A 72089-nucleotide genomic window follows, 5' to 3' on the forward strand; every position below is an offset into this window, starting at 1 on the left:
ACCAATAAAACAAACTAGTTTCACAGTAAAAACCTAGAGGTAAACCTTCCCGAAAAGCAATCCACTATAATAAAGAGAAGTTTCAGATCTAGTACAAAACTTTTGTTCCTAGACTCTACAATCCTTGTAGATGAACTTACAGTAGAAACCTTCTATCGCTTCAGAACCTCTGAACTCTTCAATATATGAACGCTACCCTTTTGCTCGGATCTCAGTACGTGACTAACTAAAGATGCACGATTCCCAATATGTGACTAACTCACCATCTTGAAGAAGATGTTGTTGGCTGCAAAGTTCTTCACTTCATCAACAATGAAGATCAAGAAACACTTGATTACAAAACCCTAAGGCGCAAAGACGCAATAGCTTTTTTCAGAGAGAATAAGGCACTCGGTCACTTTTTGCATGTGTTCTCCATGTATTCTCCTATGTAATGACCTTTAAAATAAGCCTTATATATGTCTAGGGTTGTGAGAAAAAAAAATCCTACACAAATACATAAGCATGAGCCGAAAATCAAATCTAGAAATTCTGATTTCGTAGATCTCAATAGATACTGTATCTGTCAAGTAGCTGTTGAGACCTCGATAGATATTATCTGTCGAGCTATCTGTCGAGCTTTAATGAACAACATTTCTTCACTTGTTTCTTGGACAGATTTGTATGGCTTCAATACTAGACTTGAACTCTTATTCCTTGAAGTATTAAACACATCATAGATTTACCCAATTATAAGTAAAGTGCGTTTTATCAAAGAATCAGCCAATTCTAAATGACATATGTTCATAACATGTTCCACATATGTCCTAACAATTGTAAATCTTAATTTGATATAGTGGATTCTTCTCTTGGGATCGTTTCTCCTAGGTTTTTTACCTTGAAACTAGTTTGTTTCATTGGTTTTCCTAGATCATCACATCTTGTGTTATTTAGTTTTTCATTGTGCATGCTATGTGTGATGAATGTTTAACCTAGATTTGAATAATTAACCTAAAAAACTACTTGGCTAATAAATTAGGTCAAATACTGTGTTTTCTAGGGGTCTAAAAACTTACATAAACCTTCTCCATCTTAAAATTATTTTTGGTGAACAATTGTTAATAAATGCCTTTATGTAGTCATTAAAATCTTTGTATAGGGATATTGATGTTTCCAAATTTTTCTGGTCTATCACTTTTGTGGTGTTTCTGGTTACATTCATCCAAATTATCATACATTGAAAGTTAAGCATTCTGTGTTTCAGTCTAGGATATGTGATAATATATCTCCTGCCAGAAGTCCAGAAAAATTATTTCATATGCTTTTGAAAATTTTAAGTATGTTGGCTTGTCAAAAGAAATTGCAGGATTTCTGTCTCTCTTAAAAGAATTTTGTAATCCCTCAAATAAACTGGTTTTCATGGTTCTTCACCCACAAAGCCAAAGACATTTGCTGTATGGATGAGAAAAGATTTTCTAAAATGAGTGTTGTTTACTTGTCCTAAATTTAATTATTTCAATTATTCGTGAACATGTTTTCTTTCAGTTTTTGGTGTTTTATTATCTTAGGTTGTTTTGATTATTCAAAAATCCAGAAACATTGAAAATTTTCAAAAGGACAAGAAAAGAAAAAATTTATTTTGTGTCTTGTTTTATTTTTCTTGAGGTGTATTACATGATTTCTAATGTCTCTCTCTTGACTTAGAGTTGCTTGACATTGTGGAGAAACTTGAAAAGTATGTGTTGCATAACTGAGTGCATGACTATTTTGAGATAAATACATATTGTGGGGTCAATTGTATAAAAGTTATGTATGCATTAAGTTTTCTGTTTAAGCACTTGCATACTTGTTACTCATTTGAAGACTCTCTTGTAGGTTAATTTTTATGAAATGAATATTTATTGAGGACCTTGAGTTTTTAAGTTAAGCACTGATATGTATTTTTTTTTTTTTTAAATTCAGTATTTTTCACACATGTTGAAAAGATAGTGGAAAAAGATATCTTTAATTTTGTATGAGTATGCACTAGTTTGTACATGTATTAATGGGTTAATTAAGAAATTTGATATTTCTTGTTTGTGTACCCTCTATAGCTTAGTTGAGCACTGTCTATGCACTTATTAACGTAGCCAGTCATGCATTACATGTTATCACGCATTACTTTTGTATTTTGTTCATTTAGCATAATGTGTACTTTTTGTTTTTGATCATCATATAAAACATAAAATTTATTTATTTATTTTTGTATTGCACACCATTTAGTGTATGATTAAGGTTGGCCAATGAAACTTTACATTCATGACTATGTACCATATTTAGCTTTGATATGCACTTCACTAATTTGTGTTATATTATGCTTAATTTTGTGATTTTTTTTTTTAGTTTTTGATCAAAGGATCTTGATTTTGATGTCACATATTTTGAATTCAAGAGAAATCTCATGAAAAAAACCTTGAATAAAGGTGATGCAATTTTTTTTTTTTTTTTTTTAAAGTGTACACTAGTGGGCTCGAAATAAAAGAAAAGAAAAATATATGTGCCGTTGCTTATGACTATGCATTAAGCTTTTAAGCATTAAACTAATCATGAAAGCATTAGTTAGTAGATTGTAACTCTGCATTAGGAGATGTAGGAGATATCAGATGTATCTTTTTAGGTGATAGTCACTTTCAAACCAATGTGATTGATAATATAGAAAATTTGTTTGAATTCTATCTACATATCACCTATTTTGTATTTTGTACATATATTAATTACACACTACACACAAATCTTTGCTAAATCAAGTACATGAGACTGTGTGTGTTGTATAATCTGGCCATCTTTAATTGCATATAGTCTGCTGTGTAAATGCAATTTTTTTTTTTTTTAAATTTTAGTTGGGAGATTTGAAGAATTTTATTTTTTATTTTTTATTTTTTATCCTTTTATGATTTTAAGCTTCAAGTCTATGTTTTTAACTTCTTGAGTGGTTTTGATATTTGCATCTGAGTTGCATCATGTTTTTAAAACTTTTCTGAATTATGTTCATATGCATTGAGTCTTAAAAACTACTTTTTAAGTTGTTTTTCTGCAAAAAAAATTCTAGATTTTTAAAGTTTTGAAGTTTTTCATTGCTTCAGCCGGTCGAAGTTTTCCCTTGACCAATCTAAACTATGAACTTTTGTGCATAAACCTTCAGCCTCCCTTGATTGCTACTGCCTAGTTTTCAATTGATCGAAAATTTTCAAATTTTGTTTTCAATTCCTCTCGATTGATTGAAGTTTAAAAATGTCTCTTTTTATTCTCCTAACTAATCAATCTTTTCATGCATCATTGTGGTTAAATTCACATGCACTACTCATATAGTTTAGGACATGCATTGCATTGTTTCCTTTATATTTTTGCATTCACACACAACACGCGTACACTTTGCAAAATTGGGTACTCAACTTGATCTAAAAAAATGATTAATTAATTTTTTAGTTTCGCACATTTTAATATATGCTATTTTTCTTGATGTGTGAACTATTAAAAATGTTTTTGAGAGTTATGGTGGATAACAAATGTGCAAATATTTTCTTTACTCCTGAGGTTGATTTGAGTTCAAAACACCGTGACACTAGAAAACACATTACATGCTAAACTTTTATATCATTGAGATCTTATATTGTATAGTCTAAACTGATTGTGCTTGGAAGTGTTTGCATGCATCTGTTTATGGGTCACATAGTGTCAAGTTTGCATATATTGAAAGAGAGAATATTTGTATTCATGTGAATCCTCAATTTTTTCTTTTAAAAAAAAAAAAAAATTGTTTTGTGTTTCTTTATTTTTTCCTCACCTCCTAATTAAGTTTTCCTGAAAATTGTTTTTCCCACAAACTTGTTTTGTTTTGCCTATATTTTTGTAGGGGGAGAAAGCTGTTTTAAAAACCTATGCTGTTCATAGGGGGAATTGTTGCTTTTCATAGGAGAATTTGTCTCTATTTTCTATGGAGCTTATTTTTTTGTGTTTACTTGATTCTCTATTATCTCTTGACATCTATTGTGTGTGTTGTTTGTATACATTCTGATTAGATTGTCTTTGTCAATATGTGACAAAAAGGGGAGAAATAGATGAATTTTGGGAATTATGTTTTAAAGGTTTTTAAACTGTTTTTATTTAGGGGAGATGAAATTGTTTTTGAAAGGGGGAGAAAATAAAAGTTTTTATTTTTATTTTTTATGTATGTTGTTATTGCATATATGTTATTTGTTGTCTATCTGTTTTTATTTCCACACTTGCATTGATGTGCTCTTTTGAGTGTTTCAAGAAGACAAGTACATTTGAATCAAGATCTTCTGCCTCCTCTTGCAACTTCTAAGTTAGAAGTCTTAGATTAAGATTTGTGATGAATTTGGACATTTTATTGTAATTGGGTTGTTGTATTTGAGCATTTCATTGTGTATGTAAGTTTTATCACGGATTGCCAAAAGGGGAGATTGCTAGGTTCTAAAAGTTTAGAATAATTGGCAAACCATGAGCACAAACTTGTCTAGATATAGATCTTAGATTCTATAGAGTATATTAGACAATGCTCAAGGTATTGCAAGTCAGAATAAAAGAACAAGTTGCAGGTTCAGGAATTCAAAACATGCCAAGCTCAACCGATTGAGAAGATAGTTTGACCAATCGAAAGACGAATCTGAATAATTCAATTTCATCCCAATAGCCTAGTAAGTGATTAGGGTTTTAGATCTAATTTATAGTATTTAAAGGAAATCCTAAGACACGTACTGTAGAGACTAGGGAGCTTCTCTTTTGAGATCTAAAAGGTTATGTCCCTTTTCCTTTCAAAGTCACTATAAAAAATCAATCTATGTATTATTAGAACCTGTAGATCTGAAGTTGCTACATACCGATCATAAAAGGTGTTAGATCTAAACCTTCAAGGGTGGTCTTGGAGTCATAGACTGGTGGTCTATGTGGGAGATCTAAAGCATGAACTCAAGGTTCATGTGAGAGCAAATCTACCTCAAAGAAGTGTGAGGGGTTCAGAGCTCCGTTTGATAACTGTAGTTAGATTTACTGTAAATTGGTATTCTTGACTGTAAATCCCAATTTGAGATAGTGGATTGTTCTCTTGGGATCGTTCCCCCTAGGTTATTTTAAATTGAAATTAGTATTTTTCATTGGTTTTCCTAGGTCATCACATCTTGTGTTATTTAGTTTTCCGATGTGCGTGTTATGTGTGATGAATGTTTAACCTAGATCTGAATAATTAACCAAAATAACTACTTGGCTAATAAATTAAGTTAAACACTATGTTTTCCAGGAGTCCAAAAACTTACATAAACCTTCTCCATCTTGAAATTATTTTTGGTGAAAAATTGGTAATAAATGCCTTTACGTAGTCACTAAACTTTTTGCCTTATTTCAAAGAAGCCATCACCTCCTAGCAATTTTTTTTTTTTTTTTTTTTTTGGTGCTTTGAGATGGAATTTTACTTTAGCATAATCTAAGTGTATATGTGTGTGAAACTCGCTCCTAAAAGCTGGAACTCCAGCCCTTGACCCTCCCCTAATCCATAAGAACTTGTACCTATAAAGTGACCATCATGCCAAGGGTGCACGATGGTACCTCCTAGCATTTTGATTATGTCGCCATGCCATGCTAGTCAAAATTTAGTGCATAAATTATTGATTATGTCACTATGCTATAAATTATCTTATCAAACGATCGGCATGCTATTCAAAATTTAGTGTATAAATTATCTTTATCAAATGGTCTCCATAGCAGCCATAAAATATTGATTATGTTACAATGCCATACTAGTCAGAATTAAGTGCATGTAACGGGATTGTTTGTTTATGTTTGCCTTTAAACACTATTTATTCAAATCTTTATCCCCTCAAAAAAAATTTAAATATTTTACGTATTTGATCTGCAAATCCAGCATATCATGAAAGTCAACGGAAGCAGTTTTGTCACCTAATGAACAAATTCAGCACCCTATATATATATAAATGAAAATTGCACAAATGAGAAGTTAATAGAAAGTAAAGAAGATTTGAGACGATGAGTTTAAGGTTCTATTTCTGTTTCTTGGTTTTGTATGCAAGCATTAGTTTCCCAACCAAATGTTTTGGTAACATCTGCTTGCCAAAGGATCATGTTGCCTTCTTCATCTTCAAGGATTCAATAGTAGATGTTGGAAACAATAACTATATCACAACTAATCTCCAGGCAAATTTTTTTACTTATGGGGAAACCTTCTTCAAGTTCCCCACTGGGAGAGCTTCCAATGGCCGCCTCATTCCAGATTTCATTGGTAAGATATAGTTACTTATGTGTTCTTTTCTCTTCGGCCTGAACTGTTGCTTAATTTGACTATTGAAGTATTGGTGCAGCTGAGAGAGCAAACTTGCCTCTAATTCCACCATATCTATATCCGGGTTCTAATCGGTACATTGATGGGGCTAATTTTGCATCAATAGGAGCTGGTGTTCTCACTGTAACTCGTCGAGGATTGGTACATATTCTATCTGATTATGTAGGCTAATTAAAAATGAATGTTATTAATTAGTATTTTCAAAAATGGAGTTCAATTAGGCTCAAAGTTTTGTTTAGTCTGATCGAGCCTCTATAACAACTATCCTGTTGATTAGAATCAATGGAATTGATTTAGGGGTTGCTGTGAAATTATTCAATGCATCCACTGTAGTTTACTTTCCACTCATTAAAGGAAGGAGAATACCACATATAGGTTGCACACATGAAACCTACATTTATGTGAAAGGGAAGTGCAATATGTACAACAAGTGTATTAAATAACTATAGAAATTATTCAATGCATCCACTATAGTTTACTTTCCTCTCATATAAGGGAAGGAGAATCCCACATGTAGGTCCCACACATTAAACCTACGTTTATGTGAAAGGGAGGTGTAGTAAGTACAACAAGTGTACTAAATAATTTCTCGAGGTTGGCATGGTTTCTTTTGTTAGTATTTTTTATTAGAGTTGTTCAAGCCCCAATTTGACCCAACAAATTGTACTGGAACCGCTCCGATTGAACCTAGCAACAGAACTACTACTAGTGAATGGAGTGGCCGTCAAAGAAGTATCTAGGTTTTTGACTTTGGCCTGTATGGTTGTTGGTTCCTCCTCCTAAATTCCGACTCTCTCTCTTCAATGCCTATAGTGAGTTTTCCTCCTTACAACCACCATAGGTCTCCTCTTTGCCTAGATTTTGCTCAACCTAGATTTCTCATTCTCCCTCTCGCCTTTTCATCATTGGGTTTTTAGATCTATTGAGTTTTAGTCATTTGGGTTGGTAGATTGTGGTGGCCTTTTTTGTATTTTGGGTTGGACTGCTTCCTACCGCACTGTGGCCCAATAATTCTGGGGTAGGAGAGGCGGGACTGGCTTGATTGAAACCCACCTTAAGCCAGCTTGTGCGCAAGCTAGGATCCCTTCACCAAGATCTTGATCACTCGCTTACAGCAGAGGACACTGTTACAAAAAATGTTATGGTAGGAGGCACATAATATGATAAGGAAATGTCTACTGCCAGTAAAATATCACACTTAAACCATTTTCTTAACAAAACAAAACAAAACAAAACAAAACAAAACAAAAAAAAAAAAAAAAAAAAAAAAAACCGACTATGTGAATATGACGGAAGTACGGTTAATGCACAATTAATTACAACTAAGGAAGGAAAGGGGGGATTAATCTGCCATATTTAGTTCCTCAACAGATTAAGTCCAAGAAGGGAACCAGTCTTTAATGTGAGCAATCTCACAAGAAAATCCTGCCATAGAAATTGCTTACTTTGAAGAAATGGACCTAAATGGGTTAATCCCTAATCTTCTAACTTGCTAGAGAGTAGGCTATTAAGAGGGAGAGAAGGGAATAGCCTATTGGTGCATGCCTTATCACACTTGTTTTCTCACTTTTCTCTTTTTACCCTCTCTATTTTTCTGATATTTTTCTTCTTGCTATTTCCTCACTTGTCTCCTTTACTTCCTCCTTTTTCTTCCTCCTTCCTCCTCCCCTTTGCTATGCACAGCCAATGCGTTTTTTATACTACCTGCTGTGATGGGTTTTACTATCTTACCCCTTAACTACTTTTGGCCTGGTGTAGGTTTTCTTCCCGGGCCACCCACTGGTTTGCTGGCTGCTCAGCCAACACCACTATCCTATGTTCGCTGCACCACGTCCCATTCCCAAAAAAAAGGAGTTTTAGTTTTATTTTCTTGCCTTCTGTGGCGTTCCTCTCCGGATAAGGATTGGGCATTCTCTCTTACTAATTCCTATGGCATGCATCTAGTGATTCCAGCTCATCTTTCCCCCTTTTGGGTGGTATGTCATCCCAGCAGGACATTTCCCCCAAAAGAGCTTTGAGCAGGAATTCCATAATAGACTTTCCCCTTCTCCCCATCGCCAAACCATACCCTCTCTTACCTTTGACCCATGGCCCACCACGGCTGTAGTGGCTGGGTACTAATGGGTGGTGCCTGAGCCTTGTGTGTGCTCCACTCCCATGTGAGTCAAGGGCTTGTTTGCTTTTCATGCGTTTGTTGTGGCCTGTGGATTGATCTAATCCTTTTGCTCATCCTGCTACTTATTTTTTAACCCTTTGTAGCGTAAAGGAGTCACTGGGTCTTCGTTCTCTGTATCTTGTTTCTTTCCTGGGCTAGGCTTTGCTTGGGTATAGGTTCTTCCTTCTTCAATCCGGCCCCTGCCTTCTTTCCGAGTCAACTGACACTTTTGCCTTACCGCTCCATTGCTTTTGCCATGTTATCATTTAACTCGTGCTTGCTTGGCCTCCTTTAGGCCTGCCATATACTTTTCCTTTACTCAATTCACATAGCCCAGTACTTCTACTGGGCTTATTTTCATTCTATCTTGGGCATCCTCAGCCCGCATCACTTCTTTGGACATCCTTGACCCATTCCACTACTACATTCCCATAGGTTTTTTGCCAAATCTTTTAGGTTTCCTCGGCCTGGTTACCATACCATTTACCAATTCCTTTCTTTGGCTTCTTCGGCCCATTTCCTAGCTTGCTTTCCATTTCTTATGATTCCCTTGGGCTTTCTATTCCTTCTCTAGGCTTCCTTGGACCCGTTTGCTTTCTTTGTGTCCCTTTTACTACTTTATAGGCCTATGGACCATTATTCTTGCCATTTGGGCTTAATGGTTTTTTCTTACCTTGCTAACCCTTCTTCCTTCACCATTTTTATATCGTTGGGTTTCATCCTGTTATTGGGCCTTTTTGCCAAAGTGGGCATCAACATAGATCTATTGAGTTTTGGTTGTTGGGTTCTTAGATTTGTTTATTTTTCTTGATGATCAGGGTAGTTGACAGCCATGCCAACCTAAACCACCACCAACACAACCAAAATTCTGATTAAACGATATTGTTAGGACACATGTGATTTAATGTTAGTAACATATGTCAAATTAAAATTGACTAATCCTTTGACAAAACGCACTTTACTTGTAATTGGGTAGGTCTAGGATGTATTTAATGCTTCAGGGAATAAGGTTTCAAGAATAAGTGTTAAAGTCATGCAAGTTTGTCTAAGAAACAAGTGAAGAAGTTTTGGATTTTAAAGCTCGACAGTTAGTATCTATCGAGGTTTAAAAAGCTACTGAAGTCCGATGCTCGACAGATATGCTATCTATCGAGGTTTATGAAAAACAGACTTTTAGCTCTAATTTTCATCCAATTCGTGTGTATATGTTTGGGTTTTCTTTTCTCACAATTCTAAACATATATAAGGATTATTTTAAGGGCCGTCAAAGGTTGCGCGAGTGTGAAGCAAAGTTGTGTTTATGTAAATTGTGACCGGAGACAGAATTTGCCCTAGTTCATCTTTTTCTTGAAGAAGCTACTGTGTTTGCACACCGTAGAGTTTTGTAACCAAGGAGTTTCGTGATCTTTATTGTGTGATGAACTGAAGAACTTTGCAAGCAACATCTTTCTCAAGTTGGTGAGTAAGCTGTGCACTGGGATCTGTACATCAAATTGGTTAGTCACGTACTGGAAGCCGTGCATTGAAAAGGAGAGATTGTCATTACAGAACAAGTCCAATTGGGTATTGAGATAAGGGTTCAACTATAGGTTGGTATAAGGTACTGAGATTTCTTTACTTGTAACTGCTTGTTGTGATAATAGTGAATTCTCGGGAGTGGTGACCTTAAAATCACCCGGTGGGGTTTTTGCCGTGTAGGTTTTTCCCATTTGTAAACAAATCACCGTGTCAATTTAATTTCCGTTGCATTTAGTTAATTGGTGATTTTTTTGTGCTACCACACGTGTTGTATGCTAATTGAATTAATTAATTAACTTTACTAATTAATTTGTTAATTCATCACAAGGGATCAATATATTCTTGGCCTATCAGATATGGTGGCGGTTTGTCTTCTAGGGTTCTTGATGAGGTCACATGGCTCAAAAACCTCCCCCCACATTAACTCTGCTGAATCATATTTAGCACTATTTTTTATAGGGAAAAACTTGGCACAGTTACTCCAAAATAAATAAATAAACTTAGGAACAATTTCTTAAATGCAGTACATTATATTTCTCAACTAAATTCAAATACATGATTGCACTAGCTAAAGTATAAACAAAAAATTCTTTTTTTTTTTTAAGCACGATTATATTCTATACAACAATATGTTTGAATTATTAAATTTAGTTAAAGAACCTAGCCTGCTTGAATTATTAAATATGTTTAATAGACTACCCAAGGTTAAATCAATTCATTGGCCTAGAAGGCATTTGTTAAATAAAAGCTCTCTCTATTATCTATTTATCATATTTTGACATATTGATTATGTTCTTATGACACTTGTATATTTCTAATATTTTCTTACTTGCCTTTTGTTCCTTCCCCCTCATTATCAGGTGATAGACCTGAACATTCAACTCAATTATTTCAAGAACATGGAGATTCTGTTAAAGCATAAACTAGGTGAAGAAGAAGCCAAGACATTGCTGGTCAAAGCTGTTTACTTAATATGCATTGCAAACAACGATTACTTTGTCCCCTTCACTACAAACTCCAGCGTCCTTAAATCCTATTCTGCAGAAAAATACGTAAATATGGTGATTGGAAACTTGACAACTGCGATCAAAGTAATATCAATTACCGTTTATAGAATATGTAGAACAATTTGTGTAAGATTATTCTTGTTTCCATTTTTAAGTTGGTTATATCTATACTTTGATTTATCGGGAAATATATAAGAAAGGAGGAAGAAAATACGTGTTCCTAGGCTTGCCACCTTTGGGTTGTGTCCCATATATAAAAGCACAAATACCAGGAAACACAGGTGCATGCATGGAGGAGCTTACAACACTAGTAAAACTACACAACAAAGCACTTTCCAAAGTCCTCCCGAAGCTAGAGAGCCAACTCAAAGGATTCAAATATTCACTGGCCGATTTCTATTCATTTTGTACTGAAAGAATAAATAGTCCATCAAAATATGGTATGTCACATTGTCCTTAACTTTCATAGTACATTATGCATTTTATTATTGTTGTACTCAATATTTTAGATTTATCATAGACAATTAGCACCATTGTTTTAATTATGTTTGGAAGGTTTTACGGAAGGGAAGATTTCATGTTGCGGAAGTGGTCCATATAGGGGAATTCCAAGTGGAGAAAGATCCAATGAGTACGAATTATGTGAGAAAGTTAGTGACTTTTTGTTTTTTTTGACTCTGTTCATCCTACCGAAAAGGCCTACCAACAATTTGCAGAGTTAATTTGGAGTGGAACTCCCAATATCACAGGTCCTTACAATCTCAAAGCATTGTTTGAACACTGATGTATTTAGATTAATTAATAGTGCAATAAAAATGTTCGAGCTTATTTATAGACTGAATTTAATAAATTACTATTTTTAATAATTCAAATTGTTTGATTATATACTCTCAACATTTGGAAAGTACATTATTTCAATGTGGATAATTTTTACTTAAACCTTTTTAGTATTTCATTTGTCCCAAAAATAGAAGTTTTATTTCCAATTTTGTTATGAATGCAAGTCTAATATACATGGGTGTGTTTGGATACCACTAATTTTGTTGAAATTGAAAAATTATTGCTAAAAGTGCTATAGATAAAGGTAAAATTTAATAGAAATAATACAGTAAAGCCTATAAATAGTGTCAAAAAGTGCAGTAGGTCCCATGAATAGTAGCAAAAATAAGCTTAATAGTAAAATAATTTTTATTTTCCATTTCAATCCAAATGCACACAATTCATTAAGGAAAATGTTTTTATTGAGACCGATTGGATGCTAGTAAGACCATTTCTCATTTGAAATGAAAATGCAAGCCGTGACAAGAGTATCCCAAATGATGTTGCAAAAAGCACTCCCTGTAAAACCGAATTTCATTAAAATTAAAACTTATAGGTGTTGATTAAAATAATAATTTTAGAAACTTATTGGAACTTTTGGTTATTTAGTTTTTTTTTTTAATTAAATTAATTATATTAAATTTTGTAAAAAAATTTTAAAAATGGCAAGAATTAATTAACACTTCTCCATGACATCGATCGCGGTTTAAATATCTCATCTCTTGTTGTTATCAAAAATATATTTAAAAAAAATGAGAGAGAGATCATCAGTGATTCAGTATTTGCCTAAGAGCCTCAGTCATTTTGACTAGAAGATGGTCAAAAACTGAGAGTAAGAAAAACCTAAAATAATTCAGGGGTCTGGGGTCATTGTTTTGTACCCAACAAATTAAAGATAATCCTTGAAATGAGAGGTGGCTCCACTAGACGATATTTTTTCAAAAGCTTGGCTGTGTATTAGTTTTACGAAAGCCACCAACCAAAGGATGTGAAATTATGCATTGACCACCGTTGGTTCACACATCTTGCTTATCAATTGGGAAAGTCTAAAAAGACAGAAGAAAAAAAGTTTACTAAAAATTGACAGTTTGACTATGGTAAATAGTTAGTGTGATAAATAAAAATATAATATCAATGATTGGTCTAAATAAGAACTAATGAAAACTTATCAACTCAATATATGTGAAAAAAGTTGTCAAATTTGTTGTATACTTTATCAATTCCAAGAAAACACATTTTTCTTTCACTCACACTTTCAGTTGTAGACTTGATCCAGGTAACCATGACTACAACTGGAAAATTATCTTCTACTTTTCTTTTTCTTTTTTTTAATCTTTTTTATAATTAACTATTTACAGTGGGAAGAAGGGGTTTGAACTTTCTTAGAAATATCATGAGGGACTAATTGAGTTACACAGTTGTCAGTGAAAATTATCTTGTTAAATGGTCTCTAGCCATAAATTATTGAATATGTTGCCCTGTCATACTAGTCAAAATTTAGTACATGTGACTGGATGAGGTTGGAATATATAATTTTGTCTGTGCTTGTCTTTATTGATGATGTCGCCATGCAATACTAGTCAAAATTCAGAGCATGTAACTAGATAAGGTAAGAATAATGCATGTTCATGTCTTTAGATAATGTTTATTCAAATCTTTAACGTATGTGATCAGCTCATTCAGCCTATCATGAATGTTCAAATATTCAATAAATTTAGAACCCTATATAAATGACAAGTTTATAGAAAGTATAAACAAGATTTGACATGATGAGTTTAAGGTTCCATTTCTATTTCTTGATCTTGTATGCAAGCATTATTATCCCAACTAAATGTTTTGGTAACATCTGCCTGCCAAAGGATCATTTTGCCTTATTCATTTTCGGGGATTCAATAGTTGATGTTGGAAACAATAACTATATCAATACAACTGCTTATCTCCAGTCAAATTTTTGGCCTTATGGGGAAAGCTTCTTCAAGTACCCCACTGGGAGAGCTTCCAATGGCCGCCTCATTCCAGATTTCATTGGTAAGGTATAGTTATGTGTTGTTTTCTCTTTGATCGGCCTGAACTGTTGCTTAATTGACAATTGAAGCATTAGTGCAGCTGAGCAAGCAAACTTGCCGCTAATTCCACCGTATCTACATCCGGGTTATAATCGGTACACTGATGGGGTTAACTTTGCATCAATAGGAGCTGGTGTTCTTGCTGAAACTCGTCAAGGTTTGGTATGCATTCTATTTGATTATGTAGGGTTAATTAAAAATGAATACTAATTAGGATTTCCATAAATAGAGTACAATTAGGCTCATAGTTTTGCTTAATTAGTTCGATAGAGCTTCTATAACATCTATCCTTTTGATTAAAATCATTGTATCTGATTTAGGGTTGCTGTGAAGTTATTCATTGTATAGAATCTATAGATTATGTTCTTGTGAGATTAATTTGTATATTTCTACTTTGTGCTCATGGTTGAGTACTTCCCTTTTGTTCTCTTCCCCCCTCATTATCAGGTGATTGACCTAAACACTCAACTCGATTATTTCAAGAACATCGAGACACTGTTAAAGCAAAAACTAGGTGAAGAAGAAGCCAAGACGTTGCTGGTCAAAGCTGTTTACTTAATATGCATTGGAAGCAACGATTACATTGTCCCCTTCACCACAAACCCCAGCATCCTTCAATCCTACTCTCTAGAAAAATATGTAAATATGGTGATTGGAAACTTGACAACTGTGATCAAAGTAATAACAATTAGTGTTTTATATATACAATATTTAGAACAAATTTTTGTCTGATTATTCTTGTGTTCATTTTTAATTTGGTTATAACTATACTTTGATTTATCAGGAAATATATAAGAAAGGAGGAAGAAAATATGTGTTCTTAGGCTTGCCACCTTGGGGTTGTATCCCATATATAAAAGCACAAATACCAGGAAACACAGGTGCATGCATGGAGAAACTTACGACACTAGTAAAACTACACAATAGGGCACTTTCTAAAGTCCTTCCGAAGCTAGAGAGCCAGCTCAAAGGATTCAAATATTCAATGGCCGATTTCTACTCTTTTCTTATTGAAAGAATAAATAGCCCATCAAAATATGGTATGTCACGTTGTCCCAACTTTCATTGTATATATATAGTGTTTTATTATTGTTGTACTTTGTATCTTAGTTCTATCAAAGATTATTAGCACGTATGTTTTGATTATTTTGGGAAGGTTTTACGGAAGGGAAGATTGCATGTTGCGGAACGGGTCCGTACAAGGGAATTCCGAGTTGTGGAGGAAGAAAAACAGTCAAAGAGTACGAATTATGTGAGAACATTGGTGACTATGTATTCTTTGACTCTGGTCATCCTACTGAAAAGGCCTACCAGCAATTTGCAGAGTTAATTTGGGGTGGAACTCCTAATATCACGGGTCCTTATAATCTCAAAACATTGTTTGAACGCTGATATATTTAGATTTAATTAATTGTGGAATAAAAATGTACATAATTATTGAGCTTATTTATAGATTGAATTTAATAAATTAATATTTTAATAATTCAAATCGTTTTATTATACTCTCAACATTTAGCACCTCTTAGTCTATATATCCTTGATATCCATATTCAAATCTCTCGGTCATTTTGACTAGCATATAGTTTAAAACTGAGAGGAATAGAAACCTAAAATAATTATCCATTGTTTCGTACCCAACAAATTAAAAATATTCCTTGAAATGAGAGGTGGCTCCACTGGAAGATATTTATCAAAAGGATGTGAATTATGAATGGACCATCGATCATTGGTTCACACGTCTTTCAAGATTGTACCCCATTGCTCACATGCATGTACCTTTTTCTTGCTTATCAATTTCAAGAAGATATGTACTTTTCTTTTTGCTAATAGAAGGAGAAGATTGATTTGAATGTGACCCTCATACTTTCAGTTTTTTTGCTGTAGTTCTAAAATTAAATTATTTTAATAATTGTATAGCTACATCACATCTACTTTATTTTTTGTTTTTTGCTTTCTTGCATTCCTTTTCCATGATAGGACCCTTTGGAAAAAGAGATGTCACTCCCCATGCACATTCATTTATGCTTAGAATTTTCTCCGTAGAAAATGGGAACCAAATTAGACTTAGACTTTATAGGAAGTCGACCTTGAATTTTTGGTATTGTGTGATATAATATATATATTAGTGATACAATAGCCACTTGTTCCAAAGCAATCTGTTAATTAATGATAAATTTATTAATTTTACTATTATTTTAGCACTAATCTCACATGTGATCCAACTGTTAGAATAATGTGGCCCAACATAATATATATATATATATGATGCCTTTATTATTAACAAATAAATATTTAGTCTCTTGTTAAATTATGCAATATTTTTTGATGTAAGATATTGATATATTGATATAGGTTTACTTGATTTAGTAGACTAAAATTATGAATGCATTCATTGTAGTCCTTGACTTGACCATATCCATCATGATGTAGCCTATTCTGATAGATACATTGTTGGACCATGATGGAAGGGATGTGCAAGTTAAAATTGCTCAGACTATGGAAGACAATAAGGGCTATTCTTTTGATGGTTAGTGCATAATAATCTCGGAAGTCCTTCCATAATGAGATTCATGCATGTTAAGTGTTGGTTTTAATAAATCTATCGTGTCAATACCAGTAACTTGAACTCCTATTAAAGGTGTTGTCATTATAGTAGTTCTGGATATGAACGATAGATGAATCCATGTATTAGCATGGAGTTACAAAAGTAATAACACATTAATGAACATCTTCATTAATGAATCTAATTAATAAAGTTGTTTATTAACAAATGCAACATTTCTGTTACATGAAGTGTTATTACGATAGGAAGGATTTTATGGCTGGTCATGTCCTTTCTAAATATTATAAATATTGTCAAGGCCACACTTGCAAGGGGGTGTGAAAGAGAAAATAAAGCTCTTGTTAATCCTGACCAGATGGGGAGAGCATCCTGATTGCTTGTGAGGTCCTTGAATAACATAATCTAGTATGTAAATTTCTCACATCTTATTGTTGATTTTTATTACATATGCACATGATATAATAGTTAATTGATAGATGTCTTATATTTGTTTCTCTTGAATTATTACTTTTCAAGTATAATTCCAACACCAAACTCCTTACTGAGCGAAGTCCAGCACTTGAGATTTTTAATATTTTTAATGTTGGGGGTACAAAATTTAAACATGGTATTATTTGGACTAAGAGTGTGTTTGGATACCGTTTATTACTGCAAATTGAAAACTGAAAACTAAAAATACTGTAGCAAAATAATTTTTAAATGTGTGAATAGTACAATGCGACTTAGTTTTGAAGTTGTTTTTGCTGAAAAAAAGTACTTGCGGATCTCGTGAACAGTGCATGAGACCCACTAAAAAATGTGGAACGCAGTTGAAAAGTGCTTTTCAACACTATCCAAACATACACTAAATAGTATCTCATGCTCATTTTACATATAATCCGTTACACAATATTTATGATATTGCATGCGTTGACGTACACATTTTAAAAGGGTAAAAATGAGATATTTACATTTAAAACAAAAAAAGTGGATATGAAATAATAAGTATGAGAGAATCATTACCCTATCATTCAATACATAAACATCTAGTTAAAATTAATAAAGTATAACTTCTTATTTTTGGCATGTATTTACCTATAATTAAATTGTTTAAGAACTCTACCCTCTTTAGGTGATTTTTTTTTCAATGAAAAATGGGTATTATTTACATCAAGATACTAATAAATCCAGTACATAACTAGCCATATGTAGCTCCCACACATGAAACCTATATTTATGTGAAAGGGAAGTGTAGTACGAACAACAAGTGTATTGAATAAGTTCTCAACATTGTCATGGTTTCTTTTGTTAGTATTTTTTATTAGGACTTTTCAAGCCCCTATTTGACCCAACAAATTGTACCGAAACAACTCGGATCGAACCTAGTAATAGAACTATTACTAGTGAATGGAGTGATTGTCAAAGAAGTATTTACATTTCTAACTTTGACCAATATGGTTAGTGGTTCCTCTCTCTAAATTCTAACTTACTCTGTTCAGTGCATATTGTGAGTTTTCCTCCTTACAACCACCATAAGTCTCATCTTTGCATAGATTTTGTTCAAACTGGATTTATCATTCTCCCCCTCACCTCTTTCATTGTTGGGTTTTTAGATCTATTGAGTTTTGGTCATTTGGGTTGTTAGATCTGTTGAGTCTTGGTTGTTGGGTTATTAGATCTATTGAGTTTTGGTTGTTTGGATTATTAGATATACTGACTTTTGGTTGTTGGGTTCTCAAATTTGTTTATTTTTCCTAATGATTAAAGCAATCGACAACAATACCAACCCAAACTGCCACCAACACAAACAGAATTCCGATCAAGCAACATGGTGGTGGTTTGTCTTTTAAGGTTTTCAATGAGGTCGCATGGCTCAAAAACCTCCCCCCACACCGATTGTGCCAAACCACGTCTAGCACTATTTTTTATAGGAAAAAACTTTGGCACAATTACTCAAAAAAAAAACTAAATGTCATGGACTATGTCAGGTTATCAGTCTCCTTAAGTGCACATGTTCATGTTGCATTTAAAATAACAATAAATTTAGATTATTTAAAAATATTATTTTCAAGGAGCTGGAGCACTGAGTGACTCAGTAGCGTTACTATTAGTGTATAGTCAAATCAAATGTCTTAAACTCTTATTGTTCATTTGATTTTAATGTTTTTCTATTTTCATTGTTTACTTGTTTTCCTTTCATTTTAACTTCTTTTATTTATTAAAAAAAAATTAAATAAATGCACTGTCTTGTGATTCATGTCACTATTTACTCTTATTGGGTACTGGCTAGGTAGTAGGCTGCCAGCTTGCCATGCTTTGTGCTTTATGCACCTAGCACCCAAGGGTGTAGTCTAAATATTCTTTAGCGAAAAAAAAATTAAAACAAGTTGAGTCACAGTACTGGGTTAACCCGCAAAAAAATCGGGTTGGATCACGGGTCAACCTGTTTTAGTTTCAGGTCAAAAAATATGGTTTCGGGTCAAGTATTTTTTTGGTCGGACTAGAATTTTCAGGACCGTTTTGCCATGTCTAGTTTTATGAAGCCACCAAAGGATGTGAAATTATGCATGGATCATCAATCATTTGCCCATCTATTGCTCACATGCATGTACCTTTCTCTTGGTAATCAATTTCAAGAAGACATGTGATTTTCTTTTTGCTGAGCATTCACATTAAAGCTCTCAAAAGATAAAAATGCTATTTTTTAGCATCTCATTCTAAAAAAGCACACTACAACAAATGTGTTATTATTATAACTTTTAGCAATTGAGCTAAAGTGGACTGTTATCTATGACAATCCATTGTAGCTCAAAATCTTATAAAAATAATAATTTTTTAATACTTCAGTTAAAATATCTTCTCTCTCTCTCTCTCTCTCTCTCTCTCTCTCTCTCTCTCTCTCTCTCTCTCTCCAGACTCTTTTCTCTCTTCTTTCTTATTTTTTTTTCTCTCTTTCACTAGTTTCTCTCTCTTTTTTCTTTCTTTCTCATTGGTGGTTGTTTTGTGATTTGCTATTTGGTGATTTGGTGGCTAGGTTTTAGTGATTATTTTGTGTTTGGTGATTTGTGATGGTTGGGTTTTGGTGGTTGTTTGTAATTGGTTGTTTGATGGCTTTGTGATTTGGTGGTTGTTTTGTAGTGGTGGTGGCTAGTGGTGGGTTGATTTTGGGTTGGGGTTTACAATGGTGGCAAGTGGGTGGTTGATGGTGACTGTGGGTTTGCTAGGTTGGGCTTGCTGTGGTTTGGGTTGGTTGGTGGTGACTGTGGGTTTGCTAGTGGTTTGTTTTTGTTTGTGATATTGGTGGATAGGGGTTGGGTGGTGGTGGCTGTGCCTGTGGTTGTGGCTGTGGGCAGTGGTGGCTAGTGGCAGTGATTATGGGTAGTGACAATGGATTTATGGGTGTGGGCAATGGCAATGAATTTGTGGATAGTGGAAGAGTTGAGATTGAGAATAAAAAATAATTAAAATAATAATATTTTAATGAAGTGGTAAAAAATATGAAACCTTTGATGTTAGGTATATTGCAAGGCCGGCCCAAGATTGTTTAAGGCCTAAGGCAAGAATTTTATAGGGGCCTTTTTACATCTAAATATCACTTAAATAATATTTATTTTTTTATTTAATTTTAAATCCATCATTAATTCTTACGTATTAATATGACTAATTCACCCAAAGTGAGCTAATGATAATTACTATATAGGTTTTACAAATTGGCATACCACCAACAAAAGATAAGTTATTCAAATATTCATTTTATTATATCATTTTAGTAACACCAACCATATTCCTGTCACATCAATTTGTAAATTTTTTTTCCTAAATTTGTATTAGCTTTAGCATTTTTCATACACTTAATGGTGACTGTGTTGTATTTTTATTAATTCTTTTTTTTTTCTTTTTTTGTGTGGAGAAAATGCTAAACTTATTACAAATTTCACTACAAAAAGCTTACAAACTAATGTGGCAATAAGGTGGCACTTCAACAAAATAATAAATGAGTATTGCATTATTTTATTGATGACATATCAATTTGTAGGACCTATGTAATAAAACTTGTAATAAACTAGTATAACTCTAATAATTTAGGCCTTCTTAAAATTGGGATAAAATATACACCTAACTCACACTTTTTATTTAATTAAAAAAAAAATAACTTACCGCCCAATATTTGAGGGCCTTTTTATGTCAGGGGGCCTTAGGCCATGACCTAAATGGCCTAGGCCTAGGGCCAGCCCTGGTGTATTATAAAGTGAATTATTAAAATATATAAAGTAGGTTTTGAGATGCTTAGTGCTAAATTTTTTGAAATCCCTAATGTGAACGCTCATGAGAAGGAGAAGATAGATCTGGATTTGACTCTCATACTTTCAGTTTTTTGCCATGGTTCAAAAATTAAGTTATCTTAATCATTGTAGTCACATCACATCTATTTAATTTTCTATTTTTTTTTGTTTTTGTTATTGGCTTATTGCATTCCTTTTCCATGATGGGACCCTGTGGAAAAAGAGACGTCACTCCCCACATTCATTTATGCTTAGAGTTTTCTCTATAGAAAATGGAATTAGGAACCAAATTATTAGACTACACAAATCAAGAAACTTACATGATTGCAAGCTTTTATTCTAGGAGATGTGAGAGTTATATGATATAACTTTTTAGGTGATAGTCTCTCTCAAATTTATGTGATGAATTTTGTAGAAATTGTGAATGATTTCTATTTACATATCACCTCACATGTATCTCAAGTTTTTCCTAGTTGCACACACTACACAAGTTACTCTTTGCTAAACATTGTATATGTTACTGTGTGTGATTTTGGTTTGGCCAACCAAGTTTGAAAACTCCTTGAATTTTATGCAAAATGTGTTTGAAGCTTGAGAATTTAAGGAGAATCGATTGAAAATCTTAATTTTGGGAAAAATGGGTTCAAAACAAGTGTTTTTGAAAAGCATTTCATCTCATACTCATGCATTTTATTCATAAAATTCAATGCTTTGAGAAGTTTCTGCATAAAATTGCTCAGTTTTTCAAAAAATTGTGTTTTCCAGATTTTCGATCGATCGAACTTCTTCTTCGACTGATCGAAAATGTGATTAAAATTTTGGTTTGAACCTGACCTACTCGATCGCTGTTGGATCAATCGAAAGTGATTTTCGATCAATCGGATCTAATTTTTGATCAATCGAAAATCATATAAAGAGTTTTTTAAAACCTTTGTTTCTCACGTGTTCTTCACTATTCAAACTTTTTCAAAAACACTTTCTCTCTCTATTCAATTGGTCTGAGGGTCAAAGCAAGATTTTTATCGTTTTCAACCAAATTTCTTCAAGGGTTTTTGTCTTCATACACCAGTAAGACCTTTATACCCCTCCTTTTTCATTTATTTTCATTCCTCATGCATTTTTTCATGCATTTAAGGGTGATTTTCGAACCTAAGAAAATTTGGGGTTTTTGATATTTTCTTTCAAAATTGATCAATGGGTTTTTCTTATGGGATGTTATTAAATTGTTCCTTGGTTTTTAATTTGATCAATTCGATGAATTGGAAAATTTTAAATTTCTAGGGCTTGAAAGTACCCGATTTGGGGCTTTTGTTCAATTAAGCTTTAATTTATGAAATTGGCTGGTTTAATTGATTGATTTGGTCATTATAAACTGTTATCTATCATGTATAATGATCAATTCGGTCAATTTGTTGGATTTCTGTGATAGGCCAAAAACGAATTGACCCCTTGTGATTAATTAACCAATTAATTTAGCCAAGTGAATTAATTAAGTTAATTAACATGCAAACACATGGTAGCACAAACAAATCACCAATTAACCTAAGTATGCAGTGGAAAATAAATTTGACACCGTAATTTGTTTTCAAATGGAGAAAACCACCACGGCAAAAATCCCACCGGGTGATTTTAAGGTCACTACTCCTGAAATTCCACTATTATCAAAATAAGCAATTACAAGTAAAGGAATTCCAGTATCTTATACCAACCTACAGTTGAACCCTTACCCCAATACCCAATTGGACTTATTCTGTAGTGACAATTTCTCCTTTTGATGCACAGCTCCCAAGTACGTAACTAATCAATTGTGCAGATCCCAGTACGCGACTTCAATCACCAACTAGAGAAGGTTGTTAGCTGCAAAATTCTTAAGTTCATCCCAACGATGAAGATCAGGCAGATGCTTGGTCACAAAACCCTACGGTGCACAAACACAGCAACTTCTTCAAGAACGATGAACTAAGGCAAACTCTGTCTCCAGTCACAATTTGCTTGAACAAACTTTGCTTAACACTTGTGAAACTTTTGAACATTTTAACGGCCCTTAAAATAATCCTTTTATATGTCTAGGGTTGTGAGAAAAGAAAGCCTAAACACATAAAACCAGATTTGAGTCAAAACAGAACTGGAATTCTGTTTTTCATAAAGCTTGACAGATACCTGTTTGTCAAGATGCTGTCGAGCCACGGGGCTGGAACAGCTTCTTAAGCTCGATGGATAGCTAACTGTCGAGCTTTAATGACAGACACTTCTTCAACTTGTTTCTTGGACAGACTTGCATGTTTTCAACACTTGATCTTGAAACAAAGTTTCTTGAAGTATTAAACATATCCTAAATCTACCCAAATACAAGTAAAGTGCGTTTTGTCAAAGGATTAGCCAATTACATAAAATAGTGACATATGTTCCTAACAAGTGAATCACATATGTCCTGACCTACTCGATTGCTATTAGATCAATCGAAAGTGATTTTCGATTGATCGAATCTAATTTTCAATCAATCGAAAATCGTATAGAGAATTTTTTAAAACCTTTGTTTCTCACGTGTTCTTCACTATTCAAACTTTTTCAAAAACACTTTCTCTCTCTATTCGATCGGTCTAAGGGTCAAAGTAAGATTTTTGTCGTTTTCGACCAAATTTCTTCAAGGGTTTTTGTCTTCATACATCCGTAAGACCTTTATACCCCTCCTTTTTCATTTATTTTCATTCCTCACGCATTTTTTCATGCATTTAAGGGTGATTTTCGAACCTAAGAAAATTTGGGGTTTTTGATGTTTTCTTTCAAAATTGATCAATGGGTTTTTCTTATGGTATGTTATTAAATTGTTCCTTGGTGTGTAATTTGATCAATTTGATGAATTGGAAAATTTTAAATTTCTAGGGCTTGAAAGTACCCGATTTGGGGCTTTTGTTCAATTAAGCTTTAATTTATGAAATTGGCTGGTTTGATTGATTGATTTGGTCATTATAAACTGTTATCTATCATGTATAATGATCAATTTGGTCAATTTGTTGGGTTTCTAAAAATGGGTTTTCAAATTTGGGATTGTTCTTGATACAAACTCTATGCTCAAGCCAAATTTGTGAATTTAAAGTTAAATGGAACTTATTCTCACTGCATTAGAGCATGCATCATTTGCTTGTACTGTTTATGCATCATATAGAATTGTTATTTCTATATTTTCTGTGCTAACTTGCAGCCTGCCCTTGGTTTTTCTTCTTGCTCATTTTCTCTCTCTTTTGTGTCTATCCTTTGATTCTTAGCATCATGGTTAGGAAGACTAGAGCCCATAGGACCTCCAACTCTACTCCTTCCCCCACCTTTAGTAGTAAGAGGTTTTTGAGTGAGAAAAATTAGGAAGCGTATGAGAAGCTTAACCTTAAGAGGAACATTTGGGCTCAGAGAAAGGTTCTATTAGATGAACTTGATCTTGAGATTAGGTGTAACTTTGAGCATAGGGGCTGGTTACCTTTATTGGATGTTAATCATCCTCCTCCGGCTACCTTAATCAGAAAGTTCTATTCGAACCTCTCTGTCCACTCCTATGATGCCAACACTCTTGTGAGAAGTTGGATACGGGGTGATGAGTACACCATTACCCCTTCAGTAGTGGTTGCTGCTCTTGGGGTGTCAGTGGCCCAGCATCCTGTCTACCCTTATGATGAGTCTCCTACCTGGACGACATCATGTCTTATATCACTGGGTCTTCTATCCAATGGGGTTTTGATCCTTGAATCACTACTGCTGAGCTCACTGAGATTCACTATCTTTTCTTTAGGATTGCTTGTCATTCTCTTTGGCCTATCTCTCATTTGCATACCATTTCTTTGGAGCATTGTGCATTTTTGTATGCCTTTGTTACTGCTGCTCCTATTAGTTTTCCTCATCTTTTCATTCGTTCTTTGATTGAGGTTCATAGGAGTAATTCTACTGTTCATGCTCTTTTTTTCCCCGTTTTTATTCATCGAATTCTTTTGCATCTAGGATTAAATGAGTTTCTTGCTTCTAAGCCTGTCCATATTATTGCTCCTATAGGTGCCACATTTCTTAGGCAAAGGGCTGCGCAAATGAGAGCGAGCTCTAAATGCCCTAGGGTAGAGACTTCTGGTGTCGCACCTCCTCCTCCCTCTTCTACAGGTGATACTACGGCTGACGAGTCTATTGATCCTGCTACTACTGCTGTTCCTCCACCTTCTACCTCGGATGATTTAGTCATTCGACGTATGTTGAAGACCGTCATGACCGTTTAGGCGGCTCATGGTCAGATTTTGGTGGACATGCTTGATGAGCTTCGTGCTTTGCGAGCAGATTTGGAGCATCTTCGATGGTCGCCTCCGCCACCTCCTTTTGATGATGGATTCTGATTCCCTTTGGCATTCCGTCAAAAAAAGGGGGAGTACATTTGTGGAGTTTTTGTAGTTAGGGGGAGATTTTGGAATTTGTGGAGTTTGTGGAGCTATTACATTGTATCTAGGTGCTTCAGTGTGTATTTACATTTTTTGGCTCATGATGTATTCGTTGTTTTGATTGAGTTATTCATGATAGAGGGAGATACATTGATTTGTATATGTTTCTTGTTTCACATTACTTATTGATTTATATTTATGAGGTTATTCATGATATATGTCTTTATTTTGTGTTATGTGAAATCAAGAAGTTATTTTTGTTTTACTTGTATTTTCCACAAATATGTTTATGCGTTTGTTGAGTGTTTCAGGAAATATATAGGTTGATTCAGTCATGTTGCTATCTACACTTGCAACTGATAGATGGCAGTTAGGTTGAATTTGTTGTGTTAGGCAATAGTTTTGTAATGGGCTGTTTTTATGTAACTTTGAGCATTTTGTTTAGTTTGTGTTTTGTCACGAATTGCCAAAGGGGGAGTTTGTTGGGTTCTAAGACTTTAGGTTTAAATGTATTAGAACTTCAATTTATAATGTTAGCAAACCACGATCAAAACGTTTTAGTCTTTGTTTTAGACTTGCTCATAGTGTATTTATATTAGGGATGGCAATTTTGCCCCGCCCCACTTGACCCGCCCCTCCCCCGCTTCGCCCCATGCGGGTTTTCCCCGCCCCGCAAAGGTGGTGGGGCGGGGATGGGGCGAGATTTTAGACCCGGTGGGGCGGGGATGGGGCGAGATTTTAGACCCGCACCACGGGGCGGGGCGGGAATGGGTTTACACTTTTTAGACCCACCCCACCCCGCCCCGCCCCGCCCCATCCCCGCCCCACCCCGCATTAATAAGGACTAAATTTTAAATTTTTCATACTCTAAAACCCTACTATTTAAACAAAAATATCATTAGCTTATTTGATTCTACCTAACGTGGTTCTACTTCTTTTTTCTCTCTAGCAAAGTTGGAAATAAGGTACCAATTTTAACGTTTTTTTTGTTTTTATTAGAAACAAATTTATATACTATTGAATTATTGGTTTCATTCATGATTCATACATCTTTCTCAACTTAGTTTTCATCATGAACATAATATAATTTTTTTTTTAATGAGGTACGGGTCTGAGGCTCTAAATATTTGTGTCTATGTCATTGTTTTTGTAATTTTGTGTGGGCATTTGGCTACTTAACAACACTGCTTCTTTATGCTTGTCAAAATCCATATCTATTTTACAAGCTGGGTTTTGTTTTTTAATTTTTGGAGAACGAGATGATGAGGAATATGTTTCCCTATTGGTCTGATTGCAGATATGATGGCATCAATCATTTACTAGCTCTAGCTGATCGTTCTCGTTCTCCACACAAAAATTATATACAATTTAATTTAGTTTTCTGTATTTTTATTAAAAAACATAAGGTACAGGTTTGAGACTTTGTCCCATTCTCTATGAAATAGTCACAAAATGGGAGGAATTAAATAATGCACACTACTTAGTATAAAGGAGATTTGTTTTAGTGTTTTTTAGGCCAATGAAATATAAACATTTAGATAATATTATTTAATTTTTGCTAAAAATTAGTTTGATTTTATAGGATAAATTTATTTATAATTTCAAGTATATTTTTATTATTGAAACATGTCATTTTATTTGAAAAAATGGTAATAGTTGTAGGGAAAATTAACAAGAAATAAAGTTTTACGGTGTAGGGCGGGGCTTCGTGGGTCTTCGCGGGGCCTTAAGGGGCGGGGATGGGGCAAGAAATTTTCCCCGTCATGCGGGGCGGGGCGGGGCGGGGATGGGTCAAGAAAAATCCATGCGGGGCGGGGGCGAAGATCTCATCCTTCGGCCCCGCCCCGCCCCATTGCCATCCCTAATTTATATGTAAAGTTGGAATCGAGTGTTCTACAGGATTTACTGTGTAAATCTGCCTGGCTTGATCTATCGAAAATTAGATTCGATTGATTGAAGCTCGTGCAGATTGTTTTTCTACAGAATTTTCCAACTCAACCCAAGCCCGTTTGACGTGTAGGATTTTATGTTTTGTCTTAAGTATAAAAGGGAAAACTCTAGCCACATTTTAGGTTGCTCCTTATGCTATGTGTGTGAATCTTTTGTGAGATCATGAGGTGGTTGCCTTCACACATACTTAAGGTTTCCAAGTTTCAAGATTATGTCAAGAACTTGGTGATCAATTCAGTTGCTGCATTCAAGGATTTTTGTCTTCATACACCGGTAAGACCTTTATACCCCTCTTTTTTCATTTATTTTCATTCCTCATGCATTTTTCATGCATTTAAGGGTGATTTTCGAACCTAAGAAAATTTGGGGTTTTTTATGTTTTCTTTCAAAATTGATCGATGGGTTTTTCTTATGGGATGTTATTAAACTGTTCCTTGGTGTTTAATTTGATCAATTTGATGAATTGGAAAATTTTAAATTTCTAGGGCTTGAAAGTACCCGATTTGGGGCTTTTGTTCAATTGAGCTTTAATTTATGAAATTGGCTGGTTTGATTGATTGATTTAGTCATTATAAACTGTCATCTATCATGTATAATGATCAATTTGGTCGATTTGTTGGATTTCTGTGATAAGCCAAAAATGAATTGATCCCTTGTGATTAATTAACCAATTAATTTAGTCCAGTGAATTAATTAAGTTAATTAACATGCAAACACATGGTAGCATAAACAAATCACCAATTAACCTAAGTATGCAGTGGAAAATAAATTTGACACGGTGATTTGTTTACGAATGAGGAAAACCAACACGGCAAAAACCCCACCGGGTGATTTTAAGGTCACCACTCCCGAAATTCCACTATTATCACAACAAGCGGTTACAAGTAAAGGAATCCCAGTACCTTATACCAACCTACAATTGAACCCTTACCCCAATACCTAATTGGACTTGTTCTGTAGTGACAATTTCTCCTTTTGATGCACGGCTCCCAAGTACGTGACTAATCAATTGCGCGGATCATAGTACGCGACTTCAATCACCAACTATAGAAGGTTGTTGACTGCAAAGTTTAATCAGAAGAGCTATTCAAAACTGGATTGGAATGATTAATTTCTATCAACCTACATATACATATTAAATATGTTAGGTTCTAAAGATTTAAGATTAAATGTTTAAAATTATATTTTGTGTGTGTTGACAAACCAAGAACAAAAATATGTCTAGTCTATGTGTTAGGCATTGCTCAAAGGTGTAAGTTTCAAACTTCAAGTTAGAGCTAACTGCAGAAAAGTAGAGTCAGAATCTACCAAGCTTAATCGATCGAGAATTGTAGAAATCAAATTCTGCAGAATTTATAAACCAACCTCAAGCCTGCAAAAACGTTTAGGGTTTCAATCTAACTTGTCCACATATAAAAGGGAAACCCTAGCTACGTTTTGCAGACTTTTGGAAGACTTCTATGTTACTCTTGTTAGGTTCTAAGACTTTAGGAACTAAATGTAGTAGAAATTCAATTTGTAATGTGTTGGCAAACCATGATCAAAACATAGAGTCTAGGTTTAGGCTGCTTAAAGTGTGTTTATTTGTAAAATTGGAATCGAGTGATTGCAGAATTTATTGGACTAAATCTGCAAGTCTCAGTCAATCAAAAATTAGACTCGATCGATCGAATCTTATGCAGATTTATTTTTCTGTAGAATTTCCAATTCAGCCCAAGCCCATATGACGTGTAGGGTTTTATGTTTTACTCCAAGTATAAAAGGAAAAACCCTACCTACATTTTAGAAGTCTTTGATGTGTTGTGTGTTGAATCTCTTGTGTGATATAGAGGTGTTTACCTTCATACACACTTAGGGTTATCAAGATCAATATTCATGTCAAAAACTTAGTGATTGCTTCAGTTGCTGCATAAAGAACTTAAAGAAGATCTGAAACCTTTGAGTGGAGTTTCAAAGTCACAATTAGGAGAACTTGTGGTTGCAGTGGATCAAAAAAAGAAGTATCCGTGGCCTCGACGCTGTTACGTGGTCGTGGTAGTAAGTTTTCTACTCGAGGTAGTAATATGATCTTAGTGGTCTAAGTTCTATTGTAAAAATTTCAATTCTTTCATAGTGAATTTGTTTTACCTTAAGAATAGCTAGGTTAAATCTTCCCCAAGTTTTTTACTGGTTTGGTTTTCTTGGGTTATTATATGTGTGTTCTTTATATTTCTGCATTATTTACATGATATGATTTGAGTGTATTAACCTAGAAGTGAATAATTTATCTAAGTAATCACTTAGTTAAATAACTAGGTTAAACAACTTGTGTTTTAAGGGGTTTAAAAACGTACAAGTCTTTGTGAGATCTGAGAGGTTTTGTACCTTCTAACTACACAAGCGTCTACTGAAGCAAGATCTATAATCAAGTGATGGTAGAAATTAGTTATTGCTACAAAGATCAACAACTGAAGGTGATCTGAAACTTTTGAGTGGGATCTCAAAGTCACAAGCGTGGGTGCTTGTGTTGTAGTAAATCCAAGAAGAGAAGGAGTTTGTGGATTTGAAACTTGCATGTGGTCGTGTCAGTAAATTACTACTTGAGGCAGCAATAGATTTAGGGTTAAATATGATTGTAAAAATTTCAATTCTCTTATAGTGGAGTTGTTTTACCTTAAGAATTGCTAGGTTAAATCCTCTCCAAGTTTTTACCTTGAAACGGTTTGTTTCACTAGTTTTCCTAGTTCACCATATCATGATGTTATTTACTTTTCCGCTACTGTACATAATATGATTTATTATTGTTTAACCTAGATTTGAATAATTAACCTAAGTAATCACTTGATTAATATATTAGGTTAAAGAATTTGATTTAAAGGGTCTAAACAAACGATCAAAATATACTCCAAGACTTTGTAAATTTCCCTTTTTATTTGTTATTATAATTTAGGAATCAGTCTTCATCAAATTTAGACCGGGCAAAAAGTCAAAAAGTGCACTTCATCAATGAAATTTAGAATGGGTAAGGCTTGGTTCTAGTGCCCAAGCCAAGTCTCATTCAATAAGTTTTTGTATTATGCAACTGTTTATGAGATATGTTTATGGGTTCACCCATTTGTGAGAGTCAGAAGCATTGTTTCGGAAATACGTATAATTTTTTCCCTTATAGGACTTTGACCAATGTCTTGAAAGGCTTAGGAAGTGCCAAGTAATTTAGTTACACTCTTAAGGCTCCGCTTGGGAGTTCATAAGGGAATGGAATGGAATGAAATGAGATGGTCATAAGGGAATGGAAAGGAATGGAATGTATTTAAGTAAGGGAAAGGAATGGAAAAGAATGGAATGGAATGGAATTAAGTAACCTTGATTGGATCTTTTAAAATAAAGGAATGGAAAGGAATGGGATGTAAGTAATCCTGTTTGGGAGCAACATGGAGAGAATGGAATGGAATCATTTTATAACAATATTACTATTAGACCCCTATTTTAAAATAAAAGGTTGAATATATAGGGGTATTTTGGGAGTTCTAGTAAAAAAATCATTAAATCTAATTTCATTCCCTCACATTCCTCCCAATTTCGGGGGGAATGAAAATTTGAGGTTTTAAGGGAATAGAAAGGAATGAGTGTTCCCTCCTACCAATTTCATTCCCTCTCACTTAAACTCCCAAACAAGGGAATGGACTTTCCATTCCCTCCATTAAAACTCCCAAACAAGAGAAGGGAAGAATATTATAAAATTATTCTTTTTATTCCTTTCCATTCCATTCCATTCCCTCATTCCAAGCGGAGCCTAAGTCTTGAGTCTCTTGACAGTCAACTTCTATTTTTTTTTTTTTTTTTTTTTTTTTTGAATATCAACTCCTTGTTTTTAAATCTTCTAAGAAGATTTTTTTATTAATTTATTCTCTTGATTTATTCTATTAAAAGAAACAGAAACCTAACATGGTTAGGTGTTATTTTATTATAGTCCTATTTATTTCATAAAATAGGCCTATAATTAAACCGCCTTTTTTTTTTTATAGGAAATAATTAAACCGCATTGATTACATTTTTTGTCAAGTAGCAAGAAGAAAGTAGCTTGGAAAGTTCATTTATTTATTTAATCACACTTTTTTATTATTATAATTTATTGACTAATAAACAAATGGCAGTCGGTCTCCATCACGACTGTGCCATTTATAATATCAAGTCTTAATGATTATAAGATAAGGAACAAAATTTAATGTGAATTCATTTTAAAGTCAGAAAGTCAGTAAGTGCATAGATACAATATTTTTCCCAACAACTCATTTCAATAATTACAAAAATTTAAAAAAAAAAAAAAAAAAGGGTGAGAGGAGGAACCACAGCTCACTTTATGTTTTTTTTTTTTTTTTTTTTTTTAGAGTTTCAGCTCTTTATTATCAGACCAAGACACCAATTAGTTTTTGGTGTAAGCAGAGATTGAACTCCAAATCTCTTATTTAACAATCAGAAACTTTACCAGTTGAGCTAACTGGAACTCACGTATTGCTCACCTTATGTTTGATTTGTCAAATTTGAAGTTGTTTGCCACCAAATTCCTACATAATTTTATCCAATGATCCTTTGTCACTATCACAATTGATACTTGTTAGAGATGATATATAGGAGAATAAATTAAAAAATTAGTACAGCCGATATTTACAAACGAGCATTGGCTCTTGAAGTCACCATTGTTCAACAATCAGTAGTTAACACCCACTGAGGTATTGTGAAGGGCATTTGTAGGTTCTCATAAAATAGGGGAAAACAGTTAATTAAGAAAAGAAAATAAAAAATAAAAAGAAAAGAACCATGCAGAATGGGCTATACCTAAAAAGTTTACACCATCTTTGTCAACCTAGTTAACATGATGTTTCTTTTTTTTCTTTTCTTTTCTTATTTTTAAAATGAAGCATTAGAAATTTTCTTTTGAGGTAGCTAATCATCATTTCCAAAAGCTCTAGTATAGATAGACACCCATAGAATGAATAAAGTCAAGTTCAAGTTTCTAAACAGTATTTATTGATATTATTTAAATTACTATATGGCTAGAATAAATTAATTTCATTCTTCAATTACATTCATGTGGCATATACTAAAATAAATCAGTTAGGTGTTTGTCAATAGCACCTGGTGTTCATACCTAGGTGTTAAATTTAGAAAAAGATATGAAAGAAAAGAGTACTATCACTTGAGATACATACATTTGTAAGTTTGAGGATGTAGTTACCCATGCGGGAAATCTTCCAAACAGATTGATTGTAGGACAAATCTCTACACGGAAAGGAATGTGAAAGTGTTGAGTGAGTTGATTGGGTTTTGTATTATGAGAAATATTGATTGGTACTGTTTTGGTATCTATTTAGGTAACGATACTGATGTGAGAAAATCAAATCAACTCATTTTACAATGAATAGTAAGATTTTAAGAACTTCAGTATAAAGTCATTATAGAAATTTTATTGGATCTTACTCCATTTAAAATATAAACTACATTTATGAACATGGAAATTTTCAAAGGATGGCATTAACTTATATAATATAAAAGGTCTAAGGTAAACCGTAAACATTAATTTGTCTCAATTGGTACTTCTTGGTATTTCCAATAAAAAATACAAGGTTCAAATTACTTCTTCCTATTGTAATTATAAAATTAATCAAAAAATTCAAAATCAAAATTTGCGCTCTTAGAACTAAACAATAAAAAGGGGAACCAAAAAAAAAAACACACTTGGGCAAAGAATTATTGAATTTAGCCATGTAAAAGTCAAAATTTAGAAGATGCATGTATCATGTGTGATGAGCTAATCACATATGTTCAAAGTTTATTCGTGTTCAAAGTTTGAATAAACATTGTTTATTCAAATTTTTAACATATGTGATTAGCTCATCACCCAGCCAATAAACTATAGCAGCCTTTCACGAAAGTTCAACACAATCAGTCTAATTGAACATTTTCCTCATCTAAAGGACAAACTAAGGCACACTATATAAATGAATAGCAACTGATGAGAAGCTAATAGAAAGTGAAGTAGATTTGACATGATGATCAGTTTAAGGTTCTATTTTTTGGTTTTGTATGCAAGCATTACTATCCCAACCCAATGCCTTGGTGATATCTGTCTGCCAAAGAACCATGTTGCCTTGTTCATTTTTGGGGATTCAGTAGTTGATGCTGGAAACAATAACTATATCAATACCACTACTGATTTCCAGGTAAACTTTTCACCTTATGGGGAAAGCTTCTTCAGGTACCCAACTGGGAGACCTTCAAATGGCCGTCTAATTCCAGATTTCATTGGTAAGATAATAGTTACGTGTTGTTTTCTGTTGGACCTGAATTGTTGCTTAATTTTTGAAGCATTTTTTGCAGCTGAGTATGCAAAATTGCAGCTAATTCCACCATATCTACATCCTGGTTATGAGCGGTATATTGATGGGGCTAACTTTGCTTCAATTGGAGCTGGTGCTCTTGATGAAACTCGTCGAGGATTGGTACACACTCTGTTCAAGTCACATTAAATATTGCAGAATTAAGTGCATATCCAATGACATGTCATTTTAAATTTTAAATGATATAATACTCTGTAAATTGTCTAACATTCAAGAAATAAAATTTTAATTGTGAAATGAACTCTCTCTCCATTTCACTTGAAAAAGATGGTTTGTCGTGGTTTCTTTTGTCAGAATTGTTTATATATTACCCAAATTCAAATATTTGCTTGCCTTGGCCCCATATGCCTTTGCATATGTTGGGACACATTACTTACAAAATATAGCCCTCGTTCTTTTATATTCCATCATATTTTGAGACAAACTCTGTTCTTATAACATAATACTGAGCATTATAATCTTATGTTCTTCTTTCTCTCTTTGTCAGGTGATAAGCTTGAACGCTCAACTCAATTATTTCAACAACTTGGAAAATCTATTGAGGCAAGAACTAGGTGAAAAAGAAGCAAAGGTTTTACTAGACAGAGCTGTTTACTTTTTTAGCATTGGAAGCAACGATTATTTTGTAACCATCAACTCAAACACCAGCTTGCTACAATCCTACTCTAAAGAAGAATATGTGAATTTGGTGATTGGCAACTTGACAAATGTGATCAAAGTAATAACAATTAGTGTTGTATACAATATTTTAAACAAATTTATGTTTGATTATTCTTTTTTTTTAAGTAAGCTATAATTATATTTTGATTTTTCAGGAAATATATAAGAAAGGAGGAAGAAAATTTGTGTTCCTTGGCTTGGGACCATGGGGTTGTTCCCCGCTTTTTAAAGCACTAGTAAAACCAGGAAACACAGGTGCATGCTTAGAAGAACTTACAACACTAGTAAAACTACACAATAAAGCACTTTCTGAAGTCCTTCCGAAGCTGGAGAGCGAGCTCAAAGGACTCAAATATTCAACAGCTGATTTCTACACTTTTCTAAGTGAAAGAATAAACAACCCTTCAAAATATGGTATGTCACATTCTCATTGACATTTTCGAGTGCAGAGTATTTTATCAGTGTTGTACTTCGTATTTTATTTATGTCAGACTAATAGCATCTTTGTTTCAATTATGTTGGGAAGGCTTCACTGAAGGAAAGATTGCATGCTGTGGATCTGGTCCATATAGGGGAACTCCGAGTTGTGGAGGAAAAAGATCTGTGAAAGAGTACGAATTATGTGAGAACGTTAATGATTATGTGTATTTTGACTCTGGTCATCCTTCCGAAAAGGCCTACCAGCAATTTGCAGAGCTAATTTGGAGTGGAACTCCCAATGTCTCAGGACCTTACAATCTCAAAACATTGTTTGAACACTAATGTATAATATAAAGTTAAATAATAAAAAAACATAAGCATAGAACTTATGTACAAGCTTAATGTAATAAATAAATTAATATGTAAATCAAATCTTCATATTGTACTCTCAACACTTGGACACTACATCGAATGATTTTTCAAGTTGAATAATATTTTGCTTAATTTCGTTTGGTATTTCTTAACTTATCATATAAAAGTCTTAATACTAATGTTGTTTCCAATAGCTTGATTTAAACCTCTTAATGTTTCCAAGTTCCAATAGAGATTAGTGACATTCATGATTTAAATTCCCTCTCCCTTAATTATCAAATTATTGGAAAATAAAAAGTGACGAGAGAGAGTATAAAAATGGCCATTTGAATTGTTTCGTCGGTTCTATCCTCTAATAAGACTTTACTTCATAACCTTAACGTACTTTCTTTCTTACTTTAGCATCGGGGTTTTGCCTCTTCACCTATAGGTGGCGGTGTCTTGGCTGTGCTCAAGGGTGGAGCCAGGAATTTTGGTTTGGAGGGGCCAAGTTACATATTTGTAAATACATACATTTACACAACTACATATATTGATACATACATACATACATTTTATATAAACTTTAATGTGTATACACAAATTGTCTACTTTGCCACTAATATGTACAAAACGTTTTACCATTATTTAATTATAATTTTTTAAATCTTTTATTTTTTGGAGTGTTATCAAACCCTAACATTAAATATCCTCTATTTTTTCATTCAACATTTTTAGTATAAATGAAGCATTGACAAACAATTGGAAACTTAACCACAATAGCAATAACAACAAAAGACTTGGTCCCAAATTGAAAATGAAATAAAAAAATATTTATTTATTTCCAAAAGAAAATTTCTTTTTAGGAATTGTCACATATATATTCTCAAAGTATGTAGTTTTTTTCATTTACCATTTTGCGACTAAATCAAGTATTGACAAACAATTCAAAAATTAACAACAACGAAAGACTTGGTCCCAAATAAAATAAAATAACTCTATGAGGAAATTTATTTTATTAAAAAGTTACTATTTGTAATCAACAACCAAAACATACCAATTAAGAGAGAATAAAACTAAAAAGAATTTTTTTTTTTTTTTTTTTCATTACAAGCAAATAGTTTGTTGTTCTTAACAATTATTTTTTAGAACTCAATGTTTAATTAGTTGTTCAATACTTTTTTGCAGGCCAGCTCTTATTTTTTGGAGGGGCCAACTATCAATTTTAATGTCTAATATCTAAAAAAAATTGCAAAATTTATATAAACTATAAAGTTTTTAGAAAATTTTGGAGTTGTGCTATCGCTCATGACTTAGTATAGAGTCCGTGTAGTCGTCGACCTTCCCACCAGAGGAAAAGGCCTATGAGTGGCCGGCCTTTCAAATGCCTTATTATTATTATTATTAATTGTTTGTTCGGTTGGAACTTAGAAGGAAAGAATATTGTTGAGGTAATCAACCATGCGTCCATTTTGTAGTCTTTCCAAATATATTGTGGGATTGAAAGTTGAAACCATATATATCAGTGTACAGAAAAAATTGGCACTGCATTTTTATGGTGTTAAACTGCATATCAATGTTTGAATTGGCCAAACGAGTCGATCTATCAAATCTATAGAATATGATCAATAACGTGGACACAAAATTATTCTTAAACTAAGAGCACTATTGGATGACTTCAAACAATAAAGAATGGTCACTGCTACCCTATCCAACCTTGTGCATATTAATTTGATTTTTATTCTTCTTTTTGTTTCTTGTTTTTTTTTTGTTCTTTGTTTTTTGTTTTTTGTTTTTTTTTTTTTTTTTTTTTTTTTTTTTTTTTTTTTTTATAGAAGAAATTTGATTGTTATTCCAAAACCAGAAATAAGTCAAATAACATAAATGGATTTATTTTTTGAGGGTTAACATCAATGGACTTTCATTCAATATTTTTATAGTATAACTGTATAAATTACAAGTCAAAATTATTAATTGTTGAGTCTCCAAGTCCGCTGAGTTAGGCTCATTTGTTTTTAAATTTTGGAAAGCATTCTAAACACTAATGACAAACATGGACTTTGAATTCAGAATATGTTTAGTATCAATTATTACAAGTCAAAATTATTAATTATTGAAGCTCCCTTGGGTTAGGCTCTTTTGTTTTTAAATTTTGAGAAGCCCCAAGATTTTAAATTCAACTATGTGCTTAAAACCCACATTAAAAATCAAAGTAGTTGATCCTCCAAATCACTGACTATGTCTATATGTTTCCGTGGAATCAATTAATAGATAGGGAAGAACCCGCTTGACATAAATTTGAGGAATTATGCTAGTTATATTTTTCTCCAACCAAAAAATATTTGCCAATCCTTGGAACAAAAGGTAGGTTAACATCCATCTAAGTATGTTTACAGACTAAATTTAATAAATTAATTTGTGTAATAAGTCAAATCATCATATTATATACTCTCACATTTGGACAGTAGATCAAATTAGAGGTGCAACTCGGCCAGTGGTGGCAAACACTACAAAAAATAGTTTTGTGGATTGGATGCAACGTTTCCTTAACTTGGCTGTGTATTACCATTCTCTTGCTTATCAATTAGACGAAATTTTTAAAGCATTTTTTAGTCATCCAGGGTCAATGTTTATAATTTGCATCTTAATGAAGGTGGATGTCTTATTTTAAACAAAAAAAAAGAGGGTGTGATTCACAAGAGAAAATCACATGGGAGGTTTATGCAGTTTTCTCAATTAATATGCAATCAAATTTTTTTGCTTTGAACAGATATATGCTAGACCAGTAATAATATTTTTTTTCTTGACAAACCAGTAATAATAATACTTAAACTACAAAAATGGTAGTAAATAATAGTCTTAGTACATGTGCCCCCGTTGAAGTCAACACCATAATTCCCTTTTCTCAACCCAAGAAAAAAAGAAAGCCAACAACATAATTACTTTTTTTTTGTTATTATTATTTTGTGCTTGTCTTTAATTTTATTGATAGTGTCCTAATGCCATCTTATTCAAAAACATTTGGATAAATATGGTAAATTTATATCTATAGTTAGTGTTTACTTTATGATGATCACTCTTATCATCAAGTTATGACAATAGCTAATTTTTTATGTAGATAAACTTTAAATCTTAAATCTCTTATTTGAAGCCAAAAGACTTATAATGATTAAAAAAAAAAAAACAAAAGACTTATCATAGACTTAACTGAAACTCCTGTACTAGTCAAAATTTAGCAGAGTACATGTAATTGGATGTTTATTGGTGTTTCTCTTTATTTATTTATTTATAGGTATTTGTGTTTGTCTTTAGATATTGTTTATTCAAATCTTTTTTCCTTTTTTTTTTTTTTTTTTGATAGGCGTTTATTCAAATCTTTAACGTATGTGACCAGCTCAACCAGCTGTCATGAAAGTTCAACTGGAGCAATTTTCTCACATAAATGAGAAATTAAGCACCCTATATATACAAACTAAAAAGAAGTTTATAAAAAGTGAACAAGATTTGACATGATGATCAGTTTAAGGTTCCATCTTTGCTTCTTGGTTTTGCATGCAAGCATTAGTATCCAGACAACCCAATGCCATGGTGAAATCTGCCTGCCAAAGAATCATGTTGCCTTATTCATTTTTGGGGATTCAGAAGTGGATGCTGGAAACAATAACTACATCAATACCACTACTGATTTCCAGGCAAATTATTCACCTTATGGGGAAAACTTCTTCAGGTACCCAACTGGGAGATCTTCCAATGGCCGTCTAATTACAGATTTCATTGGTAAGACTATAGTTAATTAAGTGTTGTTTCTCTCTTGGATTTGAATTGTTGCTCAATTAATTTTTGAAGCATTATTGCGGCTGAGTATGCAAAATTGCCACTACTTCTACCATATCTACAACCTGGTTATAAACGGTATATTGATGGGGCTAATTTGTATCAATTGGAGCTGGTGTTCTTGATGAAACTCGTAAAGGATTGGTACACATTCTATCGGATTAAGTACAGGCTCCTTAGATATTACAAATTTATAAGTGTATAAGTGAAATGTCATTTTAAATTTCAATCATTCTATACGATCCAAAAAATAAGTTATTAACCGTGAAATGTGCCCTCTACATTTCACATGAAAGGGAAGGGTTGCCATTGTTTCTTTTGTAAGTATTGTTTAAATATTATCGAATTTCAAAATCCTTGCCTTCGCCTCATATGCTTCTCTCTCTCTCTCTCTTTATTATTTTTTATTATTCGAGATGCTTTTTGTTCATTCTGCAACACGTTACTTATAAAATTTAAGACCCCTTTCTCATATATTCCATCATACTTTGAAACAGACACTGATCTTATAAGTAAGCATGTTCTTATCAAATTTCAAATCCTTGCATTGACCTCATATTTTGCTTTTCTTACTCCCTCCATATCAGGTCATAAGCCTAAACACTCAACTCAATTATTTCAACAAAGTGGAGACTCTGTTGAGGCATGAAATAGGTAAAAAAGAAGCAAAGGCGTTGGTGGTCAAAGCTGTTTACTTTTATAGCATAGGAAGCATCGATTATTTTGTGCCCTTTACCACAAACCCCAGTTTGCTTCAAACCTACTCTGACGAAGAATACGTAAATATGGTGATTGGCAACTTGACGACTGTGATCAAAGTAATTACAATTTTTGTTGTATTCAATGTATAAAACAATTTTGTGTTAGATTATTTTGTTTTCGTTTCCAAGTTGCTTATAATTATACTTTGGTATGCTAGGAAATGTATAAGAAAGAAGGAAGAAAATATGTATTCCTTAGCTTGGCACCATGGGGTTGTACCCCACTTTTTAAAGCATTAGAACCGGGAAAAACAGGTGAATGCATCGACGGACTTACAACAATAGTAAAACTACAAAACAAAGCACTTTTTGAAGTCCTTCCAAAGCTAGAGAGAGAGCTCAAAGGATTCAAATATTCAATAGCCGATTTCTACACTTTTCTAATTGAAAGAATTAATAACCCTTCAAAATATGGTATGTCACATTGTCACTTCTATTTTCATAGTAAAGTAGGTATATTGCTGTAGTTGTACTTTGTTTTTTGTTTTTTCATAGACTAATAGCATCGATCTTTGATTTAATTTTGTTGTAAAAAGGTTTCAAAGAAAGGAAGATTGCATGTTTTGGAACTGGTCCATACAGGGGAATTCCCAGTTGTGCAGGAAAGAGATCAGTCAAAGAGTACGAATTATGTGCGAATGTTAGTGACTATGTGTTCTTTGACTCTGCTCACTTTTCCGAAAAGGTCTACCAACAATTTGCAGAGCTACTTTGGAGTGGAACTCCCAATATCACTAGACCTTACAATGTCAAATCATTGTTTGAACATTGATGTTTTTAGATTTAATAATAAAATGTTAAATTAAAGTCATAAGCATAAAACTTATGTACAAGCTTGATGTAATAAATTAATATGTTTAAGTTTTTTAAAAATTTATTAATTTGATCTATTTTGGGTTTTGGGACTCAGTTTAAATTTATTAGTTTGATTTCTGTTGATATTAGTTTTGGTTAAATTAGAATGTTAGACCCAATTTTATAAATTGTAATCATTTATTGAATATTAAGTTTAAATAGTTGATTGAAAATTTTTGTTTTCTTTTTTTTCTAGGATTATGAATATGGCCTCAACCTGATGACCCCATCCAACTCGTTGGTTTTTAGAGCTAACCTGAGTTGAGTTAGCCATGCATTTGGATGTTACTAATTGTTGATTGCTTAATTGTTAAAAAATTGTTAAATATAGTAGTGCATAAAAAATAGTCTTTAAAAGGTTATACATAAGCATAACTAAATCATTTTCCACTTCAATCAAAATAAAGAGCCTATTTTACTGTTAACATTATCTTTTCTAGATTTAATAATTTACATAATGTCATGTTATTCAAAAATTTAAATAATAAGACACTAGATACATTTTTAGATTTCTAATATATACTCTAAACCATTAAATGGAAACATGTCAAGATTATCGATGACAAGAAAAAATTCATTAGGCTGAATAATAATATTGGGCTAGTCACATATATATACTCGTGGGAGGTGTTTAGGAATTATGGCCTAGTAACATCAACTCGTGCGAGATAGTTCAGATATAGATGTTGTTTCTTAGTTTGTAAATAGCTTCACCTACTATGTACACTTTCAAATAAGAGAAGAGGAGGTTCAGAATGAACAAATCGAAGTCTTAGGAAAACCTCAACCCCAGGTATATAATGGGCTTAAGCATATCTAGCCCACTGTTGAAGATGAAGCATGGTGCAGGGGCAATCAAGAAAGAGAACTATTGTGTATGCTATATAGGGTGTTACTACACACATGCATGGCACCAAGGCCCAGCCCACATAGTAGCAAAGCCCATATATGGGCTTGTCTTGTTTTGTCCATGACTAGCAGGAATCCTAATTCAAATAGGTTTAGGAAGAAGAGGGCTGGCTTGCTTATAGAAGCAAGGAGTTTTTTTTTTTTTTTTTTTTTTTTTTTTTTTTTTTTTTTTTGAGAATACCAAGTATTTTTAACACACACACGGGGAAATGAGAGAAGGTCTTAAAGAAATTTGCAATTGTGTATATCCAAAAAGGCCTAAAAACAAGGAGTTTGTACTGCATAATGAGTGTTAGAAAAAAAAGACGGCCAAGAGAGAGAGTTATGAGTGATACATGATTTTTTCTTTCAAGCAGAAAGAGTTTTTCAAGTAAACATTTGTGTTCTTGTGTGTAGTTGTTATTTTGAATTAATAATTTTGATGATAATATTATTTGAGATCCAACAAGAAATCCATAATCTTTTAGGAAATTTGCAAAGCGTTTCTAAGAAAATGCCATCATGAGTAATCTAACCAGGTTGGTCTCCATACATAAGTAATAATTTAAATATATCAAAATTTTCAGATCATTTTTCTTCTTCGATGAAAAAACTCACTAAATAATTAAATATAAAAATCCTAGGAAGTTCATACAATTTTTTTTTTTTTTTTTTTTGAGAAACTCATACAATTTAAATGGAAAGACAACAAAAATGGTTGCAACTCACAAAAAGAAAAGGACAGAAAATAAAAATCAAACAAACACAAACACAAGCAAAATCAAAATTATATATTTTCTCATGAACGAGGTGATCAAGGGAAACATTTTCCAGGTATTCAAGCAACGTTCTAGCTTCCGAGGCCACCAAATTCTGCCAACCTCAACATTCTAGTAATGAAAATTATAAGGCACTTCATACACTTTTGCTTGTGTAAGTCATTTTCTTGGACTTGGCTTATATTCTTCTCTTTTCTTTTCTTTTCTTTTTTGCTTCACTTCAGACTTGGAAATTCTAGCCTTTTGTGTCGTAAGCCCGTCTAGCTCAGTTGGTAGAGCGCAAGGCTCTTAACCTTGTGGTCGTGGGTTCGAGCCCCACGGTGGGCGTCTGATTTTTTTTTTTTAACGAGGAAGTACTTTTCTCAGTGTTGTACGATCCCATTGAACTGCTCTTATAAAATGCTCTAATCATTTCTTTTCTCTTCTGTTGTGCTCTTTCTTTCCTACTAATTGGTTTTTTAATAACTGGTTTAGAAAGGTTTTTATTATTATTATTCTTTAAAGATATAGCTAATGAGGAGCCTGCCTGCATTTGATAAGGAGTTATTTTTCAAATGAACTCTCCTAAAAACTAGCTTTTGCTGCTTTAGCACAACAACAAGCCACAATTTTATTTGATCCATGACACTTATTGCTGGTGATATATTAAGACTAAAATATTCTCTTCAAGGTTTGGCATTTTGGTTTGATAATTGGTCCACCTTGTAGTTCCATGTAGTCATGTGCACTTACGACTTTGTTTGTTTTGAAGTAAAATATTTTCAAATATAAAATATATTACTAGTAAAACATTTTCAGTAATATATTTTCAAGTATTTGGTATGACAAATAAAAATTTTCAAGCAAATTACCAAAACGATAGCTCAGCCATCGGAACCAGTAGTCAAAACAGTGGCTTTGGTGACTGGACTATAGGCAACTGTCATTGAAGCGGTGTCTTCAGTGACCAGACCGCTAGTACCAGTGGCAAGAATGGTGTCTCTAGTTATTGGACCTCTAGCATTAGTCGCCAGATGGTGCCTGCGATGATCAGACCATCAGGATCGGTCACTGAAGCGGCAACTCCGGCCACCAAATTGCCAACACCAATTGCCCAGACCACCAAACATGTAATCTAACTGCTAGATGTGGTGAGGGAAAGCCATTATGTGTATATGTAATATATTTTTACTATATCTTTAAAGATAAAACATTTTACAACATTTTATAAAAGATTTTATAATTAACGGAAAATATTTTACAACTTTGACCATATTTTAGTATTTTACTTGCAAATAAACACTTGAAAATGGGAAAAATATTTTCCAAAAAATATTTTACTTCAAAATAAACGGAGCATTAAACTATAAGGATAGCTTCTTCTTTCTTCCCTGTCTTCCACTAAATCTGATTAGCATATAAAGCCTTTATAACCGATGAAAAAAATGGTTTATAATCAATTACAAATTAACATAAAAGTAAGACTAAATATGCAAATATAAGAATACTTTATTGTATATATTTCATTTACATTAGTTATATATACTAGCCTCACGATACACACTTCGCACGTGCGATGAGACTCTTTTTTTGGTTTAATATCATAATTATTTATTCATCACAATTTTTTTTTTTATTTAATATCATAATTTTTCATTCATCACAATTTGAGGTATACACATTTACAAATTGTTGATACAACTAGGAGTATCATGAGCTAGCTTCAAAAAATGAACAAATCCACACATAATCATATGATTTTCAATGTTTTTTCAGGGTTCAGTTTCAGTGACTAGCCTCATTACACTGATAGAAAAGGAAAATTGCTATAAAAAAAAAAAAAAAAAAAAAGTTGAACATATACACTATTGTTATTGTTTAATTGCAAATCAAACTATCAATTTGATTGCAAAGACACTTTTTTTTTTTTTTTGGTAAAAGACGATGCATTAAACAGCTAAACAACTACAGCAAGAACAGGACACAACCTGTTGAATGACACACCAAAGTAGTCATCCTCAAAAGCATTACAAATGTCCACAGGAGGACTACTAAAAGAAATGAAATCTACATCTTGGATAGCACCCATCCTAGCCAGCAAATCTGCACACCTATTGGCTTGGCGGTAACAATGGTTGAAGCAAATGCGATGAAAGCGACCTGTCAAATGTCTACAATCATCCAACAGAGGGGAAATGGCATTGTTAACATAAGCAGCATTCTTAAAAACCTCCACCACAGCTTGAGCATCCATTTCAACAACAAGAGAATCAATGTTTAAGTTGCAGCAGAGCAGCAGCCCCTCTCTAAGACCCCAAAGTTCTACGATGAAACTATTAGTTGAGCCAATATGTCTAGTAAAGCCCCCAACCCAATTGTCGTACTCGTCCCTCACCAAACCTCCACATCCAGCTCTATCCGATCCACCAACGCAAGACCCATCAGTATTGAGCTTCTTCCAACCAGCTGGGGGTCTCTCCCATCTAATAGCCCTTAAGGCTTTGTGACTTGGGTTTCTAGGAGAAAGAACACAGCAGAAGAATTCCATAGTTTGGTTCATAATCTCCTTAGATAGATTTTGGTTCTGCCCTTTCCTATTGAAGACAAAAGTGTTTCGACATTTCCAAATACACCATACAGCAAAAGAAAAGATAGAATTCCAGGGGAGGTTACCCCGATCAGAGCTGAAGTTTGTTTTCCCATTGAAAGTAATCCACTCTTGGAGATTGCTCGTCCAAAATTCCTGTTTGGATATGCTCACTCCCAACAGTTGTCAACTTGATTGCAACTGTGCAAATAATGTATGAGCAATATATGAAGACTATAATAGGGATTTGAAAATTTATTCACAAAATGTACATTTCTAAACAAATCCATCCCTCTTACTAAATAAATCAAATGCCTAAAAAATAAAAATAAATCTTCTTTTTTTGTTGGCTAATACGTTCAATACAATTTATCATGAATGATAAATCTGAATATGGGCCCCCAACTTTACTACAAAATTATATGCAAGCGTAATATAACAATAGCTAAAATAAATTCATCCCAAAACAAACAAACGAAAAAATTGATATGATTCTATAAGGGAAAACTTGAAATCTATGTACAAATAATTGGCACTCCAATTATGGATCTATAGGAAGATGCCAACAATATTGAATAAAATCCAAAATTTTAATTAAAAGTAAAAAAGTACAATAATTACTAAATCAAAAGAAACAAAAAATTTGGACAATAAGAATAAGATTTGAGATAATTTGCCACTTTCTTGAGTAAATTTTGCTTTCTTCTCCATTTTTCGCTACTCTTTTTTGGGGAAAGTTTGAAGTGGTGGGGGTACTGTAGAATTACCAGCTATCCTAAAATTTATAGTAATATTTATGAGAAGTTTTGAGCATGTCTCTATGGATAAGGATGTCTAGTTTTTTTTTTTTTTTTCCCCAAACCGCATGGGATGCAGTTAAAGAAGTAATTTGAGTTCAAATAGAAGAACATTAGGATTATTTGCATTTTTTTTTTTTTTTGATACAAGGATTATTTTCATTTTGAACAAACAGAAAGGAAACGTGAAGGTTTGTTTAAATAATAAATTAAAAAAAAAAAAAAAAAAAAAAAAAAAAAAAAAAAAACGTGTGGTTGTGCGTTAGTGGGAAAATGGTAAAAAACGTGAAGAGTGTGTTTTTTTTTTAAAGAAAAGTTAATGAAGTCTGGATGAGTTTTTAAAAAATTAAACCTGAAAATTTTGGTATCAGAAAATTTTAGTTTAGGTCAAATTTCACGTTAAAACAATTTTTTTTTAAAGGAAAAGATAATGATGTCTATATTTTGGATGAGTTTTAAGAATAAAACCTGAAAATTTTGCTAAAAGGTTGTGTAACTGCTTGGTAGTGGGGATAACCCACTAGAACATGGGATTTGATTTTTTTTTTTTTTAACTATTTTTAAATTTAGTTATTGAATATCCTTATATGCCCCATTTTTTATTTTTTAAGTGTAATGATAATATAACATATTAAGGGTTCTTTAATCAATAGAGGTAGAAGTAACTAACTTTTCGAATCCTCTTAATATATAGAAATAATGAATTAAATTAACTATATAAACAAGACCTTGTGAAATAAGGGATTAGGAATTCAAATACTTGAGTTCCTATCAACAATTTAAATTAAATTATATAATAGGGTCCTATTAACAAGTACTCTAAAAATGTCGGTTACTTTTTTCTTTTTCTTATAATAAATGTGATTGGTATTACTTCAACAATTAATATATATACATATATGGGTTATGTTCAAGTTACACCTAGTGTAAATCTAAACAAAGTTACACCATCCAATTATTTGTTATAGAATTCATATTTTGAAAATCTCATCGTTGAATTTCATGTTCAATATGTTCTTAACATTCATGCCAATTTTTATGTCAATTGGATGTTATTTATTATTCAATCCATAAACTCATCCTTCATGCATTATTTTAAACTACAAAAACTTGAATTTAAATAATTGATTTATGACATAACTATTAATTTTTTATCACCTTGAAATTTTGCAAGCATGGAGAATATACGAAGATAATATAATCCAACAATGGATTTGTCAAAATTTGCATCCATTTAAAAAAGGTGTAACTCTAAACAATGTTACACCACCCAATGATTTGTTATAAAATTTATATTTTGAAAATCTCACCGTTGAATTACATGTTCTATATGTTCTTAACATTCATGCCAATTTTTATGTCAATTAGATGTTATTTACCATTCGATTCATAAACTCATCTTTCATGCATTATTTTAAACTACAAACACATGAATTTAAACAATTAATTGATGACATAACTATTAATTTTTTATCACCATGAAATTTTGTAACGGTGAATTTGTCAAAATTCGCATCCAATGGAGAATATACGGGTCGGGTTCAAGTTACACCTGGTGTAACTCTAAGTAATGTTACACCACCCAATAACTTGTTATAGAATTCAAATTTTGAAAATCTCACCATTGAATTACATGTTCTATATGTTCTTAACATTCATGCCAATTTTTATGTCAATTGGATGTTATTTACCATTCGATCCATAAACTCATCTTTCATGCATTATTTTAAACTACAAAAATTTGAATTTAAACAATTGATTGATGACATAACTATTAATTTTTGATCACTTTGAAATTTTGCAAGCATGGAGAATATACGAAAATAATATAATCTAATAATGGATTTGTCAAAATTCACATCCAATTAAAAAAGATTGAGTGGTGTAACATTGCTTAAAGTTACACCTGGTGTAACTTTAAGTAATGTTACACCACCTAATAACTTGTTATAGAATTTATATTTCGAAAATCTCACCGTCGAATTACATGTTCTATATGTTCTTAACATTCATGCCAATTTTTATGTCAATTGGATGTTATTTACCATTCGATCCATAAACTCATCTTTCATGCATTATTTTAAACTACAAAAATTTGAATTTAAACAATTGATTGATGACATAACTATTAATTTTTTATCATCTTGAAATTTTGCAAGTATGGAGAATATATGAAGATAATATAATCTAACAGTGGATTTGTCAAAATTCACATCCAATTAAAAAAAAATTGAGCGGTGTAACATTGCTTAAAGTTACACCAGTTGTAACTTGAACCCTACCCTATATGGGTTGGGTTCAAGTTACACATGGTGTAACTCTAAGTAATGTTACACCACCCTCGATTGTAGATACCATATGTTTGTGGCTAAAATCCTATAAATTGTTTAAATTTTCATAAGGGACAAATGCTATTAAAATCTGTGAATGCAATTGTAGATACCATATTTTCTCTACCCTTGATTTGCATGTCGAACCCCTAAAAATATTTATTTTTCACCGGGAGACCGTGGGAGCGTCTAGCTTGACTTGGGACAATGTGTTTAGACATCGAAGCACTCCAAGTTCCTTTTTAGGTCAAATTGGCTAAAATGCCCTTGGTCAACCCAAGTTGACTGAAGCTCAAAATTGGTCGAAACTGCCCCAAAACAACATTTCTCATGTTTATATATCAAACCTAAGGCTATCAGAGATTTTTATCAATTTTGACCAAGTTTGACCTAAGATTAACTCCTAGGAGCGACTGAAAACCTAACTTTGATTTAACCATCAAAATGGGTTGGAACCAATGTCATTGTGTAGATTATGGAATTCCCTTTCCAATGACTTTTCATTGGTCAAAATTGGAGTTAAAATGGTTGAGATATCTTGAAAACTATGCTGGGCGCGTTAGCTTGCATCTCGAGGCCATAACTTTCGATCTAACCATTGTATTTTCAAGATGTCCAGTGTTCTAAAAACTAGACATCCATAAATTTCCATGGATACCAAGATTAGATCAATCAGAGCAAGGAAAGACCTTCAAATGATCAATCAAAGTTTGGACTAGAAAGCTAGGGATGATGCTAGGGCTGCTGATGTTAGCATATGGGTCCCGCGCACACTTAGTGCATGCTGGAAACTGAAAGATCACAAAAAAATATATAAAACCTCCAAGACCCTAAGAACTAAAATGAAGGAATTTTGGACATTCTGAGCATTTTTCTAGAGCATTTCTCTCTCTCTCTCTTTCCTCCTAAATTCTCTCCTAAACACACAAAAAAACCTTTGATTTCTCATTTTTTCCACACATCAAGAGGTAGTGTTCTTGCTTTCTTCTCCCTCTCCTTGGTCCATATACTTTGGATTTGAGGTTTAGGGGTGTAGATGTAGCTTTTTAGCAACAATCTACACCCATTTAATTTTATTGCTCATTATTGCTTTCATTTAATTTCCTAGTATGATTTATTGCTTTTCCTAGCATGATTTATTGCTTTTCCTAGCATGTTTTATTACTTTTTTAGCATGTTTTATTGTTTTCCTAACATGTTTTACTGCTTTGATGTTGTTGGCCTAACCTTCTTGGGTTAGGATATGTCTAAATTTCTTGTTTATGTGCTCTTTGTCATGCTTATGGTCTTAAAGTTTTGTGTGGATGCTATGCCTAGTGCTTTTTTTAGCTTTTATGCATCTTATTATTGCCTTTTTCTCGTGTTTGGTTTTGGGTAGGGTGTAGATCTAGATCTAGTGGTCTAGGCCTACATCCACACACCTAAGTTCAATAAAGGGAGTCTGATATTTGCATGCTTATGTTTTGTTTGCTCTTTTTCGTGCTTTTTATGTTTAGATCTCATTTCTTGCTTCCTTGCTATGCTTCACATGTTTGTTTCCCTTTTTTGGGCTTGTATGCTTGCACCTTTGGTGCCTCTTTATTCGTTTGGTTGCATCCTTACCCTTTTCTGGCTTGTTTGGATGCAATTGTGTGGTGAGAGTACATCTTTGTGATGTCGACTTGCTTGTAGCTTTCTTTTCTCTCCTTTGTTTAGCTTTGCATGTTAGGGCTTCTCTTATTGGCCTCGTATGTGCCTTATAACATGATTTATCTTTGCCCTTTATGTGATGACATGCTTCACTTCCTTTGTACTTGCTATGCTTGCTTTGTGCCACCTCGTATGGGTTTCCTTGCTTTTGTTTGCATCTTTTCATCTTTGTTTTCATGTTTATGCATGTGTGTTTGTGTGCTTGTTTGTGTCATCAAGCATAATTCCTATCTATTATTTTGTGCGAGCTCACACCCGTCTTTGTACACAAAATCCTGAGTCCCTTTTAGGAACTTTTCTTGATGGTACATGTCTCATTTGTATTCCAATATGATGGAACCACAGACACGGAATCCAAACTCACATTTGTCCTTCTAGAACACCCTTTTTTGTTTGCTTGTTTGATAACATGCTTGTTTGTTGCCTTGCATGCTTTCTTTATTTGTTTGCCAATATCTCAGTTTTTTGTCAATATCTGAACTTATGATCATCTTTATGCTAATGATGGACCTACCATTTTCATGCATTTATGTAAAAAATAAAATAAAATAAATAAAAATCAACTACGATTCGAAGGCATCACAAACAGCTTGGTCTAACTTGCTAGAGCAAATACTGAAATACTTTTTTGATATTCAAGTAAACATCGGAACTATTTAAAGAATAAAAATGAGAGAACAAAGTAAAAGGTAGAAAATGCCTTGAGTTTTTCCAAGAAGAAATTAAATGTAGATCCAATTTTGACTTGGGAAATGAAAATATATAAAATAATTGGTGTTAGGGTTAGATTATACATTTCCTTTCTTTCTTTTTTAAGAGCGATTGTATATCTTCCTTGACCATACATCTCCATTAGTTTAAACTGTATAGGTTGGCTAAATTAGGACTTAAAGAATGAGTAGAAACATTGGTTTGATCAATTGGGATTACAAAGAGACACAAAGGAGTGAAGATGAGTGTTAAATACTAGATGATGAGTTGGAAGTTAATTTAATTTTCTTTATAAAAAAAAAATGGAAGTGATCAAAGAAGAAGCCACATGGCCAAACCTCATGCTCTCCCACATAAGGTCTCTGCTTTTATATATATACTAAGTCATATTTCATTAAGTCATATTTCATACCCAGATATAAGAAAAGGGAAAAAAAAATTATCGGTGGCAGTTTCGGCGATCTGATGATGACAGGTAAATGGCCTGATCGATGGAGTTAATGGCACTTAAATTTCTCTTCCTCAATATCAATTCTTGTGTGTGCCTGTGGTTTCGGTGTTCTGAGTCTGGCGAGGGAACGGATGGCAGTGGAAAAACTGACCATATGGTGGAACTTAGATATTTCTCTCTTAACGTTGTACGAACTCTGTCTCTCTTTGTGAATGTATCTTTCTTAGTCTCTGTTCTCTTCCTCTTTCTCCTAGTTCGTACAGCAAGCAAGCCTTTTTTTTAATTGATTTATGCGGTTAATTTTTTTATTTATAATGAGAGGCTTTTAAACGATGTTGTAGCATTGCCAAACAACATAATATATCGCATTTTAACTTATACGTGGAAGAATTTTAAGTGGGCATTTTTCCTACATGGCAGCACCTCCTTGATTGTAGGAAAAGACTTCTGCTATTATATATTGTATATGACTAGTCGTACACCCGCATGATACGTGGGAATAATTATTTTGTATTGTAATATAATGTATAATTTTTTTCTCTAAAATTTTTTGAAGATAAATTGTTCTCCCTTAAAATTAAACAATTTCTATTCGGTCCAATTAGGTCTATTTCGGTTCAATTTTTTCCACTCGGTCCAATTTGGTCCCCCTTCAGTCCATTTAAGACTAATTAGGCCTTAAATTTATTCTTTCTGTATAAATTCATTTTTTTTCTTTTCAAGTTTATCTCAAAAATTCTTTTTTTTTTCTTAATTTTTGGGTTGAAAAGTATAAAATTTTATTATATTTGGGCTAAACTATTAGTTTTGAGTTAAAATATACAAAGAAAATACTAAAATAGACATTAGAAATTAGAAATATGAGCCCTAAAAATGTAATAAAAATGACAAATATTCAAAAGTCTTATCCGGTCCACATTGGTTCTATTCAATCCATTTTGTCCTCTTCAGTCCTATTTGGTCCTATTTAGTCCATTCTATCTACTAAAGTTCTATTCGATTCAATTTAGTCCACTTTGGTCCATTTACCCACATTTGCCCTATTCGGTCCACATTGGTCATATTCTGTCCACTTTGTTCCTTTGGTCTATTTTGTCTACTTTGGTTCTATTTGGTCCTAGTCAGTCTATTTCTATCTACTAAAGTTCTATTCGATCCAATTTAGTCCACTTCGGTCCATTTAGTCCACATTTGCCCTATTCGGTCCACATTGGTCATATTTTGTCCACTTTAGTCAATTTTGTTTACTTTGGTTCTATTTGGTCCTATTCGGTCCATTTTGTCCGCTTTGGTTCTATTTGGTCCTATTCGGTCCATTTTGTCCACTTTGGTTCTATTCGGTCCATTCTGTCCACTTCGATCCTATTCAGTCGACAATACTCCTATTTGGTCCGATTTGGTCCCATTCGGTCCAATTTAGTCTCATTCGGTCCATTCTATCTACTCTGATCATATTCAGTCCATTCATTCTTATTTTGTCCATTTGGTCATGTTCTGTCCATTTGGTCCAATTCGGTCTATTCAGATCACTTCTGTTTGTTTTGGTCCACTTCGATCTATTTTTGTGCACTTACCTAATGAGAAAATACATGTTTGAGTTGAAAGCACCTAATCTAAGTCTAAAATTTTAAGCATAGCATATATATATTGTTTCTACACTTTTGTTAAGCCACATTAATGTAGCATTTCATTTCACTTTGGTAATAGCTAAATTTAAGTGAAAGTCTTCCTAAACATGAAGGCTATGAATATACAAATGTAATCTTAAGGGCAGTTATTCATTTGTTTTGACGTCGTTACTTTTAAAAGAATTGTATGAGGTTGATTATACATTTAAGTAAAATAAATAAAAATATACATATATGTATGTATGTATGTATGTATGTATAAGTTTTATTTAAATAAATAATTCTTCTCTCAAAAGAGATTAACATGATAATCAAAATTATACTGAATATGTATAATTTATTCTCTAAATTTTATTGGAGAGAGAGAGAGAGAGAGAGAGAGAGATTGCTTGTGATGGGGAACTAAAAAATACATCACCAAAATATATTAACCCAAAATAGAGTCTTACAAATCATAATGATTCATCAATATAAAGTAGAGTTGTAAGAAAGAATAAAAAATTAAGAGAAAGAGAATAACCACTCTTTCAAGAGAGAATGTGAGAAAGAATAATAAAAAATTCATAGAAAATAATATGAGAAAAAAAAAAGTAAAAATAAAAAATATAGGAATAAACACCAAATTATCAAGTCATGTTATGTAATAAAATAACATTATATTCTTATATACTATCCTTATAATGCAATATGATAACATCTAATATCAAAAAGAATAAAACAAAACAACTTAAAAACAAAAGAAATTTAATCACATCAACTCAAAGAAGAGTTCCAAATAATACAAAAATTCATCAACCTAAAACTAGAGATACAAGAAAAATATTTTAAAAATCCAACAAAAATGAAGAAAAAAAATGAGAGAGAGAAAGAACCTTTTGTGTGAGAAAAAACTATAAATAGAATGAAAAAGAGAGTTGTAAATTTACAATATGAGGAGTGGACTAAGAAAAGCAAAAAATAAAGGAAGATAAAAGGATAGAAGAAAAGTGCTATTAAGTTAAATAGTGGTCGGGAGATGAAAAGGTAAAAGAGATGGGAAAGTTATAAAAAGTTTAACAATAAGTTGAAAAATTAATAAATAAATAATAAGAGAGAGAATGTTTAAAATGGGTGGATGATGTGGCCATTGATGTGGCTCAGCAGGAGCATAGCAATAATAAATGCTACGCTTCAGCTTTTAGTTATATATAGATATAGATATAGATATAGACATAGACATAGATAGATATCGATTAATATTGATTGACTGATTGATTAGTGAGAAGTCACCTCATGTGTTGAACAAAAATACACGTCGCACTTAAAAAAAGAAAAAAAAGAACTACAATTCCTACAAACACCTCACAAAGATAAGCAGTGTTTGACCTAATCAACAACAGACTATAAGCCAACTAAAACACACGCAAGTCATGCCTTAATACAATTCCTCAATTTTCCACTCTTTTTTTTTTTTTTTTTTTTTTGAGGAACCAATAAGAAAATATTTTATAAATGAACTAAATCAGATTGGAATAATGATTCCAGCTCAGACGGTAGATCTTCTACCTATACATTAAGATCTGCAGATAAAACTGCTTTTCTAGCAAGGGAATGAGCGAGCTGGTTGTCCTCCCTTTTTACATGTTTGAAGCTATATTTATGAAAAACCTCTAACAGCAATCAAATCTCTTCAATAACATGACCAAACATAGTTTTTGATGGTGCCTGGTTGTTGATAGCTGTGACAACTCTTTTGCTATCTCCTTCGAACTCCACCTTAGAAATGCAAAGTTCTCTATCAAAACTTACTGCCCTACTAGCTGCCAAGGCTTCCACCAAATCTACTGAGTGAGGTAGCGGAATTTTTTGGCTGAGGGCTGCTATTACATTCCCATAGGCATCCCGAATCACTACACCAATACCACCTAGGAAGAGCTCAGAGAAAATCGATCCATCAAAATTTGCTTTGTACATTCCTTCACTTGGAGGGTTCCACCTAACCGGACTCCTTGGTTGCAGATCTCTAAGAGGTTTTTGTTGCACATCGAGCAATTCATTGAGTAGTTCCTTAGCTTTCAATGCCACTTCTGTCAAAGTCCATGTTGGTTGCTTTTCTCTGATACTATTTCTTCTTTGCCAAAGGCACCAGGTAATCATAGAAAATAATGCCACTTTGAGAGAAGGAGCTTGTTCAATCACTGTACTAGCCAATTCAACAAACGATCTAAACTTTTTCTGATAGAAATGGAGGAAGTTAATTTCTGACCGCCAAACTGATAGAGCCAGGTCACATATCCATAAGGCATGTAAGCAATCTTCTGAGTGTTCCCCACAGTAACTGCATTGATTTTCCTTGAGGACATTCCGTTTGAATAAGTTTTGCTTGGTCGGGAGACTCTTTGGCAGCACTCCACTTGAAATGTCTAATTTTGTTTGGGACTTGAACTTTCCAGATTTTACTCCACAGCTTGTTTGAAGTTTCAGCATTAGAGCAATTTGGAAGGCAATTGTGGAATTCAGAAACTAGCATCCGGTAGGCAGTTTTTACAGAATATTCACCATCCTGAGACAGCGGCCAAATGAGTGTATTCCTGTTGCTGTAGTTGCTGATAGTTTTTCTCTTGATACACTGCTTCCCAATGTTTCCACTTTGCATATGAAAATTGACACTTCTAAGTTTGACTATGTATGTCCCTTGAAATCCATACCATAATAAGAAATAAGAAAAGAAAGCCAAACTCATTTGAACTGTTTGGAAACTCAAGTGATCAATGAAGAGCTTTTCATTCTACACTCTCTCAATAGCCCTGTTTCTATGTTTGTTTTATGACACAACACATTGCCAACAAGCTTACCTGAACAATTCACAGCTCAACTGCACTGGTGACCCTTCTATATCAAAAGGGTACCTATGCAATCGTCCTCTGCAGTCATGCAAATCCTATGTAACCTTCAGGTCCCAACCATCCTATGAAACTGCCAAAAGCATTGCCGATTTGCTTGGATCCGAAGCCTCCCTCATTGCTTCAATAAACAATGTCTCAAATATTTTTGACAGCATTCCAGCTGATAAGTTGACTACAGTTCCAATTACATGCTTATGTTCTGGCACTATCTACCAGTACTATGCTCATTACACAGCCAAGAAATCAGATACATATTTTCATATAGCGAATGATACTTACCAAGGCCTTACCACTTGCCAGGCACTGACTGGTCAAAACTACTATAATAGTGAAGATATTCCGGTGGGCACAGAGCTGACGGTTCCAGTGAGATGTGCATGCCCAACTGAGAATCAAACGGAGAATGGAGTCATCTCCTTGCTCGATTATATGGTGAAAAGAAATGATACAGTTTTATCAATTGCAAAGGCTTTTGGGGTGAGTGTGCGGAGCGTATTAGAGGCAAACATGTTGTCACAGAATAGCACTATCTATCCATTTACACCTATTCTGGTTCCTCTGGAAAGCAAAACTTGCACTACAAATCCGGGTAGTTTCTTTTGCGACTGTCCTAATGGCTATGCTGCAGATGGTGTCAGCTGCAAGACCGATCCTAGAAAGCTTCCGGTCAAATGGATTGCTCTATTAGGTATCTGTGTGTGTGTGTGTGTGTGTGTGTGTTTGTGTGTATTAGCTAGCCATTGTCTTGAAGAAACAAACTCAATTGGTTGGAGTAATTAAGTAGTCACATCCCATATCAACTAGTAGTAACCAATAATCAGTGATTAATATCCTTATATCTAGTATCAAAACCTCACAGAAAGAAAGGAAAATTGGGTTCTCTATATGTCTAACCATGCTCACAGAATCTAGCAATTTTGCACTCACTGGAATCAAGACATACAATCCCAAAATTGTCTTGGAGATGGGTTTTTAATCAAAATCAAATTAGGCTATCTGCAAATTCTCCAAGGATAACCAGAATCACACACGCACATTTACTAGTTAAATTTTCTCGATATGATCGACGAAGGTCTAATTTAGATTAGTCTTTCAACTAAAGTACTGCAGAAAGAATTACACAGATTTCATATAGTTTGATCAATTTTTTATTCTTTACTTCAGGTATTGGCATTGGCGTGGGATTCTTGTGTCTATTTCTTTTAGGCTACAAGTTATATCAGTTCCTAAAGAAAAGAAAAGACAGAATTCATAAGGAAAAATTGTTCAAGCAAAACGGTGGCTTCTTGTTACAAGAAAAATTCTCATCTTGTGGAAGTAGTGAGAAAGCAAAGATATTCACTGCAGAGGAACTGCAAAGGGCAACAGACAGCTACAATAAAAGCAGATTTCTTGGTCAAGGAGGCTATGGCACAGTTTATAAAGGAATGTTACCTGATGGCAACATAGTTGCAGTTAAAAAGTCCAAAGGAATCGATAAAAGCCAAATTGAGCAATTCATTAATGAGGTTGTCATTCTTTCCCAAATCAATCATAGAAACATTGTCAAATTGTTGGGTTGTTGTTTGGAGACCGACTATCCATTACTTGTTTATGAATTTATTCCTAATGGAACCCTTTCCCAACATATCCATTGGCAAAAAGATCTTGAATTATCACTTTCATGGGAGAACCGCATTAGAATTGCATGTGAAGTTGCTGGAGCAGTAGCATATATGCATGGTGCAGCTTCAATCCCCATCCTTCATCGAGACATCAAATCTTCCAACATTCTCTTGGATGATAAGTATGCTGCCAAAGTGTCTGACTTTGGTACATCAAGAGCAGTCCCAGATGATAAAACTCACCTCACCACAGAAGTGAAAGGAACTTTGGGGTATTTGGACCCAGAGTACTTCCAATCAAGTCAATTCACAGATAAAAGTGATGTATATAGCTTTGGAGTTGTGCTTGTAGAGCTTCTAACCGGGAAAAAACCAATTTCTTTTGTGAGAGATGAAGAAGAGAGAAATCTTGTTTCGCACTTCATTGCATTGACAAAGGAGGATAGACTGCATCAGATTTTACAACCTCAAGTCGCTAGAGAAGCAAGTAGAAAAGATATTCATGCTATTGCAAATCTAGCAATGAGATGTTTGAGATTGAATGGAAAAAAGCGGCCTTCAATGAAAGAAGTTTCGATGGAGCTGGAAGCTTTGAGAATATCTCAAAAATGCTTAGAGAATTTCCAAGAGCCTCATTTATTGAAAGATGAAGTATCATCCATAGGCAGCACAAGGGAAAGCCAAGTATCTTCAGAGGTATTCTCCTTGATAGGCAGCACAGAGAGTTTGCATCGATCTTGAAATCAGCTTGATAGAGGAACTTTTTTCTTTCTTCTGTAGTCTTAACAGAGGTATTCACCTTTCAAAGAATTGTGAAGGGTAATGGTTTTTAAAGTAATGACCAAGTTCATTTCCTCCTAAGCATCAATTGTCACATCCCAAACCCAAAGGGTTCAAAGCTTGAAAAAACTAACCATCAAAAGAAACTGTAGGAGATTTTTATTTTTGTCCTTTCCCAAATAAGTAATATAATTATATGATAAAATATTCACAGGCCAAAATCTTCACAACATAAGTCAGAGCACATATTTACAACGATACAACTACAAATCATATGCCTTCAAAAATACATGAATATAATCCGAACAGCAAATGATTTAACATAAAGTCACAGTGTTCTCTGGAATATACAACCCCAGCAACAAATCTTGGTCTTTCTCAACAAACCTAAGGCTAACTCAGGAGCCCAACTTCCAATAAAATTAACTATTGCCACCAAAAGTTAGCAAGACTAGATCACTAACCATTTATAACGTGAATCTCCCAGAAAGCATTGTAGTCCAATCACAATCAGTAAAGGCTAGTACACCGTTCCTGTATATTATAGGGGTGTACTACTCACAAACCCATAATCTTTAGGAAATTAACATAGTGTTTCCAAGAAAATGTCATCATGAGTGACCTAACCAGGTTGGTCTCCATACATTTGTAATAAAGTAAATTTATCAAAATTTTAAGATCAATTTTATTTTTTGATAAAAATAGCCCACTAAATAATTTAATATATTATATACAAAATTCCTAGAACAAAAAAAAAGTTCCAACTCTCACACAAACACACACACACATGAAAACCACCACAAAACAAAACAAAACCAAAAATACAAAAACACAAACAAAATCAAAATTATATATATTCTCATGAACTAGGTGAAGGGATACATTTTCCAAGAATTCAAACAACGTTTCAGCTTCCAAGGCACCAAATTCTGCCAATCTCAACATTCTAGTAATGAAAAAAGAATGGATCATGTTTAACATGCCAATTAATTTACTGCACATAACAGATTCAGGTGTCACTCACACACATGGTAGTGATAGATTTCAGTTTCCAGGGCCTCAAGTAATGTAAAATGATCTCAAACCCAAGTACCAAAAACAAGTAACAGGTAAAATGTGAATTGGTCAAGACTAATTAAATTTCAGACAGAAATCTAAAAATCCAAATTGATAATCAATTGAATGCCAAAATAAATAGCATAAATGTTTAAACAGTTGAATAATGTTACAAACAATTCAGAATGATAATGATCGTCACTGATGCTCTACATCAAACCAGAATAAGAGAGATGTTCGAGCATAAATGACTCGTACTCGCTGCAATTCCAGGCCCTCACTTGTTAAAACGGCCTTTGTGCCTCCTTCAATGCGAGTTTGAGAGACAAAAAAACCATCACTATGGCTATTCAACGAGGAAGGGAGCTGCTGAGTAGCACTGGCTGTACTCACAATCGGGCATGACAGATAGTCCAAGGGGTTCGACTCGAATTGAAGAACACATCCATCTATAGTTAGCCTTCCCTTTCTATGAAGCAAGCAGCAACCAAGCTTTGCCTTCACTGCTAGGTTTGCCAGTTTGCAGGTAGACATGAACTCCAATGCACTGCCCAAAAAAAAACGAACAGCACATACCAAAATTTGTTGCTCATGATGAACATGTACAGAAGAGAGGTGGTATTCACCAAGAGTACTTTCCAAACTGCTGGATAAAATTTAAAGGGTAGCTATTGACACTAACATATATAATATTGCAGAATATCTATTGTGCCAGACGTAATTTTGAATCCATGCTCATGGCATAAGGCTCAAACACATTTCTTTTATTTCTAGATCTCTGCCACTAAATCCAACAGCATGGAGGTGGACCCTCAAATATATATTTGTAGAAAGAAAACTCCCATAAAACCACCCCATAACTGAAAGCTCGAATATGTATGAAAACACAAGAGCTATTTAGACCCCTAAATTAAAAATAACAGCTCGATTGATTTTACTCTAACTTAAACTAAGTGCGAAATAGAATAAATGCGAGCGAGCGAACAAACAAATAAACTAATTTAAGCCATATTTAACAAATATCAACAATAAAATGAAAGCTAAAAGAGTAGGGGAAGAGATATGCAACCACAAGATAACACCCAGATGTGTTATTGAAGAAAAAACCAAAGAACTTGGTGAAAAACCTCTCTACTGCCCTCCAAACGGTAATCAATCCACTAGAGAATAAAGTTTGAGTACACAAATAATAAAAGACCCTTCAAGCCTAGTTTACCCAATGTACTTGAGCCCTCAAGCTCCTGCTACCAACTAACTTAATGAAGTCTTATCTTCTCTAGCTCTCTGGATCACGCAATACGCCCGATTGCATCCGCCAAGCCTCACCGGCTTCTTTTGGCAAATTCTCAAAACTTTCCAAATTCCAAAACACTCTCTACATTCTGAATAGGTGTGGGTTGTGTTTGGGTACAAATCTCTTCTCAAGATATGACAATGGGAGAGGGAAGGAGAAGAGGCTAGAATGATTTCTTTACTAAGAATGAGTAGCTCTCTCTCTAAAAGATGGGTGTGTGTGTGTTGTAAAAAACTTGGCTGAACCTCAACAACACATGAGTGTTGTCTCATCGGGAAGCTCACCTCCACCAATCTAAACTAAGTTTAAATTGAAAGCAGCAAAAACGGAAGAGGACAATTTCAATAAAAGTTTGTTATTCTTTCTACCAGAATATGATCAGTAGGAGGAAGTTTGTTTGGGACACTTACAGCACAAAATTAGAATAAATAAACTTAATCTTTCTTGACTTGCTAAAATAACGTTGTTATTGTTCTCAAATTTTAAAAGTACTCATAAGTGCACAATGTTGGGCTATGTGGATCCTACTTACAATGAACCTTAAATAAAGTTTACATAAGAAGAGAAAGAGAGATAGGATTAGGCATACATAGGCTTACAATAGAATTGGACCTCTTGGGACTACTCATTTATACTATTATTTAAAAGGCTTCCAAGCTATTTAAGCTGTGGACTCCTAGCCATGAAACTCTAAATAAAACTCCTAAATTTTAGGTAAATTTTAAAAAAAAAAATTTAAAATTAAAATCCACCAAGTTTCTACATATTCCATAAAATTAGGCACTTCTCTCCTAACACTTCCCAACTTTTTTGTTTTTGAAATTATATCAACTTGGATTTATTTTTGTTAGAGTTGAACACATGCAAAAAAAAAAAAGGGAACCTGGTTTTTTTTTTTTTTTTTTTTCTTGTTAGAAAATTGAAATGAACATTTTTTTTCTCTTTATTTAAAACTATTTACCTTTAAAAAAAATAGAAGAGTCTTTGAGCACATCCTCAGAGGCTAGTATAAACATAATACCTCTAACTGATCCAAATTATTACCCAACCCAATATAAAAGTATACCTTTTTTAATGAGAGATTCTTTGAGATTTAGTCCATGAAATGGAGGCTTGGGCTAGTAGGTCCAAGCTAGGCCCTTTTTTAGCCCATTGTGAATCCATTATGCGGGATATAAATACTATTGTTTTAGTTTAGGGTTTGTCATGTTCTTTTGAGAGAGAAAAATATTGTAATGTCACATCTTGTATTTTTCCCTGAAAATAATGAAATCATTGTAACTCCATGAACATAGGCAAATTGCCAAACCAAGTAATTTCTTGTGTCATGTGATTGCCTTGTATGTGTGTGTTATTTTTCTATCATTTTTCGCCTCTCGTAGATTTGGGAATTCATGTATATTACCAATACAAGAAATAAATACAACGAAAAAGTAAATGACACAAGATGTGATGACTCAGAAAAACCAATGAAACAACTCGTTTCAAGGTAAAAAATCTGGGGGGAATTATTGCAAGAAAACAATCAACTATATCAAGTTGAGATTTACAGTTCAAAATATCAATTCATAGTAAATCGAGCACAGTTACCAAACTAGGCTCTGACTTAACAGACTTCCTTGATTTGGAACTTGTTCTTACATGAACCACTTGCTCATGCTTTGGATCTCCCACATAGACCTCTAGTCTATGACTCCAAGACCACCCTTAAAGGATTAGATCTCTAGCACCTTTGATGACTTGTGATGGCAACAACTTCTGCAACATCAAATCTTGAGTTTCTTCAAAGAATAGTATCAGTAAAAGATTTGAGAGAGCTATGGGTACAAAAACCCTAGATCTACAATAGAAAGCATAAGAAGCACTCTTCTCTCTCTCTTTAAAACATGCCTTAGGGTTTCCTTTAAATACTATGTGAATTAGATTTGAAACCCTAATCACATGATGGACTTAATGAACTGTTGGACTTTAACTAAATTATGCAGATCTGTGTCTTAATTGGTCAATCCTTCTTCTCGATCAGTCGAACCTGGCATGTTTTGAATTTCTGAACTTGTAGCTTCCTTATTCTTGTATTCTGACTTGCAACACCTTGAGTATTGTCTAATATGCCCTATAGACTCTAAGATCTATATCTAAACAAGTTTGTACTCACGGTTAGCCAATTGTTCTAAACTTTTAGAACCTAACAATCTCCCCTTTTGATAATCCTTTATAAAACTCATATACACAATGAAATGCTCAAATACAAGAACAACCTAGTTACAATAAAATGCCCAAATACATCACAAATCTCAATCTAAGACTTTTAACTCAAAAGTTGCAAGAAGAGACTGAAGATCTTGATTGAAATGTACCTGTCTTTCCTAAAACACTCAAAAGAGCACATCAATTCATGTATAAAAATAAAGATGGATAAACAACAAATAACATATATGCAACAACAGCAAATAACAAATATGAAAACTAACTCTTCCGCTAAGTTAGATATATATACATACATATATATATATATATATATATATAATAAAATAATAAAAAAATAAAAAACATTTATTTTCTCTTTCTCCCTTTCAAAAATAATTTCAACTCTCCCTAAGTAAAAATAGTTAAAAACCTTTTTTCCAAATTTCATCTATCTCTCCCTCTTTTTGTCACGTATTGACAAAGACCCTAATTTTGTTTGTATCTATCAATACATGTAATATTTGTATTCTCTTAATAATTGTCATATTGTTATTAACTTTCTTGCAAGATATAATTTTCTACATTAAAGAAAAAAAAATTATATATATATATATATATATATATATCTTGCAAAGTGAATCGAGTGAAAAAAGAAAAGAATTATTTACACCTTAAAAGATATATTTTGCAAAGGTATTATAAAAAAATTTTAAAAATTAAATAATAAAAAAACAAAGAAAGAAAGTTATTCTACGGAAAAAAAATAAAAAATAAATAACCCCGTGCATTGCCATTGAAAAATGCAAGTACAGTTTGAAAAAACGTGTGTAATTATAAAAACTAACTAGTTATATCTTGAACTCTATGTCACATTGTCGTTCCTAATTGCTACACATTGATTAGTTATGGTTTGATGTAAATACTAAATAGTGATCTAAATATCAAATAATCACAGCTAAAATAGTTTGCTTGTGCATATGCGCTTTGCCAGTGGTCAATGAATAAAACAAAAAATAATAAATATTTATTTTTCATAAAATTAACCTAATATATATCCTGTGTAATTGCTTAAATATTGGTCCATATTGATTAATACTTTATAACCTAAAATCTAAAATATCTTTTCCAAACATTTAACAAAAATATTAATTAAATATAATCATAAAAAAACGTCGACAACCATGACTTGCAATTTACATTGTTTGCCATTTACATAACTTATAAAAAAAGAGTCTCTTGGCAAAACTAACGATTTCTCCACGTGATTTGCAAGTGGTTTGCGCCTAAAAATTAGCTTAAGTTCTTCCATTTTAATTATGTCCTCTCTCTTATTAGGGAATGTGTCTTGTACTTACTCTATATCTCTAACTAACACTTTAATATTCCGTTTGAATTGGAGAGAGTAGAGTGAAATAGAGTGAAATTAACTCAAAATTAACTTATTTTTAGCCAATTCTACGACGAACAAACAGTCCAACTAGAGAAGCTCACTTGGCAAGACAAGACAAAAGGCAACAAATTTTGTCAGATGAAAACAATATAGTGGGAAGTCAAACAAATTTAGATCAACATGTTTTTAATACATTCTCCCAGTAAACTTCCACATAAGGTCTCTACTTTTTCAGTAAGTCACCTAATCATGTGTTGAAATACACATTATTTGACATGATTGTAATAAATAAATAAATATATATATATATATATATAAATTATGTTTATACATGATCAGTTACAACTCACCTAATGTGTTTGAAACAGAAATACACGTCTCGCTTTATAAAAAATAAATAAATAAATAAGAAAAAAGAAATACACGTCTCTAACATTGACTTACAATAGCAAAGATAATCTTGAAAACTGCTCCATGGACACCTCACAAAGAAATAAGAAAAGCAAGCCAAAATCATTTGAACTGTCTGGAAACTCAAATGATCGATGGAGAGCTTTCCATTCTACACGCTGTCAATGGTCCTGTTTCTATGTTTGTTTTGTGAAACAACACATTGCCAACAAGCTTACCTGAACAATTTACAGCTCAACTGCACTGGCAACCCTTCTATATCAAAAGGGTACCTATGCAATGATCCTCTGCAGTCATGCAAATCTTATGTAATCTTCAGGTCCCAACCACCCTATGAGACTGCCAAAAGCATTGCCGGTTTGCTTGGATCCAAAGCCTCCCTCATTGCTTCAATAAACAATGTCTCAAATATTATTGACAGCATTCCAGCTGGTAAGTTGACTACAGTTCCAATTACATGCTCATGTTCTGGCTCTATCTACCAGTACTATGCTCATTACACAGCCAAAAAATCAGATACATATTTTCATATAGTGAATGCAAGATTGAAGGATGAAATTAACTTAAAAAATATTAATCAATATTTATAAAAATAAAGAATTGTTAATCAAAATAAATAACAATGAAAGTAATGATTTCTTAATTTCATATCATCAAAATAAATGAACGAAAATAATCAATTCATAACTAATAACAATTAATAGAAGAAACTATCTAAATACATAAATTTTGAACATATAATTTAGTTCCTTCAAATGAATTGACAAAATAAATCAAAGTGAAAGTAATAAGAATATAGAAATAAATTTTGTATGTGCGTCTCACCACCTTGATTGCTTTAAAAAATATATATGAAAAAATAAAGTTTTTTTTCTTTATTCTTCAAAATATTTGAGTTTTTGGATCTATAGCAAAGGAACATCATTTGTAATTGTAAAAAAGTCAAAAAAAAAAAAAATGGTAGAGAAAAAAAAAATTAACATAGAGGTTTTTTAGTATAAGGACATAAGTAGTTTTTTTATTATTATTATTATGTGTAAATTATAGGATCCAGTAATTAAAGCATTGTGGATTTGTGGTTGAGGTGCATTGAGAAAGTTTTTTTAAAAAAAGTGACTAGCTAGAAAAAGTGTAGTAAACCTGTGAGTGATTATAAAGGGTAAATTTGGATAAGGGAAAAAAAAATGGGACAAGATTTGTATGATATAGCCTTTGAAGTATTAAGGACTACGCAGTAACTTCATTTTTTTTCTTTTTCTTTTTTTCCCTTCCTTTTGGTGTTAGGTTAGCATGTCAGGTTTCATTGTTCTCAAGTATCAAGTGTGGAGTGTTTTGATTTTACTGTTGGCTCCACGCCTACTTGCATGAGGGGATTTCAAACTAATGTAAGCAACTTGATAAGTAAGTTGTAATTTGTCCAACCAATTAAGACCACAAGCCCACCAATTAAGATTGACAAATAAACTTCCTTTCATTTATTTGTTGACTTTTACTTTTCTTTCTTTTCCTTTTCCTACACACCGTCACAATGCCTCACTTTTCTTTTCTTTCTTTTTTTTTATTCCTTTTGTTTACTTCACGCCTTGTTGGACTTGCCCAGCTTCTGCTTGTGTAAGTCATTTTCTTGGACCGCAGCCATGCGGTGAGCACAGAGCGAACTATTCTTTCGCCTTTTACTTTAGCCATTTTCTTGGACTTTGCTTTTATTCTTTTATTTTCTTTTTCTTTGCCCTTCATTTCACGCCTGGACTGGTTGCCTTCAAGGTCTGGTATTTTGGTTTGCCAATTGGAGCACTTTCTAGTTCCACCTGGTCACGTGCACCTACGCTTCATTTGTTTTGAAGCAAAATATTTTCAAACTTAAATATTTTGCATGTATTTTTTCATATTTTTAGTAAAATTTTAAGGTGTTTGGTCTGACAAATAAAAATTTTCAAGTAAACTACCAAAACAGTAGAGCGACCACTAGGACCTGCAATCGGATGGCTCCAATGACCAGACTGCAGGTGGCCCCCACCAAAGTGGTGTCTTCGATGACCAAACCACCAATACTAATGGCAAGAATGGTGTCTCTAGTTATTGAAACTCTAGCACCAATCGTTGAAACGATGTCTCTAGTGATCGGATTGTCTGCAAAGGTCACTGCAACAATGGTTCAAGCCACCAAATTGCCGACACTAGCTACCCAGCGCACCATACCGGTTATCTAAGTACTAAATGAGGTGAGGGGAAGCCACTATGTGTTTTGGTAAAATGTTTTACCAAATTTTTAATGGTAAATTGTTTTACAACTTTTCATAAAAGATTTTACAATCAAAAAAAAAAAAAAAATTTACAAGTTTAACTACATTCTACATGCAAATAAACACCTGAAAATGGGAAATCATTTTTCAAAAAATATTTTACTTCAAAATAAACAAAGGATTAAACTTTGAGGATAGCTTCTTCTTTTCTTCCTTGTCTTCTACTAATTCTCATTGGCTTATAAAGCCTTTATAACTTATAAAACAAAAGTAGTTTACAATCAATCACAAATTTAAAAGTAAGATTAAATATGTAAATACGAGAAAACTTTATTGTATATATTTCATGCATATCAATTTCATATATATATATATATATATATATATAATGAATTAACTACATAAACAAGACTTTGTGAAATAAGGGATTAGGAATTCAAATAGTTGAGTCCCTGTCAGGTGGAAATGGCTAAATAACCTTAATTTATAAACTATGTAGCCAAATAACTCTCTTTTCAAACTATTTAGCAAAATACCACTAGTTTGGAACTTGACATTGTTAATATCGAATTTTGACTGGAACTCAACATTAGTGATATCGAGTTCTATGCATATTTTTAAGTAGAACTCAGCATTCATAATTTCAAGTTTAACGCAAAATTTTCAAATTAAAAAAAAATTGCTAGTGTCAAGTTCCAAAACTGTAGTTGTGGGGTCCAATGGTTTGTGGGCTCGGCCCGCTCGCTTATGGGGAGTCCACAGGCCCCAAACTGAAGGAGGCCAGGGCCCAAACTCCAAAAATAGGAAGCCCAAAGTGGCCCGAAGATACAGCCGAGGACAGCTTAGTCCTCGACAGGCCCAAAGTCTCCTGGATGAGAGTGGAATACAAGCACACTTGAAGGATCAGAAAATATCTCAGGGAAATTGTCCTTAATACCCTTCACTGATATGACACTGCACCTAACAAAACCGGATTCTTAGGCTTTACTGACGATCTCCAACAATTTCGGGATTAGACTGATGGGACAAGTATCTGTCCTGGAAAAGTCGACCCTACACGTGGACGAGGGACAACAAACGCAGGCTAGTGTTTTTTTGAGAAGGAATACTGGGAACTAACTTACAAATAAATATATTTGATTATCTTTATATATTACTAGTCGCAGACCCACGCAATACGTGGGCATATATAATTATTTTTAATATGATACAATCCATAATTTGTTTTCTCTAAAATTTATTGAAGATAATTTGTTCTCCTAAAAAATTGAACCATTTTTAAAAGTTTTTTTTTTTTCAAATTTATATTTCTACAAATATATCATTTTATTATTTTGGTTTTTTTTTTTTATTCGAAATTTATAACCCAATAATAATGGAGGGACATGCCGATACAATGTTAGATTTCCGCTTTTTCTTCACGTGATGAGATTGTATCATATTTTAATTCTTTTGAATTTTTAGGTGCACCCTTTGTACCAGCTATATGCATCCTTAATTTCTAAAAGTGATGTCTAGTTAGTTGCCAACAAAAAAGGATAAAACCAAAACTAAAAATAAAAATAAAGTAAGGTTTAATAGGTTAGAATCATTATTTACAAAAACTTATTTACAATAAGGTAAATAAATAAAATATGTTTTAAACAAACCTTACTTCAACAAAATGATCAAATTTAATAGACCCTCACTTATACCAATTTTCATCAAAGACCAAATTGTCAAATAGTAATGTGCCATTGATTTCACCCATGTCCACTACATACATTCATCAATGTGTCCATATACAAATCACCCACTTGTCATTACATTCATTTTATCAATGTTCTGAATTTCCATAGAAAATCAAAAATAGTGAATATACAAATTATAACTAAGTGAGTCACTTGTATTACCATGACATTGTGGTCAAAGTTGGTGGCAAACTTGTTAAACTCAACCAATTGTTTTTGCCTTCGAGAAGATGGCTATTAGCATTCTATGTCATGAAATTTAAATGGGTATGGGAAATTATCATATTGTATTTAGCTGCTATGCCCTATCAACGCTTAGATGGCAAAAAATGCCACATCAGCTTTTAAAAATATTTTTTTATGTACCAATTTTTTTTCCTTTTTATTTTCTTACATTTTCTTTAATCAAATAGAATTTCATTTTTCTTTCTCCCATTGTTCTTCCCAAACCCAGAATATGTAGTTACTCGAGGAGTTTTAGGAAGATACATATAAACTTAACAATTAAGACATATGTAGAATGAGATCACCAACACTCATTATTTTATCTCTAAAAGCATCCTTCAGCTCTTGAGCAAGTAAATATCTAAGTACAAGCGCTATCTGTGCACAAAATTGAATCATTTGAGAATCTCCATGAGACCTTGACAGAAACCACAATACCAATCGACCAACTAAATTATTCTAAACAGGCAGATTGCTCTACAAATATTTCCAAGCACAATACCCATAACAAAATAGGACCCAGATTCAAACACCAAAATCACTACACCTACAAAGAAATATACAGCAAGAGAACCCCAAAATTGAAACCCATTTCTAGTCCATGTACCCATTTTTCAAATCTTGCCCTAAAAAAAAAAAAAAAAACCCATTTTGCAAATTGGTGGAGGTAGTAGAATTGTCCTCCAAGTAAAGGTCTTGGAGAACAAAGAGGGTCCTAGTGCCAATGGACAGGCAAATGAGGGTACTCAATCTCAACCTTCTCAGCCATCCACTAAGTTAATTCAAGTAATCTATAGTTTCAAGTTTCCTTTGCATTTGAACTTTATTTTTGAACTCAATTGTGTTTATTTGGATAAAATAAATAAATAAAATTTTTTGGGTGTTTCAGATTCCGAGAGACCATGATGCTAATGACAAAGGGGTTGGTGGGAGTTCTAGTGACAGAGATGTTAATGAGGATGTTCTTGTGGACTGGCAGCCCAATAAGGCTAAGGGTAGAAAAAAAAGAAAGTTATTTAGAGATGAAACTGTTAAAATCATGGGATACCACATTTACGGGAATGGAAACTAACATCTCTCAGCTCTCAACTAATTTGGAAAATTTGAAGGGCTCCCTGGATGTTGAAATTTTGAAAATCAGACAAATTCAAGAGGAATTGAAGACTTCTTTCCGTGGTCTCGACATTTGCTCAATTCCTTCTACTCCAACTGTGTTAGATGATAAGAGTCTTGGTGACTCGCTGAAAGACTTATCCAAATGCATGGAAACGCAAATGGATAAAGTTAAATGACAAGGAGTCTAACCAAAAGCTAGAGTTGTTTCAGCAACTATTGGTCTTGTTGCGCAAGGAGGAGAAGATCATTCAACATGTCAAGACTCAACTGGCTTTTTAAACTGTTGGAAATTTTTATTTCTAGGACACCTAATTAGACTTTAACTAGCTGAGTTTCCACACGATGTGTGATGTAACTCATTATTAGTTTTCTCCAATATTTCAATAAGATTTAGTTTAATTGGTGTCATCTCAATTTCTAATAGAGACATTTAGATTCATATCCCTCATTCTCAACTATTGATGTAAAAAATTTAAAAAAAAAATTCAATAACTTTCCTTGTAAAAAAAAGGTTATCTTTAGTTATTTTATAAACAAAATAGAAAGATACTAAGAATAGTGTAGTGATTAGATCATAGTATATGTATGTGTTTTTAAATTTAAAATTGCATGATATATTGGGTCATATAAATAGACATGTTTCATGCCTACAAAAAATGCAAATATCATTCAATTATGTTTTTTTACATTATGGATTTTATGTTAGTTTGTTGGACATTGTTCCAATAGTTGTAAAGACAACTAAAATTTTAGTAAGAATACCATATTTCAAATCAATTGTCCCTCACATAAAAAATAAATAAATGTTATCTTTCTAATTATATAGAATAAATACTACAATGTCAGTTCCCCCCACACACACACACATATCGTTGACCAATATATACATACATATATATATATATATATATATATATATATGTATCACATGTCATTGAAAGGAATCAGGAAATTTAAAGTGTTAAGATTAATTTTTAGTGAATTTACAAATATTTATTTTTTATTTTTTAATTTTTGTGTCAATTTTTGTCAAAGCACTTTCTCAAAAAAAAAAAATTGTCAAATCAACTAAACATGAGGAATAATGTCATATTGTAAATCTAATATTATTATTCCATCTAAAAATTATTTCTTAAATAAAGTTTATAAAAATAATCTTATAAATTCATTTAAAATAAATAATTAATGCACAACTATAGATAATTAGTATATACATTTACTCTATTAGTTAATTAAATGAACTAATAATTTGATATAAATGCAATCTCTTTGAAGTAGAAGCCTAAATAAAAAGAATTTCAAGGAATGTGCTACTTGATACAACCTCATGCTCTCCAACATGAAGTCTCTATTATGTATATATAAATATATATATATATATATTGATATTGATGGGTGACAAGTCACATCATGTGCTGAAACAGAAATACACAAGTCTCTAACATGATTGTAATAAATAAATAAATAAATAAAATATATATATATATATATATATATATATATATATATATTATCTTTATATATGATTGGTGACATCTCACCTCATGTGTTGAAACAGAAATACAATACACTAGCCTCTCACATGAGAACATGACTGATTCGCAAAGAAAATTTTGAAAGCTGCTCTATGGACACCTCACAAAGATAAGCAACGTTTAGCCCAATCAACTACAAACTATAAGCCAACTGAAACACGCAAGTCATCCCTTAATACAATTCCTCAACGTCATCAATTTGCATTTAAAACACTTGTTTGACTATATATGTCCCTTGAAATCCATACCAAGCAATTCAAAGAAGTTATCTAACCTATAATGAGTCTTACAATTAGACAAATTGATTCCGCGTTGTAATAAGAAATAAGCAAAGCAAGCCAAACTCATTCGAACTGTCTGGAAACTCAAATGATCAATGGAGAGCTTTTCATTCTATACTCTCTCAATAGTCCTGTTTCTATGTTTGTTTTGTGACACAACATATTGCCAACAAGCTTACCTGAACAATTCACAGCTCAACTGCACTGGCAACCCTTCTATATCAAAAGGGTACCTATGCAATCGTCCTCTGCAGTCATGCAAATCCTATGTAACCTTCAGGTCCCAACCACCCTATGACACTGCCAAAAGCATCGCCGATTTGTTTGGATCGGAAGCCTCCCTTATTGCTTCAACAAACAATGTCTCAAATATTTTCGACAGCATTCCAGCTAATAAGTTGACTACAGTTCCAATTACATGCTCATGTTCTGGCTCTATCTACCAGTACTACACTCATTACACCGTCAAGAAATCAGATACATATTTTCGTATAGCGAATGATACTTACCAAGGCCTTACCACTTGCCAGGCATTGATTGGTCAAAACTACTATAATAGTGAAGATATTCCGGTGGGCATAGAGCTGACGATTCCAGTGAGATGTGCATGCCCAACTGAGAATCAGACGGTGAATGGAGTCATCTCCTTGCTCGATTATATGGCGACAACAAATGATACGGTTTCATCAATTGCAAAGGCTTTTGAGGTGAGTGTGCAGAGCATATTAGAGGCAAACATGTTGTCACAGAATAGCACTATCTATCCATTTACACCTATTCTGGTTCCTCTGGAAAGCAAAATTTGCACTACAAATCCGGGTAGTTTCTTTTGCGACTGTCCTAATGGCTATGCTGCAGATGGTGTCAGCTGCAAGACCGATCCTAGAAAGCTTCCGGTCAAATGGATTGCTCTATTAGGTATCTCTCTCTCTCTCTCTCTCTCTCTCTCTCTCTCTCTCTCTCTGTGTATGTATGTATGTGTTTGTGTGTGTGAGCTAGCCGTTGTCTTGAAGAAGCAAACTTTTAGTTGGAATAATTAAGTAGTCACATCCCATATCACCGAGTAGTAACCAATAATTAGTAATTAATATCCTTATATCAAGTATCAAAACCTCACAGAAAGAAAGGAAAATTGAGTTCTCTGTATGTCGCCTGAGCATGCACACAGAATCTAG

At 33.1% G+C, this 72089-nt stretch overlaps 6 protein-coding genes, 1 non-coding gene and 2 pseudogenes across 7 annotated transcripts in view; 8 read left to right on the plus strand and 1 right to left on the minus strand.

Moving 5' to 3' along the window:
* Positions 1–6018: 6018 nt before the first annotated feature.
* LOC126722555 (GDSL esterase/lipase 1-like) lies at positions 6019–11852 on the plus strand (annotated as a pseudogene).
* A 1628-nt stretch (positions 11853–13480) lies between these two features.
* LOC126723648 (GDSL esterase/lipase 1-like) lies at positions 13481–15405 on the plus strand. Its single transcript, XM_050427250.1, has 5 exons — positions 13481–13858; positions 13937–14058; positions 14344–14574; positions 14681–14936; positions 15053–15405. Exons 1-5 carry the CDS (start codon positions 13597–13599, stop codon positions 15286–15288), a joined length of 1107 nt encoding a protein of 368 aa, XP_050283207.1. The 5' UTR covers positions 13481–13596; the 3' UTR covers positions 15289–15405.
* Positions 15406–26382: 10977 nt separating this feature from the next.
* Positions 26383–26469, plus strand: LOC126724664 (small nucleolar RNA Z102/R77; annotated as a pseudogene).
* A 6579-nt stretch (positions 26470–33048) lies between these two features.
* LOC126723647 (GDSL esterase/lipase 1-like) lies at positions 33049–35053 on the plus strand. Its single transcript, XM_050427249.1, has 5 exons — positions 33049–33365; positions 33438–33559; positions 33945–34175; positions 34273–34531; positions 34644–35053. The coding sequence occupies exons 1-5, from the start codon at positions 33107–33109 to the stop codon at positions 34877–34879; spliced, it is 1107 nt and encodes a 368-aa protein (XP_050283206.1). The 5' UTR covers positions 33049–33106; the 3' UTR covers positions 34880–35053.
* A 3344-nt stretch (positions 35054–38397) lies between these two features.
* On the plus strand, positions 38398–40255 carry LOC126722556 (GDSL esterase/lipase 2-like). Its single transcript, XM_050425707.1, has 5 exons — positions 38398–38615; positions 38735–38866; positions 39282–39540; positions 39642–39897; positions 40020–40255. Exons 1-5 carry the CDS (start codon positions 38398–38400, stop codon positions 40253–40255), a joined length of 1101 nt encoding a protein of 366 aa, XP_050281664.1.
* A 2004-nt stretch (positions 40256–42259) lies between these two features.
* TRNAK-CUU (transfer RNA lysine (anticodon CUU)) lies at positions 42260–42332 on the plus strand. The gene has a single exon. It is a non-coding gene; the product is annotated as a tRNA-Lys (tRNA).
* Positions 42333–54927: 12595 nt separating this feature from the next.
* LOC126723654 (putative wall-associated receptor kinase-like 16) lies at positions 54928–57527 on the plus strand. Its single transcript, XM_050427255.1, has 2 exons — positions 54928–55750; positions 56227–57527. The coding sequence occupies exons 1-2, from the start codon at positions 54928–54930 to the stop codon at positions 57405–57407; spliced, it is 2004 nt and encodes a 667-aa protein (XP_050283212.1). The 3' UTR covers positions 57408–57527.
* A 1158-nt stretch (positions 57528–58685) lies between these two features.
* LOC126723655 (F-box protein SKIP5) overlaps positions 58686–72089 on the minus strand; it is a 20502-nt gene continuing 7098 nt past the window's right edge. The window contains exon 5 of the mRNA XM_050427256.1: positions 58686–59049. Coding sequence (XP_050283213.1) covers positions 58701–59049 — 349 coding nt within the window. The 3' untranslated portion in view covers positions 58686–58700. The remainder of the gene's footprint in view (positions 59050–72089) is intronic.
* The window catches only part of LOC126723653 (wall-associated receptor kinase-like 2), a 2793-nt gene continuing 1587 nt past the window's right edge, over positions 70884–72089 (plus strand). The window contains exon 1 of the mRNA XM_050427254.1: positions 70884–71832. Within this exon, the coding sequence (XP_050283211.1) occupies positions 71010–71832 (823 nt within the window). The 5' untranslated portion in view covers positions 70884–71009. The remainder of the gene's footprint in view (positions 71833–72089) is intronic.

Source organism: Quercus robur, chromosome 4 (assembly GCF_932294415.1).
Source record: "Quercus robur chromosome 4, dhQueRobu3.1, whole genome shotgun sequence".
NCBI classification, from domain to species: Eukaryota; Viridiplantae; Streptophyta; class Magnoliopsida; order Fagales; family Fagaceae; genus Quercus; species Quercus robur.

Coding starts and splice junctions, on each gene's coding strand:
- LOC126723648 (XM_050427250.1), top strand. CDS start 13,597: ATGATGAGTTTAAGGTTCCATTTCTATTTCTTGATCTTGTATGCAAGC. Junction 13,859..13,936: donor CCTCATTCCAGATTTCATTG/GTAAGGTATAGT, acceptor GCATTAGTGCAG/CTGAGCAAGCAAACTTGCCG. Junction 14,937..15,052: donor AAATAGCCCATCAAAATATG/GTATGTCACGTT, acceptor TATTTTGGGAAG/GTTTTACGGAAGGGAAGATT.
- LOC126723647 (XM_050427249.1), top strand. CDS start 33,107: ATGATGATCAGTTTAAGGTTCTATTTTTTGGTTTTGTATGCAAGCATT. Junction 33,366..33,437: donor TCTAATTCCAGATTTCATTG/GTAAGATAATAG, acceptor CATTTTTTGCAG/CTGAGTATGCAAAATTGCAG. Junction 34,532..34,643: donor AAACAACCCTTCAAAATATG/GTATGTCACATT, acceptor TATGTTGGGAAG/GCTTCACTGAAGGAAAGATT.
- LOC126722556 (XM_050425707.1), top strand. CDS start 38,398: ATGATGATCAGTTTAAGGTTCCATCTTTGCTTCTTGGTTTTGCATGCA. Junction 38,616..38,734: donor TATGGGGAAAACTTCTTCAG/GTACCCAACTGG, acceptor TAATTTTTGAAG/CATTATTGCGGCTGAGTATG. Junction 39,541..39,641: donor ACTTGACGACTGTGATCAAA/GTAATTACAATT, acceptor TTGGTATGCTAG/GAAATGTATAAGAAAGAAGG.
- LOC126723654 (XM_050427255.1), top strand. CDS start 54,928: ATGAAGAGCTTTTCATTCTACACTCTCTCAATAGCCCTGTTTCTATGT. Junction 55,751..56,226: donor CAAATGGATTGCTCTATTAG/GTATCTGTGTGT, acceptor TCTTTACTTCAG/GTATTGGCATTGGCGTGGGA.